Here is a 72,089-nt window from a genome sequence, read left to right as displayed (position 1 = left end):
GCGAGGTGCCTAGTGGCGAGTTGCCTGTGAGTGTTGCATGGTGGCGAGCTGCCTGTGAGTGATGTATGATGGCTAGGTGCCTAGTTGCGAGCTGCCTGTGAGTGCTGCATAATGGCGAGCTGCCTGTGAGTGCTACCTGGTGGCGAGCTGCCTGTGAGTGCTACCTGGTGGCGAGCTGCCTGTGAGTGCTACCTGGTGGCGAGCTGCTTGTGAGTATTGTATGATGGCGAGCTGCCTGTGAGTGTTGTATGATGGCGAGCTGCCTATGGCGAACTCGAACTGTCTAACTGTCAAGGGGCTGCACTTAGTTGGCATGAGGTACTTGGTGTTACAATGTCACTGGAGGACTAAATCCACCCTCATCAATTATCCAAAAATTGATTTGGCTTCTTGGCCGCATCTAATTAAGGCAGTATTTGCTAGCAAAAAAGAAATAAAAGGCAAACTAAGGCACCATCTTTCAATTATTCTTTCCAGGAAAATTCTTAAACTTCCTTTAACGTTCTTTGTAGTTACTAAAACATCCTCCCATCTTTATAAAAGGACATAAACCAGGCAACCGTCACTTATTCCACTCTTAGTTGCTGCCGGCACATGATTACACATGATGACATGACATGAAAACTCTAATTATTTAGCTTGGCTTCAAATGAAATTGGATCAAAATGCCTACTCTAGTTTATTTTTAATATATGTAAATGTCGATCAAATGATCCATCTTTTCAAATCTTATAGAAAACCAAATGTGTATGGTAGGCCAGTAGGCTCATCACCTACTTTCTAGTTTGGAAGATGAATGAAGCACCAAATATCTCCTATGGTCAAGCTATCAATCTCGTGCCTTTAAATGCTTGAATGGAATTAAAATTTGTTTTAAAACTCCAAAAGAACTTGCAGTACAAAATCGTGATGTGTGCAGTGTTATTTGTCGGTGGACTACAGCTCGTCACCAAATGCCTCGATACCCACAACTTAAGAAATGGGATTCAGTAGGTGCAAAGTCAGTTCAAACAATCATTATAGCCTTACATTAGAAATATCTTCCCATGAAATAAAGCATAAAAGTACAGTGTTCGAACAGGCTTTACACTCATCGAAGCCGATCTCACAACTTAATCAATTATATAATTTGAAAAGTTTTTTTTTATTTACCCTCAAATTTTATTCTAGGGGTAAAATAATACAAGGAATAACATAGCCCGCCTTACCCCAAAACCCAACTAAAGAGCACACTTCCTTTCTCAACCCAGCCCACAAGCATTAAAAGCCAAACATAAACAAGAGTGCAATACAATAATCAATATATAAGACATGAATCTTCATATATTCTTCCCTCAAAAAATTTCTAAAGTCTCGAGGAGTATCTTGAATTGAGAAACTATGGAATCTCTTTTCTCTAATCCTCATGTTCGCCAAGAAGTCTGCACCTCTATTTACTTTTCTAAGAGTATGAGAGAATTTAATTCTCATGAAATTGCACATATCTTTGATATTCCTTAATAAATAGGTAATATTTCAAGGATAAGAGGTCTTCTGAAGAAAAATCTCAATATCACTCTCTACCTCAATCTCAGTAATGCCACTATTATAGTATATAGATAACCCGTCATAGAGAGCTAAGAATTCAGCCATTATAGAAGTTCCATTTCCATAAAAATTATAAAAGTCAAAAAAAAAAAAAAGCCAGTCCAGATGAGCCGGAGACAAAATTATACACACCCAGCTAAACTACCTATCACAATTGAACACGCCAGTGCTAATCATGGGCCATTCAACTATGATAAGTAGTTCAGCCGGGTGTGTATTTTTTGTCTCCAGCTAATCCGCTCCCCACGGTTGCTATATATCCCTCCCTCACGATGCCTCCACCGCACTCTCACCTTGATTTCCACAACAAGCACCATTAACATTAAATTTAAAGTGGAATTCCTTGAAGCAAGCTAATTTTCAAAAGCCATTTATTAATTCTCTTGACAAGGGTAGAAGAGGTAGCCCCTTTACCTTCAAATAAATTGCTTTAGTACACCCATAACTTATTAGACAAAGCTCCAGTAACAAAAACATGATTAATACTCTCTACTCTTGGCTAACCACAACAACAGCATTTTGATGCAGGATGGATACCACGTTTACTAATCACACCATGCATCAATTTCCAAATGAATAAATAGAGATATCTTTGTGGGGAGACCAGATTTCTAAACCTGTTTATGCCAATCAACAATAGGATCATGGTCTCTAATCACATTCCAAGCTGAAGTAAGAGAAAATTCACCTAAGGAATTGCATGTCCAAATAAGTATGCCATCTTCATCATGCAAAAAAGCTTCACAACTTTAATCATATCAATTATATTTTGGGGAATATTTTCATGAAGGACAAAATTCCAACTACCATCCACATTTAATATGTGGTTCAAGGGAATATCTTGGACCTCATTGTCTTCCAATTCATAGACGAGAGGGCCCAAATCTAACCAATTATCATACCAAAGAGAAATATTTCCTTTCCCAACTAGCTATTGACAATGCTGTAATGATATGTCTTTGAGACTCATCATGTCATTCCAAAATTTTGATTCATTTCTAGTCTTAACAAGCAGCACCAAAGAATTGGATTTGACATATTTTGAATACATAAATTCTGCCCATAAGATATTTCTTTGTATGAGTCTAAACCATGCCTCAAGTCTGAAAACCCTTGATATATCATTAAGTGTTCTAATACTAAGACCTCCCTCGTGAATAGGCTTATAGATTTTTGCCACCCAACCCAATGAGTTCTACTACCAAAAGTAGAAGCCCCCCAAAAAATACTTGCAAAAATCTGGTGTATCCTTAATCACTGATTTAGGAGAAATTACACTAAGAATGTAGATTGGCATTGACTATAGAACATGTTTGATTAGCACTAATCTACCACCTTCAATTCTTTTTTGAATTTTCCCCATAATAGAATCAAAATCACTATATTTCAATCTTCTTATTCCAATAGGAGCACCTAAATGAGTGAAAGGTAAATGCTTTTGATTAAACCCAGTAACATTCTTAATCATGTTAATTGTAGCTGAGGATGCACTATAAAACAAGATTTTTCTCTACTTACTAGTTGGCCAGAAACTTTTTCATATACATCAAAACATGCCATCAAGTTTTTAAGATCTCTTTTTTCTCCTCTAGCAAAAATAATAGTGTCATATGCATAAAGGTTATGAATAACTTTCATACATCCTCGAGGCAATGCGAAATAAGGAACATAACCATTGCTGAAAATTGCATTGAAACCCCATTTGAAAAGTTAATGGGGTGTTCGTGCTCATCAATGTGTATGTTTTTCTTTTCAATTTTTTTTAATATTTGAAAATTGGCCACCATTATGAATGGAGATGGCGCCAATGCATTTCAATGACAGTAAACAGATTCATTTGGGTATCCCATAATCCCAAAGGCTTGTTCATTTCCTCTTAACTCTCATCTCTTAAGAGGAATCTTTAACTTTAAGAGAAAAATGATTATTCATTTCCTCTTATTTCTTATCTCTTAGAGTGCAATCATACAACTTTTTGTTTTCCAATGATACAAAAAGAAAAAAAAAAACAAACAAACAAAAATTCTCATATATGGGGTCAAAATGGATATTTGATAATTTTCAAAATTCAAAACAACATTCTCTACATTCAAAGTTCAAAGGAAAGAAAAGTTCACCAATACCAATATACCTCTTAATGTAATTATTGCACTTTCAGATGTCAGACTTTAGAACAAATAAACAGGCCGCAGTCCCCATTTAGATGATTAGTACTTGTTGGAAAGGAAATAGAAAATTTGTATTTGAAATTTTGAATTGAATTTAGATTGATCTGAATTAGGGTTAAGATTGATCCAAATCCAACAAACATGATATCATGGGGCTAAATTAGAGTTAAGATTGGGGTTCAACAATTCAGATTGGTCTCAATGGAATCTGGACCTATTCTTCACAGAGCGCTTCTCAGACTAACCTCATATCATATCCTAGTCGCACACTGGGAACATATCTCTTACTTGTATTTATTATTCATGGAAGATATTTCCAATACACGATGGGATGTGGTTATAAGATCAGTGTGAGGAGTGCTATATGAGTAGCAAATCTCAATTCATCTCAACCATACCTAATCTGGCCCTATTTCACATCGGTAGGAATTCCACCAACATCAGTCCAACAACATGGCATGGACAACTTTTATTATTATTGGAACAACAGGCGCTTCCATTTACTATTTAGTAACAGTGCACATGATTCCTGAATCCTGAGTGAATAAATAACAAAGTCCATATGATGTGGCCTATTAAATTAGGAAAAGTTTATATGCTCATGGAAAGTCATGATAAAGACATCGCTTGAACCAATCAAAACCTTTTTGTGAATTTTTATAAATACTATTTTATAATTGATTGCTTTAAATTTATAAGTGTGTCTTTTTGGTATCAAAGTCAAACCCGTCAAATTATCAAATCGTAAATAAATAAATATATATATATATATGCTATGAACTCTAAATTCTACAATAAGATTCCAATATGAATCCTGTCTTGTGAGGAGAAAGAATAGTTGTAGAAAAAATCTTGTGAATGATAAGAGTAATATAATAATGTAAAAAGAAATCTTGTGAATGATAAGAATAATATAATAATGATATAAATATGTCAAGGAGCTAGTTCATCTCTAAGTACTTAATTAAGTTAGAGTGAGAAGCTAAAAAGCTCTTTTTCTTGCTTGTGTTGTTCATTTGCCATGCATCACCATGGTTTTTGGTTAAGATCATCTCTCCCTTGTCTAGAAAAAAAAAATATATGAAAGAATATGTAGTGCTCCAACCTATTTAAATGGTTAGATAATCTATACTATATATAAAAGTGTGAATGTAGTGTGAAACTGTTTTTGCACTGAAATTACCCTCTATTTCTGTGTTTGAAAGAGGGTATAAAAGTCATTTTATTAGAGCTTTAATGCCAGTTTTAATGGCTACTAAAATACTCATATTTATGTATTTAATCCATCTCTAATTGTAAGAGTTGAAAATGTAACTTCAATTATTACTTTCCACCTCATTTAATCCCCTCTCATTTAAGTCTTATATTTAAGGTATTAAATTCAATTTTCTCTTATTAAATCCTATATTTTTAAGATATTTTTTTACTAAAAAATGCTATTAATTAGATCTATGTCAATATTTTTTACAACATAAACCCATATATTTTAAAACTGACTCAAAAACAAAACCATTCTTTATCCAAATAGTGGCTAAGAAATTCAACATCCAAATCTAATTGATCAACCTATGAAGTCATAATTAGTTAATAAAATTTTTAAAATAGAAATAAATATAGAAAATTTTAACAATTACAGAAAAATTAAACACATTTATATAAAAAATAAAAAATAAATATAATAAATAATAATTACTTTTATTGATAATAAAAATGAAATAAATAATTTAGAATCAACAAAAAATGAAATATAAAAATTAATAATAAATAGTTCAACTTTTGGGTTAAACATGTTAACCTTTAATGTCATAAAAAATTATAACAATTAATAAAATATAAAAATTAAAAAAATAGATAAATTTTGCAAAAAAAAACATTAGGCACATGTATAATATCATATATTTATCATTTCAAACAAAAAATAAGTGTAACATATCAGAATTATTTTTATACACAAAAATACAAAAAAAAATATAGAAAAAAAATGAATACATCTATAATTTTATATTTACACTACTATTAAAAATATAAATAAGATTATAGAAAATATTTGGGTGCACCTCTAACAAAAGTCATTTTATTAGAGCTTTAATGCCAACTTTAATGGCTACCAAAATGCTCATATTTGTGTATTTAATCAATCTCTAATTGTAAGGGTTGAAAATGTAATTTCAACTATTACTTTTCACCTCATTTATTTATCATTTCAAACAAAAAATAAGTGTAACATATCAGAATTATTTTTACACACAAAAATGCAAAAAAAAATATAGAAAAAAAATGAACACATCTATAATTTTATATTTACACTACTATTAAAAATATAAATAAGATTATAGAAAATATTTGGGTGCACCTCTAATAAAAGTCATTTTATTAGAGCTTTAATGCCAACTTTGATGGCTACCAAAATGCTCATATTTGTGTATTTAATCAATCTCTAATTGTAAGGGTTGAAAATGTAATTTCAACTATTACTTTTCACCTCATTTAATCCCCTCTCATTAAGTCTTATACTTAAGGTATTAAATCCAATTTTCTATTATTAAATCCTACATTTTTAAGTTATTTTTCACTAATAAATGCTACTAATTAGATCTATGTCAATATTTTTTAACAACATAAACCATATATTTTAAATAGACTTGAAAACAAAACCATTCTTTATCCAAGTGGTGGCTAAGAAATTCAACATCCGAATCAAATTGATCAACCTATGAAGTTATAATTAGGAAATAAAATTTTTATAATAGAAATAAATATAGAAAATTACAAAAATTATAGAAAAATTAAGCACATTTATGTAATCAAACTAAAAAATAAGTGTAATAGATAATAATTATTTTTATTGATAAAAATGAAATATAAAAATTAATAATAAATAGTTCAACTTTTGGGTTAAATGTATTAACCCTTAATATCATAAATATATATTAAAAATTAATAAAATATAAAAAAAATAAAAATACATAAATTTTTCAAAAAAAGAAAAAGCATTTAGGCACATTTATAATATCATATATTTATCATATTAAACAAAATGTAAATGTGACCTATCGGAATTATTTTTATACATAAAAATACAAAAAATTATAGAAAAAAATTAAACACATTTATAATTCTATATTTACACTACTATTAAAAATATGAATAAGATTATGGAACTTTCTTTGGACTAAAATACTCAATTTTGATTTTATTCTCTATTTAATTGTAAGTTGAACTACTACTTTTCACCTCATTTAATTTCCTCTATTTAAATTTTATATTTTTTTATAAATGAACAAAAGAAAAAAGATACGCCAAAAAGATAAAACACTTCAAAACAAATAGTTTATCCAAGTAGGTAGGCATGTCAATGATACTTGAAATTTCACAACTCGATCTAATGATCACATATTTGGATGTGGTGTTTATATAATCAAATTTAAATTTTCAATCAGCATCTGATTAATAATAAAAAATATAAAATATATAAAAAAATACATCTTTATAGAAAATTTTGGATATATTATTACTATAATTATCATCATTTAGAATTGTCAGCACACTATACTATATATAAAAGTGCGGATGCAAAGTAAAAGTTTTTTGGATTAAAATTACCTTCTATTTTTCTTGTTTGAGAAAGGGTATAAAAGTCATTACATTGCAACTTTAGTGTCAACTTTAATGATTACTAAAATGACCATATTTGTGCATTTAGTCCATCTCTTTCTATAAGGGTTGAAAATGTAAGTTCAATTATTACTTTCCACCTCATTTAATCCCCTCTCATTCATTTTCTCTTAGTAAATTTTATATTTAAGTTATTCTTCACTAATAAATGCTATTAATTAGATCTATGTCAATATTTTTAACAATATAAACCCATATGTTTTAAAACTAACTCAAAAATAAAACCATTATTTATCCAAGTGATGGCTAAACAATTCAATCATCTGAATCAATTTGATCAACCTACAAAGTCATAGTTGGGTAATAAAATTTTTAAAATAGAAATAAATATAGAAAATTACAAAAATATAAAAATATTAGACACATTCATGATATCATTATTAATAAAGTTTAAAAAAAATGTGATAAACAAAAATTATTTTTGTTGATGATGAAAATAAAATACATAATTTAGAAATGACTAAAAATGAAATTATTTATTGTTTGGCAAAGATTAATAGTTCAACTTTTAGGTCAAATGTGTTAGCATTTAATGTTATAAATAAATAATAAAAATTAACAAAATATAAAAATACACCAAAAAGAAAAAATATATATATATATATATAATTTGCAAAAAGAAAAATATTCAGGCACATGTACAATATCATATAATTATCATATTAAACAAAAAGTAAGTGTGACATGTCAAAGTTATTATTTACACAAAAATACAAAAAAAAAATTATAGAAAAAATTGAACACATCTATAATTATATATTTACACTACTATTAAAAATATGAATAAGATTGTAGAACTTTCTTTTGACTAAAATACTCAATTTTAAATTTAGTCCATATTTAATTATGATGTTTAAATTGTGTATTGAACTACTACATTTCACCTCATTCAATTCCCTCTATTTAAAATTTATGTATTTTTTATAAATGAACAAAAAGAAAGAGGATGCACCAAAAAGATAAAATATTACAAAAAGAAGAATTGCCACGTGCAAAGCATGTGCATGCTTGCTAGTATGATAGAAATGGACCAACAAATCTAGAATAGGTAATTATGAATATCTATCTCCTTGAGTCATGTTTTTGCCTACCTGGCGGTGGTGGCCTAGTGGGAGTTGAATGGATTTTTTTCTCCCTAGGTGATGTGTATGACAAAGGCAGTGTAGTTATACAATATGACATGACAATATGGTTATTTGTTATAGACTATGTAAGGGTAAATTGTGAAGGCTAGGTAGAAATTAAAGTGCAAATCTTGCTTTTCATTGATAATTAGAAATATAAATCCATTGATGCTAAATATATTTAATATTTTTTTAGATATGGATAATTAAAACACAAAACAAAATACCTAAACAATATGAAGATTTATTTTGTAGTAAAAGAATATCGATAGAAATGGCAATTTGACCCATGCCTGTGGGGCCCCGCCCGCCCCACCCCGCTCTAATCAAGGCGGGAACGGTATTTGCCCACCCCATCCTGACTATTTTATATAACATAATATATATAATTATTAATATATGCTAATATATATTATACTATATTATATTACATAATATAAAATAGTTCTAGGTAGGTTTCAAAAGAATAAAAATAAATTAATTAATGTATACAAGTAAGAATGGTTGGGGCAAAGTCGAAGATCCCCATTCCCCATGGGGACGGGGAAGGGGTTAGTATTTTTAGCCCTGCTGGGGTTCAGGGGAGAGACAAGGTAGGGAATTTGAATTCATGTCAGATACGAGGTAGGCAAAACCCGACCCCACTCCGCTCTATTGTCATTCCTAAATATTGGGATAGGCTACACTCTACACGTTATTCTGTTTTTATGTAGAATGTCGAAGTAATTAGACTCATGTATAAATCAAAACCTCAACACACTTTAATCTTATTAGCTTAAAAGCCTCTTCTTGAAGGATAACTTTATAAAAGTCCTCCCCAAGAAAATCAACAACATTGGAAGCATCCTTATCCATCCTTTTTATTTGTAGCCATATACCTCCAGATACTTATGCATGCACCAACTATAACAATTGCTGGTCCAATAATTACAACAACATCAATTGCACCTAAAGCCAACACTCAAATAGCACCAAACAACACCTATACTTGTTCCAACAACAGTTGCAAGTTCTCCATTTTCCACAACAAAATAACTTTTTGATAAGCAACTTAGTTTATAATGTTATAAATTAATAAATTGGAAAATAGAACAAAAATCTATTTAGCCTTTCAAAATATGCTTGAAATTCCTCATAATACAATCAATATATGGCAAAAATTACATGTAAAATCAAATTAAACATGAGCATATCGATCCATATGTCATCTTTTTTAACATTTATTGTAAATAATGATCAGAAAAACATATTTTTAATTTTTATGCATATAAATATACCTTTGAAACTTACCTACACGACTAAATCCATGTCTTCAACTGTTGTATGGTTCAATTGAGAGCTAAAATTCTTCATATACCAGCAGTTAGTGTTTTGGAAAATAAAAAAATTTATTAGAGAAAGAAAAACATTTATAGCTTCTAGGAGTAGTAGGGATGTTTTAGATCCATGAAAAGACTAGGTACGTTAGGTAGGTAAATACCTGTAAGTTTTCTTAATGATTTCCATAAATTGATAAACATACTTGTAAGTTTTTTCAATGTCTTTATTGAGATATGCCTTGTTGAATATGGGAATCCTTGTTTGATAGTGAACTAGGTATAGTTTGAGAGGCAATCCAAAGCCAAAATAATGGTGCTCCCAGGCATCATAGATGTACTCACATCCACATTGAAGGACATCCTTTTGGCAATGAACAAATAGGATGAGAGTCAAGACCAACCTGTTTAGTAGTTTGGATCTGGTAGGCACAACGTTGTAAGCACATTCAATAAGCACTTGAAAATTTTTTTGACACTTGTTCCTTAATATACCCTCACTCCACACTTGAAAAAAATTAAAACCCCCTTTTGTTATGTCCTTAATATACCCTTATCAAGTGCTCATTTAACGTGCTTACTTATGTTGTGCCTACTAGATCCGGTCCCCCTGTTTAGAGCTTGCAACACCTATAAAATTAAAAAAGTAGAAAAGGAAAAATGAAACCAGAAAAAAGGGAGGAAACAAAAGACTAATGTCAATAGCTAGTTTTGTTATGAAATAATTAAAAATTAAAGATTTCTTCAATCATATTTATAGTGAAATAATGGAAACTAAATCTAAATAAAGGAAACCTAATCTATATAATGGAAGCATAATTGATTAAAATTCTATCCTAATAAGAAAGAAAGACAAACGTACATAAAGAAAGACAGAAAAGGGGTTGGAAGGAGAGAAGGGAGGGTTGTTAAAATATAAGTTGAGAGTGTAAGGAATGGTATTTTGAGGAGAGATAGGCAATCAAAGAGAAGCCCCCATTGGGTAAAGGGAAAAAAGAGAGGCCATCTGACGTGCCCAATTTTGTTTTAATATAATAATAATAATAATAATAATCTAATAGATTAACATAGATATCTACACATTGAATATACTCATGAGTCATTTATAAAACTTTTATTTTTCAATAAAAAAGCAAATATATCAAGGAGGAATTTTTCTAATGGTTTAACTTGGTCACTAGGGTCAATGTCTTATTTAAACTATTTGCAAAATTATCAGGTGGGTTTATTTCAGCTAGAATTACACAATTTCACCCAAAGTTTCTCATATAATATTAAATCATAAAAAATCAATACTAATTATAAAAATAAACACTGTGAATTTAATAAAATATGATTAAAGTCCAAAGAAATTTTCTAAAAACTTGGTCCATTAATGAATTGATTGGATGCACCATCTTTCACCAACCACAATAAAAACTAAGACTACTTTGGGCGTTGTATATACTATATATTGATTAGAAGAGTAGATGAATTATATATCTTACTCTTCTTCTTTAGCTACTGAGTGGAAGAATGGAAAGCAAAAAGAGGAAAGAACCCATACATGTCATGAAATGAAAAGGATAATACACCCCCTCCTCTTCGATTGGGTAATAACTAATAATTACAATCCCATTAGCGAGAGAAGAAAACAAAAGTATAATAAGGAGCTCAAATCATTTGGGCGATGGAAATCATTGACAAAATAACAATAATAAACAATATATAATGACAACAACTATATTGGCTTTGGAAGGGAATGTAAAGAAGTTGCCTATCTATGCCAAAAGGTTACCTTTTTATTTGGTTTATTTATGTAATTTATTACTGGGATTTGGCATAGTTGTTTTGATGATCTGTCCATGAGACTATGACACTCCATTGCCCTGTCATTGACACTTTGGATGACCCCTATGTCACCTAACTCTACTTACAACAATAATCACATTGATTTGTCACTATCCCACTTTTTGTCACTCCATCCAATCCACTTTTATTGGGTCCTCCTCCCTTTCCTCCTTTGAAGTGGTTCATAGTGCTAAATCATAAATTGACTATATTAAATAGCTAGTTGTATGACATGAACACCTTTTACCATGTAAAGTAGATACATATTCACTCATTCACGTCCTCATTCCCATGAAATATAGACGTTTAGGTCATTTGAATAAACTAGAGATATTTTCACATGGTAATGTAGTTAGGGATAAAATGAGATCCACATTAGTGGGGTTGGGGTTATGGCCTAGGTGCCCGGGAGAGGGGGTTTGATGTTACATAAAATGGAAAATGCAAATCGAATTGTAAAACGTCTATGTGATTCTAAATTAGAAGTACCATTTGGTATTTTTGTTTTGAAAACCATTTGGGTGAAAATTTTTAAAAAGTATGATTTCTAAAATAGAAGTATCATTCTCTGTTTGGCAAAAGCACATCCATTTGTGCTTCCGACGATGGTTTCCAGTGGTTTTATGGTTTGAGATTGGGGACGATAGTTCTAGCAATGACAAATAGAGATAGGGTTGAGAGTTTTATCGCAGGATGGTCACATGTGAACTGCCGTTCACACAAAACATAATCACTATTTTGTCAAGAGAACGAAGTATGAATAGCCAACTTTGTGCTTTAGGTGTTTTTCATACTTCCAAAAATACTGAAAGCAAAAGTATAAAGTATATGAAACAAATGCTATATTGTGTTTTCTATACTTCCATTTCATGCTTTAGGTGTTTTTCATACTTTTAAAAACATTGAAAGCAAAAGCATAAAGCATATGAAACAAACACTATATCGTGTTTTTTGTACTTTCATACTTTCAAAAGTATGAAAATAGTGTATTAAAGTCTATCCAAATAAGGCTTAAATCTCAAATCAAACTCCAAGTAATTTTTGCATTGTCCCTATGGTTGCATTTGGTTTTAGTGCAATTTTATTTGCATTAGTGCAAATGAAAAGAATGCAATTTCTGGTTTAATTTTGTTTGGATTTTACTATGTTCTGCTTCAATTCTTATTTTATTTCATTTTTACTACAACCAAGCAAAATAAAGTAAATTTTGAAATAAAAAAAAAATCAGAATTTGCACTACCAAAATTTTTCATTAGTACAAATAAATTTGCATTGAAACCAAATGCAACCATAACAACATATTGGACTATAATACCTATTATTACATTGACAGTATATCACTATGACACCAAAACATTATGATCTACTATATATTCACCCTTTATAATAAAAGAAATAAATGAAAAGATGTAAGGCTAAATAGGATAAGAGTCCATTCGTTTGCTCTAACTTCTAATATCTGAAAGTGCAATAATTATATTAAGAGGTATATAGATATTGGTGAACTTTTCTTTCCTCTGAACTCTAAATGCAAAGAATGTTATTTTTGAATTTTGATTTCTGAAAATGGTCAAATATCCATTTTAACCCCATATATGAGAATTTTTGTTTGTGTTTTGGGGGTATCATTGGAAAAAAAGTTGTAAGATTTCCTTTTAAGAGATAAGAGGAAATAAACACCCATTTTCCTCTTAAAGTTGTAAGATTCCTCTTAAGGGGGTGTTCTTTTTTTGGATTTTGAGAGGGGGGAAAGTTGGTCAATGAAATTTTGGTTCCCATTGACCAAGAATCCCATGTTCTTTTTTCAAATTTATGTGGGGACCAGAGAGTTTATTTTCCTATGCGAGTAAGTGATACCCATCTCCTAGGTGGGTAAATAAATTTCTCACTTAGGGGGAAGTTGCCAACACTTGAATGGGACAAAAATGCCCCTTTTAATAATGAATTTTTATGGCTAAAATGGTCATTACCTTATTTACATGAGAAATTAAAGAACATGGGTAAATGCACTTACCCGTGTAAGTGTTTCCCAGGAAAAATTTACCCAGGTAATTGCATTTACCAGGGTAAGTAACTTATCGAAAATCAAACAGGGCCTAAGAAATAAGAGTTAGAGGAAACAAACAGGGCCTAAGAAATAAGAGTTAAGAGGAAACAAACAGGGCCTAAGAGATAAGAGTTAAGAGGAAACGAACAGGCCCTAAGTGTTTGGTACCTAGTCAAATTCAAAAAAGAAAAAGAAAAAGAAAAGGGATGGTCATGGAAAGACATTTGGCCATAAACACGAAACCACCCTATATAAGCTTCTCCAGTTGAGTTCACATCCTATGAATCCACGGGAAGCATGAACCCACCAATAAAAATTGGACACGTTGGAATTTCGAGTTGTTGGTAATGTTAATGGTTGAACCACCCACAAAAGGACAAAAAAACCCAAAAAAGGATTTCTTTCAAGGGATTTCATTCAAATTCCCTCCCATTTCGAGTCCTCTCCTCCAAGCCCTAACCTAGAGAAGCATCCCACCGGCTACTCACCACACTGGCATCCGTGAACGTGGAACGGCAGCAAGAATTCCGGTAGGTACTCTCCACTCTCTAGCATCTCACCAACAAGTACCATATTACCCTGTTTTTGGTTGGAATGGCTGTTTGAGTAGATTAAACACCCTATTACCATGTTTTCCATTGGAATGGGTAGTAGACTAGAGGGTACCTATCGGAAATTTTTCCGCCATTCCATGTTCACAAACGCTAGTGTGCGATGAGTGACCGGTGGGATGCTTATCTGGGTTAGGGCTCAGAGGAGAGGAGGACTTGAAATGGGAGGGAGTTCGAATGAAATCCCTTGAAAGAAATCCCTTTTGTTTTTTTTTCCTTAAAAAAGGTGTCAAAACTTATACCTTTCCAATTGGGTTTAATAATGGCACAATAAATAAAGCAACTTTGAAGCGAAGATTTTTGTAGATGGATCATGGACCCCTTTTGAAAGAAAGCAGACTTAGGTTTTGCCATCTACACTAATGAAAACACCTTTGTTTATGCAATAGGAGAATCATGCATGGAAACTTCACCAATGGATGCAGAGTGCTAGGCAACCCAAAAAGGAGTGGCGAAGTTTCAAGATTTCAAATTCACTTCTATTGTCATCTTCTCAGACTCAACACAGGTGGTGAACCTTTTGTAGCACAATTATATACCAGCATATTGAAGCATACAAAGACTGATCAATGGCATTAGACTAGGCCTTTCTGCTTTTAATAGCATGCTAGATGAACTGAAAACAAGATGGCTCATTCATTAGCAATCAGAGCACACAACATTTAGGAAAATTTCTCTTTTTCCAAGCTCTGACATATCTTAGCCCATTTTCATTTTCTATTTGTACTCTTCTATGGTTGTGCTTTAATGAATTTTAGTTTACTTAAAAAAAGAAAAATAATGGCACAAGGAACCAAACATAGGAAAATTTCTAGGCCTTTATGCTTTTAATAGCATGCTAAATGAACTGAAAACAAGATAGCTCATTCATTAGCAATCAAAGCACGCAACATGTAGGAAAATTTCTCTTTTTTCAAGCTTTGACATATTCTGTACTCTTCTATGGTTGTGCTTTAATGAATTTTAGTTTGCTTAAAAAAAGAAGCAAACATATATATATATATATATGTATGTATGTATGTATGTATGTATGTATGTATGTATGTATGTATGTATATGTATCAATGCCTTTGTAGTGAAAAAAATCATTCTTTTTGGGGAAAATCTTACAACGTGTGACGAGCTGTTTTTTATGCCAACGTATGATGAGCTTGATCAAGATTATTCAAGAAAGGAGAATGAGTGAATTAGAAATAAAAGAAACAAGGGGCCAATTAATGATAATACATATGTTTTAGTACTACTAGGACCATGGTTTTTGAACCGTTGTTGACCTGGATGGTCGGACTATTTGGCCCGGGCAGCTGGTTCCGTTTTACCCCAAACCCAGTCCCTGGCCAAAAACCGTTAAATTGGTCAATGACTTGTTGACCCGAGCGGTCGAACCATCGAACCATTTGACTCATTCAATAATTTTTGGCTGTTTTTTATTTTAATTATTTTTTATTTTTTAAAGTTTCTTGTCAGAACGGGCCATCTATTCGGACTGGATGATCAAACCATCGACCCAGAAACCGGTGGCCATAACGGTTTTGGTTCTGGGTTGTTTTTTAAAACAATGACTAGGACAACCAAAGGAATAATGATAGTGGGTTGAAGACTCACGGCGGTAGATGGTGTCTAGTGTGGACTATGGAGGATGACCCTAGAGAATGACGTTCGGAATTGTTGTTTATCTGAGATCAGAGCTTCAGATTGCCAAGCACCCATCGCAAGGATTTCATGATCTCCTTGCTTTTATCAATAACTAGCACAACCCAATAACTTTCCAGCCATGGCAACAACAGCAGGAGAGGGAGAGAGAGATAATAATGCCGGCCAGGATCAACAACAAACAATAGGAGCAAGTGCAAGTCTTGAGGGTGAGAGATGGGTAGGTTATTGTTAATTTTAAATGTAAAAAAGAAAAAAAGAATGAAGAGATAAGTGGTAATTTCTCTCTATATATCTTTGTTAGTTTGAACAAAAAGAATTAGAAAGAATACTAAGAGACTATCAGCTGTGGGCTTCTCCATTTATAGATCTTATAGTAAGTAGTAATGTACAAGAATCCTAGTAAGCATAGGATAGTTTACAGGAAGAGTTGTAGATAAGTCAGAAGTCTAGGATAGGTTACAAGAGGAGTTGTAGGTTGTAGATGGAGATGAAGACTATCAAGATAAGCTGTACATGGAGAAGCTCATCATGATCCAGATCTGATAGAGTTAGTCCTGGATACGTTAAGTGCTCCCCGCAAGGTGAACGTGGTAACATGAAGCTTGGACCAAAGTACTTCAAATCGAGTAGTGGAGAGAGGTTTTGTGAAGATGTTAGCAATTTGATCAACGGAGGATATGCATCTGATGAGTAGCAGCTTTCAAAGTGAAAGATCTCGAAGAAAGTGAAAATCAACCTCCATGTGCTTTGTCCAAGAGTGAAAAATAGGATTCGTTGTTGTGCCAATATTATCACACCAAAGAACCGGAGGGGGAGATGCATAACCAAGGTCTTAGAGGAGAGATTGGATCCAGAGAAGTTCTGTAACAGTATTGGCAAGAGAATGGAATTCAGATTTAGTTATGGAGCGAGCAACTATTAGTTGCTTTTTGGAACTCCAAGTGATTAGGTTGGAGCCTAAATAAATAGCATACCCGCTAATGGACTAGCGATCATCTGGGCAACTGGCCCAGTTGGCATCAATGTAACTAGTGAGCTGAAAAGAGGAAGTCGAAGAGAATAAGAGGCCATGATCAATAGTGGACTTAAGGTAATGAAGAATCTATTTTATAGCCAATCAGTGTTCATTTGTTGGAGAATTCAAGAACTAACAAACCTTATTCACAACGAAGGAAATGTAAGGTCATGTGATGTTGACATATTGGAGAGCCCCAACAACACTTTAGTATTCAGACAGATCGGTTAACAGAATGCTAGAGTGATGAGATAGTCGAGAAGAAGCTACCATCGGAGAGGGGACCGGCTTTGCCCCGTCAAGTTTAGTATGACATAAAAGATCCAATATGTATTGTTCCTAAGATAGAACCAAGTTGTTGGTAGAAGGATGAACTTCAATGCCCATGAAATTATGTAGAAGACCCAATTCTTTGAGAGGGAAAATATTGGAAAGAGAAGAGAGAAAGCGATCAATAGCAGCGGAGGAGGTACCCATTAGAAGTATGTCATCCACGTAGATGAGCATGTAGAGGGTTACACCATAATGAAAAAAAATAAAGAGAGATGGATTTGTAGTAGAGTTTCGAAAACCCATACTAAGGAAGACGGAGCTCAATCGAGAATACCAGGCCCAGGGAGCCAGGTGCAAGCTGTAGAGAGCCTTATGAAGATGACAAACATGATGAGGACGAGATGGATCTTCAAATCCCTTGGGCTACTATACATAAATATTTTCAGCAATTGACCCATGAGGAAAAGCATTACTGATGTGAGAAACTGCCAAGGCAAGAATGGTGTGCATCGTGGCCAATTTGATGACCGGGCTGAAGGTGTCGAAGAATACCAACCCAAGTATTTGATGAAACCTCTATGCAACTAGTCGGGCTTTATAGCAATTGAGAGAGCCATCTGCCTTTTTTATTTTATGTACCCACTTCGTGCCAACAATGTTTATGGAGGGATCATAGGGTACTATTTCCCAGGTGCCATTAGTAAGAAGAGCATTGAAATCACACTGCATCGCCTCATGCCAATGAACTAATTTTGTTGCCTCTGAAAAGGAACGAGGTTCATGTTCATCAATAGTGAAGAGAGAAAGGAGAGCAGAAGTGTGTATCTTGTCACAACATGAGATCTCGATGGAAGAATGTTGTCCATAGATCGGGTTTGCAGGGAGTGCATACGAACAACCAGAGGTGGAATCGCTGGAGTGTGATCAAGAAGCTCCTGGATGTTGTGATACCATGCCAGAGGTGAAGGCAAATGATCAGCCCGGGATGAAAATGGTGCAACAATGGAGTCTCTTGGTGACGGTGATGACTTACATGGTGAGGTAACTGAAAGAAGAGGAGATGATGGTGCATTATTAGATGACGTGGCGAGAGCTAAAGACGTAGCAGTGGGCTGTATTGGAATTGAAACATATATGCCTGTAGATGGTCGAGTATCAATTGATGAAGATGCAAGAAGGCAAGGAAATAATACTTCATCAAAAACATGTCGAGCAATAAAGATACGACTAGTGGGAACATGAAGACATTTATAACCCTTGTGCATGTTGTTGTAGCCAATAAGCAAACACCTCAAAGAGCAAAACATAAGCTTGTTTCTATTGTAAGGACGAAGCAACGGGTAACATGCGCACCCGAAGCAATGGAGCATAGAGTAGTTAGGTGCTCTGTGAAACAATTTCTTAATGGGTGAAAGACCACAGAGAGAAGGAGTTGGCAGTCGATTAATTAGATATATGGTGGTTTCAACGACATTAGTCTAGAAGGAAAAGGGGAGATGCGAGGTGGCCGGTAGAGACAAAGTTGATTCAATAACATGTTTGTGCTTCCGTTCAATGGACCCGTTTTGCTCTTGTGTGTGAGGACACACCAGTCGATGAGTAATACCTTGCAAATCCAAGTAGTAGGAAAGATTTGGGTATTCTCTTCCCCAATCAGATTGGAAGCAACGTGTTTTGGTATTAAAGAGGACTTCAACATGCCTCTTAAATTTGAGAAAAACATCAAACACTTCCAATTTACGAGTCATAGGATAAATCTAAGAAATTTTGGAAAAATCATCCATAAATAAAACATAATAAAAATGACCATTATTTGATTTAATTTGGGTTGGACTCCATAAATCTGAATAAACTAAATGCAATGGACCCTTTGACCGAAAAGAAGATGACTGTAAGGACAACCTATGACTCTTACCCATTTGACATGACTCACACACTAACTGACTAGGCTGATTATTAGTATAGGGGAGACCATATTGAGAAAGAACCTACCATACAGTGCGAAGCGCTACATGTCGAAGCCATAAGTGCCAACCATTAATTGATGTCCGTTCATTGACAAGAGCTTCTGGTGCGGAAGAGATTGAAGCAAAAGATGAAAAACAATACATGCCATCTCTATCGACCCCTCGTAGAACTATTCTCCTTGAATAATCCTTTACAAAACAACAATTACGATGGAATTCAAAAAATAAGTCATTGTCACGTGTAAATCGACTCACTAATAATAAATTCTTGCAAATAGATGGAACGTGATAGATATCATTCAATGTAAAAGCATGTTGATTAAATTGAAGAGATGATGAACCAATGTGATATATACACAAACCTTGCCCGTTGCCAACTTTGACTTGATCTGATCCCACATACTCAGATTGATTTTGCAACTTATCCAACTCTGGAGTCATATGGTGAGTGTTACCCAAATTTGGGTACCATGATGGATCGAATGAAGAAACACTACCATTATGTGAGTTAATAGATTGTAGTTGGGAAGTATGAACTCCTCCACAAAAAGCTATTGGTTCATTAAGAGAGTCATTTTGGAAACCAAACACATATCTTGCACAACGGCATTGAAGGAAAATATGTCCTATCTTGTTGATTAGGAAAATTGTTCTATTGAAAGGATTGTTGATAAGTGAACTGAGGATTGCCATGTCCACGACCACGACCACGACCACGACCATGGCCATTAAACATGGAAAGGAACTGCTGTTGTTGCTGCCTATTTTATTGATTGTTGTTATTCCCTTTGCCTTTCACTCCAGTAAGGTTTGCATTAGGAGAATTAGAAAACCAAATCTAACCTTTGAGTCAAGATTTGTGATTGAGTAATGAGTCAAGTGCCTCTGAGATACTGAGATCAGTTGCATTTGGTCGGTTGGTGAGAGCCGTCACCATCGATTCATACTCGCTTTCCAAACCAACAAGGATATAAAGAACAAGTTCTGACTTCAGGACTGGTTTGGAGATAGTGCAAAGGCTATCAACGATTGATTTTGCACATTGAACATAGGCTAAAATGGAGAGTGAGCCCTTCTTGAGGTTTTGTATCTGTCTTCTCAGCTAGAGCACCCTCGAGCATGAATGGCTTGAGTAGCTTTAAGCCAAAGCACTCCACACTTTGGTTGAGGTTGTTAGACCCACAACCTGACCCTTCACACCTTTAATAAGAGATGAGATCAGACAGTTGAGAACGAGCTGATCAAGATCCATCCACTTCTTGAATTCTGGGTTCCGAATGGTTCCTGTTCCTGTGGGATTAGGAATTTGGAGGAGGTTTCTACTTACCTTCAACAAGCTCGACCAGATGATGATGACGAAGGATAGGTAAGAATTGAGCTCTCTACAACAAATAGTTTTCCACATTTAGCTTGATCGACAGATAGTGAGTCACGTTCTGTATGGAAGGAACGGAACCAACAATGGTGGATGAGTTGAGTTATCCTTGTGTACTAGAAGACATGCGTGACATGCTATTGTGACCTGTTTTGGTTGACATAGCTCTGATACCAAGTTTGAACAGAAAGAATTAGAAAGAATACTAAGAGACAAAATAAATATGAATCGGCTGATAAACTATCAACCATGGGCTTCTCCATTTATAGATCTTACAGTAAGTAGTAATGTACAAGAATCGTAGTAAGAATATGATAGTTTACAAGAAGAGTTATAGATAAGTCAGAAGTCTAGGATAGGTTACAAGATGAGTTATAGATAGAGATGAAGACTATCAAGATAAGCTGTACATGGAGAAGCTCATCACGATCCAAATATAGTAGAGTTAGTCTTGGATACGTTAAGTGCTCTATCACTGTTTGTATAATTGTATCTATTTTGGGGCAACTTTCTCTCCATAATAAGAACATTGGGACTAAAAAAGAAAGGGATAATTAATTGTGAAAGAGGAATTACGACAATGAGTAACAAAGAACTGAATGGGATGATGTATCATGAACGTAATGCTCCCACAGTTTGATGGATCCAACTCAGTTATTAGCCAATGCAGATTGACTTAGGATATGAGAAACTCTATCCGGCCCAAGTAGAATGGAGGGCCATCATCGAAGGCCTAAAACAAGCCAACAGTTTTAGGCTCAATTTGGAAAGAATATAAATATAAATATGTACACTACAAATGTATATAAAATACAAGGTTTTGCACTTTATATATTTAGGCTGTGTTTGGTTTTGTACAATTTTATTTGTACTGGTACAAATGTATGAGAGTGTAAATGAAAAGAATGCAAATTTTGGTTTATTTTTGTTTTGGGTTTTGTTTTTTCTGCTCCATGTCTTATTCTGCTTCATTTGTAATTCAATCAAACAAAATAAGGTAAAATTTGAAAAGAAAATAAATCAGAATTTGAATCCAAATCATTTGCACTACCATAATTTTGCATCAGTGCAAACAAATTTGCAATACAATCAAACACAGCCTTATATTTGTATTCCTTTCAAGCTGAGCTATTTGGAAAGAGTATGAATATAAATATATACAGAATAATATAAAATACAAGGTTTTGCACTCTACATGTTTAAATTTGTACTCTTACCAAACTGAGCCTAAGTTCATGGAAGTTGACCAGATAACAAACTTTTAAGGACACCACTATTAATCTGTTGAACTTTTTATATATGTACTGATCATATATCTAGATATGTAAACTCTGTTGTTATAAAGCGTGTAAATATAATTGTACTCTCCACTCTCTTGCCCAAAAGAAAAAATACCTCCCAAAGTTTTTTCCAAGGGATAATATGTTTTCGATTGTGGGAACTTACAGCTAGTTAGCCCATGTAAATGGTCGGGCCCTTAGGTCCTCTCTCTTGTTTTTCTTGAGATCACATCTCCACCCTGCAACACCTTACAGCACATCCCTGCCGTATATTGGAAACATGTCCCGATGATAACATCATCGATTTTGATATATTATCATCGGGAGATATTTCCAATGCATGGCGGGATGTGCTGTGGGGGCAGAGATGTGAACTTGTTTTTCTTGACCCGAGTGCCTCTGTTGTGTTGCTGGAGGGATAATAGTAGCTCACTCTATTTTGTTTCCTTGTGGTCTGGTCTGAGAACGCCTTGAAAGCATGGACATCCAGCCGCATATAAGGAAAGACTTTGACCCATATTAGGAAGAAAGACATGATATCAGAAATACTTTGACCGATCAAATGTTCAAAACCCCATGAATTTGGTTTAAAACACACCTGATCGATTTCCACTTTTATGAAGCGCTGGTTTATTGATGCCTTCCAAGTTTGATGCCTTAATAGTGGGTATACTAGGGATAAGAAACATGAGTTATTTCAAGTGGATTCCAACTGACACTGAATCTGAGCCCCACAATCAAATTGTCGTGTAGGATATATTTTTGAGGCATAGAAGGTGTAACAAATTAAAACAAATTTGTATACTTGGAAAGAATAAAGGTGTGAAGGAAATGGGTTCATACTTCATAATCATCGTTGCTAGAGTAAAGTTTGGATGATCTCCCCAAGAGAAAGAGACAGAGCGGACAGCGGTGGTTGTATAGTCTCAATTCAAATCGATAATGGCCTGGATCTGGATTTCAGTAATTCGGGCAAGCCCGAAGCCCGAAAACAGAGAGGCAGCGTAGCCGTAGCGTACTGGAACATCCCACTGCCCACTGTCCACATTAACGAAGTAGTAGTCTACTGGTCTTGCTCGTTTATGGGACCCACACCGATTCGGTGCTTAGTTGGTGCTTCGTCAGAATGCTTGCTTGTCAGTGCAACGTGAATTTGCTGAGTCCGGATCTGGTGATTCTGTTGTCAACACAGGGTCCCACCACACGGTCCCATCAGCCATTGCAGCCATAAAGACCAGATCCGAACTCGAATGTGCTGCGCTCACGTTACCCGAAGTGGGCGTTCACTGTAAATTTCACCATTTGCAAGGGCCGTCACGGTAAACTCAAAACTTCGATGCGGGAGGCGTTTCTCGTGTATAAAAATCAGTCTGTCTCTTGAGTCTTTTATTGGTCCTGAAACCTCTTTCTCCCAAAAGTGAGAAAGGCCTCAAAGCGCGTCTTTGAAGGTCTCTCTGACTGGAATTTCTCCCAAACTCGATTGAACTGGTATGTCCAGAAATCTGCATTTGGTTATTTCTCTTCACTCTTCGTCAATTCGTCTTCAATCAATTTGCTCTGGATTTGCAGACTTGTTGATTTGCTCCAATTTAATTTGCAGCGATTTCGAATCGCATTTTCTTTTTTAGAAAATCTTACAAGCTTTAGCATTTGTGCGACTACTCTCTTCGTTGGATCTGCATAGTTCTGCACTTGTTTTATTTTGATGTGCGTATTTGCTTTGATTTTGCGACAAGTTTGAGTTTTATTGGATTTAGCATCTCGGAGTTCATAATCTCCCTTTGAACGTGAATGAGTTTGTACTGCGGTCGCTGAAAAGTTTACAGTTTTCGGTACTCACGTTGCTACATTATGAGCGACGTTAATTGATGGCGAGACAATTATCTATAGTGTCCTACATCAATTAGAGATATGACGAAGCAATTGCTCGCTTCCTCCTTCTGCTCGACGTTCTTTTTGTCTTTGTCTTTTTCTTTTTCTCGGTTTGACAAGAAGATCTTGCGAATCTGATATAGCTACTTCTTGTGTCTCCTTGCATTTACTTCCCATGTACGAGTGATTTGAATTGCAGGAACTTCTTATAATTTCGCATTGCATATATATCTGTTCGTTTATTCTTAATCTGGAGTTATCATGGAGCATCATAAATCAGTAAATTCTCTGAAGCAGAATAAATTTTTGGCAAAATATTTGTTCTTCAGAACTATGAGAACTTCATGATTGCTGATTTAACGTCATTTTTAGTTGGAATAAAAATCATTGCTGTTCAATATGTCTATGTAATCATTATGAATGAAAACAACTGGTTTTTATTGCCTTCTTTTATTTTTCTTCTCCCCCTCCCTTTTTAAGGCTTGCCGCTTTTGACCACTTGATTATTGCACTCTGGTGCTATTCTGCGTAAGCTTAAGTCTTTTTTTTTTTTTCCTCTCACCATACATTTTTTTTGTTATGGGCAGGTACTAGATAAACAAATATATCGTGCAAATTTCATTAAATATTTAACTGCTTAGAGCCATCATAAATCACGCTGTGCGTATCCTTTAGTTTATGACCCTGACATTTTTTATTTCTTTCATGTATTCTAGGTCATTCCTTATGGATTCTAAATCAGTTGTCGAATTATTAGAAACCTCATCTGAGGTCCATTTTTCTGGATTCCATTTGGATGGGTTGGAACCAAGAAATTCAGAGGTGGGGCAACCAACAACCTCAGAATCTGAAAGTGTGTACAAGCAGCCTTTTGTAATTGGTAAGTGCTTGTTTAGCTTTCTCCACATTTCTGTAAAATGCAGCTGCCTCGATGGTGGCGAGTATGCTTTGTGGGATACCAACTTCTGCTAATTGAAAAACAAAAGGATCAGAAAAAAAAGAAAGTATTAATCAAAAAATAAGGATATTAATTTCACATTGTTGCCCCATGGATAGAGGTTGAAGAGTTCACTTTTGCTCCTATGCTTTTACGGGTGTAGGACCATCAACTGGTGGAGAACATTGGTAATGTTGCCCATGTTATCATGTGTAGTTTAAGGTTCTCTCAATCATGGGTGATGTACCCTTGTTCTCTGCTATAGGAGCCATTTGCTCCAGGGATGTGGCAGAGTAAGTTTCTTTGACATTGCATACGATACATGGAATCATTCCATCTGCCAACTATGCTGGTATGTGCAATCTCTATCATTTGGACTTGTCTATCTAAATGACCTATCTAGTGATGTATGTGTACAAGTTGTAAATTTATTACTCAAAAATTATAATCATTATAAGTTACTTTTTTTTTTGTTTAAAAATAAGAATGTTAAGATAAGAAGTCACTGAAGAATTTACGTGTTATGTATTAGTGATTTAAAAGGCACGCTTAGGTGCATAGGCGTGGCTCATTTTAGGGTATGTGTCTTGCCTAGGTCCCATTCCGAGTATTTTCAAAAGGTGCTCGCTTGGTGTGCCTAGGCGTGTCCCTACTTCAGCCCAGGTGTGCATCTTTTGAAAATCTGTGCATTTTTTCTTTCTTTTTTTTTGTGTTTAGCAGCTGGGCTGGGGGTTCCGCTCCTGGACCCTAGACCAAACCCCTTGAGGCAAGTCCAAACAAATCCATATTAGGGTCTTAACTTCTCAATACCGGAGCGGAGAGAACCCCATATTTGCTAATGTTGCTCATTCATTCATCATAATAAAAGATATTTTTAAAAGAAAGTTAAAGTTATAAAACCTTTCTTTTTTATAGGGATTAAGAATTTAAGACCCTAATATGGATTTGTTTGGGCTTGGTACAAAGGTGACTCCTAGAATCAAGAATTCATAATGTTTAACATCATATTAGCTAGGCAAAATTCCCGATTAGTACCCTATACTTTGGGCCTAGCGCCAATTTGGTCCATGAACTTTAAAACGCGACAATTCAGTGCCCAAACTTTTAAAATGTGCCAATCCAGTACCTGCTGTTAACCAACCGTTTAATCAGCTGTTAAGTGGCATTTGAAAAGACAAATGGCCCTTCAAGTGTCATCTAATTTTCTTCATCAAACATCCAAACATTGACAAAAAATGAACAGTTCCAAATCCTTGCCTCTTCTACTCAAGCAAGTTGGGTTCACGTCAGTGGGCAAAAGTTTGGATGGTTGATAAAAAATGAACACTTGAAAGGCATTTGTGTCTTTTCAAATGCCACTTAATGGCTGGTTAACAACAGGTACTGGATTGGCACATTTTGAAAGTTTGGGTACTGAATTGTCGCGTTTTAAAGTTCGGGGACCAAAGTGGCACTAGGCCCAAAGTATAGGGTACTAATCGGGAATTTTTCCTATTAGCTATTTGAAGTAATGCAATTGGGAAAGAAAATAAAGAATTTAAGAGTTTTCATTCTTGAATATGTTCTATATGTTATGCTTGATTTTATTTTTAAATTTTCATTTTAATTATGGTTTACATGTTATGTTTATGCATTTTAATTTGAGATAATAGGTTTTTTAAAGTATTTATTTTAAAATTTAAGTTTTATTTTTAATTAATAATTTGTTTAATATTTGGATAATTTGCATTTTTTTGATTTTTTTGATTTTTTTTTTTTTTACATTTTTGTGCCTTTCTTCAAAAAGGCCCGTGCCTTGCCTTGCACCTTGTGCCTCGGGCGCAAAATGGTCCTTGTGCTTTTTTTGCACCTTTCGTTTTAAAACACTGATGTGTGTAATGATTCATGTAACTAGTAACCATTTATAGGTCATATTATTCTTGTTGTAGAATAATAAAACATATTATTAGTTGAAATTAGAACAAATAAAAAATAGATTGATGTGGAAAAATGTGCAATTCTTTATCTATGGATCTGATGTGATTCATACTAGTATCATTCTTTTTCATTTCGAGTGACCCATTTGTTGCACATGGACTATACCTAGAATAATTGACTACATTTTTTTGCACTGTATAAGGTTTTTCTTGTTGACAATTGTGTCAATGGTTTATCCCGGTGTCAGTTTATGACATGCAATTGAAATAATACACTTTTCTTCTTCCTAAACTTTTTATCTGTTATAAATGATTGAAATTTTGGTAGAACATAGGTCCTAGGAGTGTAACCATATATATTTTAAATGCTCTTAACTATGTCTATACTATTATATTTCCACTATACTCCCTAAAACCAAAAAACTTCTCTATTTCTAATAACTGCTATCCTGAACTGGAATTGTGAACTTGGGTCAATGCAATGAGCCAATGAGCTATTCTAATGTTAAATAACACTTATTAATCCCAAATCTTGATTTTCCTTGCTCTTTCTAAAATGATGCAGATCAAAATGCATTGATCCTTGAAATTGTTCATTTTCATTGTTTATTCCACACTGTTTCAAATTCTTTTCAATATGTTGTTTGTGAATGTTACTCCGTGTATTTCTTTTCTATTTATTTATGACACATTGTCTTTGTTTGAAGACATTTCAAGATATTATTCTACAAAAACGTTTTTGGCAGGAGTTGCTGGTGGTGCAGCATCAGGGAAGACCAGTGTCTGTGACATGATTATTGAGCAGCTTCATGACCAGCGTGTTGTCCTTGTAAATCAGGTATCCTTTGCTTTTGAAAGAACAATAAGCAAAAGATATTAACATGACCAGCGTGTTGCCCTCGTAAATCAGGTATCCTTTGCTTCTGCACTTAGGTAGTGTAGTAAAACTGTTGAAATGAGTGCTGAAAGCAGAATGAAGAAAATATTCCAAATTTAAATTGGCCATTCAGCATTTCGGTAACTTGCAACTTAGGTGTATGCAGAATGATGAAGCTCAGGCATTGGGTTGATTATTTTTCCCCTAAAAGTTTTATCATATACCAATAATATTCCTAGATTTGAGTTGATTTTAAGTTTGGAATCTTTTGGAATTTCACTTGCAGCGCCTATTTCAGAAGTTATCAAATACCACCTTATTCTTATGTAATGCTTAATTTAGCCCACTCATCTCTGGATAGGTTCATGTTTACATGTACCTTCAAAATATGGAAACATTTTGGCGAAGGTTTGTTTTTTGGTTGGTATTTTATTGGAAATCCGTAGGTAGATCCAGTTTATTATCTGTTACCTTTGCCACTTAGATACGCTACATGGACCTGTGCCTTATTTTTTTCCTTTTCCCCTAAAGTATAATGGTGTTGTATGTGGGTTAATAATGTCAGTGGAAAAGATTATTTTGTCATAATCTTGTTATCATTTTCCTTCCGTAGATGTCATACATGCTATCAAAATACAACCATCAAAATACAACTTGGTGATTTTGGCAAGTTGGTGGTCCAAGCCCTAGAAATATTGGCTCACCCTGTGTGGTATTTGTTTTTTTCCACCCCCCTTCTATTGTATTTTAGATATGATGATTTGCCATGCCTTGAGAGGAAAATTAATGTTATTAGTAAAGAGCACTTCTATTTTTTTTTTTTTCAAGTTATGTTCATGCTGATTTGCATATAAAACTAAGGGGCTAACCTAAAATTTGTTATTTTTTCCTTTGTAAAATTTTATTGCCTAGGGACTCGGTTAGGCTAGGCAAGTGGGCGCCTAGGTGACTAGGGGTTAGGCTAGGCAATGCCTAAGTGGGCACCTTGACACAGATGGCTTAGATGTTAATGGATACCCACCTTTGATTTCTAGAGAAGATTTTTCAGCTACCTGTCTGTTAGTCTGACTTCAGATTTTTTTTAATAACTCTAAAGAAGCAAGTATTGGAAGCAGTAATACCCATAAGGCATCTCATCACTGTTCACCGGTAACTATTAAGAAGCAAGTATTGGAAGCAGTAATACCCATAAGGTAGGAGTGTCAATGGTCTGGTTTTGGGTTGGACTCTGCTGGATGGATCAATAAGACCAATTCAGACTTCATGGTCCAGAGTATTTATTGGATTGGGTCTGGGCCATCCTGTAATGGATTTATATTAGATTGGGTTAGATTGAGCCAATACCTGGTCCATTGATAAATGTTAAGAATACAGGTGTCAATGAACCAGGTTTGAATTGAAACCAATATAAATTACAATAAATTTGAACAGATTAAATGGTCTAGACATTGAATTGGACCTCTCCAAAATGGTCTAAATATTCATCGAACTGGATTGGATCAGGTCTATTTGTAATGGACTCACATTGGACTAAACCCTGGTGATAGATGTTGATCCAATCAGTTGAGTGTTAGATATAAGCGAAGGTCTAACCAAATGCATTAAAAGGGTGGTAGTTTTGGATTTTGGTCATTATGGTTACTGGAGTGCGATTTATTTCTTGTTTTACTGGTCCCAAGTCTTTATTATGTTACAATTACTTAGACTAGAATCTTGACTTTCAACAAAAATTTTAAATCCAAAAAGGTTTCATTTCTAGTTGCAACTGGTAAAGCATGGATATCTGGTCTTTCCAACTAGTTCTCCGTTCCTTCGTAATTTGCATCGAGTAAGAGCTTGGTTCTTTCTTTGTTAGTTCTTCCATGCACAGATGGATTTGTATAAAGGGGGCTATACATTCAATGTTAACTTGTAATTGTAGTTGGCCCTTAAGTTTAGTTCCACTTTCACTCGTGAAAAATGTTTTTTTTTTTTTTTTTTTATTATGACCTTGCAATTTAGATTCTGTTTGCTTTTTATTATTTTTTTACATTTATAATATTAAGTTATCATATGCATCAGCTGTGGTATGCTAGAGTCTACAGATGCCCTTGTTTTATTATTTTTTTACTGAAATATTCTAGTCTTGTTTTCTGGTCATGACCTCCTTGATTTCTTCTATATCAATTTTATAAGCTTTGATTCTCTAATTGTGCTACATCTTTACATGCATGGTGCTGTAGGATTCGTTCTATCATAATTTGACTGAAGAGGAACTTGAACGAGTTCATGAGTACAATTTTGATCATCCTGGTAAGGATATTTCTTTCTCTTATGTCAGGGAAACAACTGGTTGCAAAGAAATATTTCCATTTGTCATCTGAAAAAATCAGTTTTCTGTTCTCCCACTCCTTTTTCCTGGTTCTTAATTATTTCTTCCTTTAAAGAGTATGATTTTCTATCAATTAATCTTCAGACCATACATTATCTGAAAATGGTCCATTTGAAAGTTTCTTATTGATCTTAAAAGTGGTCTATTTAAAGATGTTTGAAGTGCTCATAATTTAACATTGGATATGACATTAAACAGAATGAAATGACGAAACAGGATTCATGTAACTGACCTCATATAATTGGGATAAGGCTTGGATGATGATGGAGTAAAAATAAAATTCATTAAAATAAAAGAAAGTACTAGAAAGGCGATAAGAAACCACCCAAGAGGAGAGAAACAAGAAACAAGTACATGAACAACCCAACCACCTAACAATCAATCCAAATCCCTAACAAACACCTGAAGTCAAAAACCGAAGTTTCATCTAAAAACGTACTCCCATTATCACAGATTGGCAACAAAACAAAACATCAAAAAAAAAAAAAAAACAAAACAAAACATCAACCTCTCTCCCCCTTTTCCCTAAGCTGCATACCCAAACTTGTGATGAAAAAATTCCATAAACTTTCCCAAGATTGCCTACTCCACCCTGGCTCACTTCCTAACAACAATCACCACAAAAAAACTGGGTGATGCAAAAAACATATTTAATCATTCTATCCTTTTCTGCTGATTTGAATCCCATGCGACATAACAATGCTACTATCTATTATGTTTTTTTTTGGTCATCTTGCTACTATCTATTATTTTACCAAACAAATCCTCCCCATTTGAATAACTTATCATTACTCATTTAATTCCCATATTCATTGCCTGTCAATGATAAATCAATTCCTGTGTTTTGCATTTCTGTGCTCACCAACTCAGATATTTTAGTAGTTGTGTCCTTCAACCCACTTTTCTTATGAACCTTCTTAGCTTCTTATGAACCCCAAATAGACCAGACCCCCTTTTAGCTGGGCATAGATCTCTGAAACATGGACACTTCTTTGGTTCTCCTCCCTCTTGAGATGTCTTGACTTCAAACAGTCCTGGTGACTTGCAAAGCTAGATATCAGGGTGTCAACAAGAGAGGCAGTATTCTTTGGAAGCTTGTTACTTTTACTGTTTGTTGGATCTTGTGGAAAGAGTGCACCAGCAGGGTATTTGGAAATGCTGAGCATCAATTGGAGGCCATTTGGAAAAGCTTGTTACTTTTACAGTCCATTGTGGGGTAGGCAAGATGCTATAGGTAGTCAAAAATTTTGCATGGCCATACTTTAGTCTATGATTTCTTCTTCTTTTTTTTTTTTTTAGAGAGAGAAAGGGTAAAGTATTTCATTAAAGCAAACTGAAAAGGATACAGCCCCGCCCAATGAGGTAGTGGGCAAGACAGAAAAACACTTTGTACATCCCAAAAAAAGCCACAATATGAACATCATACAAAAAGATTACTGTGCTCAAGAAAAGAGCTGTAAGGACAATTCTTGAACAATTTGTGAGTCTCCACCCAGGAGTATAACCTTCCCCACGTGCTCTTTAAGACTTCCTCCTCTGACCTAAAATTGTCTTCAAAAGGCCTCCTATTTCTTTCTGACCACACTTCAATTGCTGGCAAGGTTTAAAATGTCGATGTTGATGGAAATGTCGCTTACCAAAATATAGGACATATGTCGAAAATGTTGGAAATGTCGAGGGGAAATATTGTAAAAATTAGAGACATTGTGGAAATATTATGAAATATGTGGAAGTATGCAATGACATTTTGTAAAATGATAAAAGAAGCATTAATACATATTTCTAGACTATTATCTTATTCCCAACCATTATATAAAGCTAAGAAATTAATACATATTTCTAGATCAATAACAAATTAGTAAATGATGATTTACTGATTTATAATGCATTTTGATGTTTTTACAAGGTTATCTGATATTGTCTTTTCTTATTTTTAATTCTGATTTATTATAAATTCTAATATATTTATTCCACACTAGTAAATAGAAATACATTTATTCTGATTTTTTAAATATTAAAGTTATAATACATTATGTTTAATTATAAATTTAATAAATTGATTCTCATTTTTGTAGTATTAAGATTATGATAAATTCTGATTTCTTATAAAACTTAATGAATTTATTATGATTTTAATACTAAATTTATAATAAATTATGATTTAGTATAAAATTTAATAAATTTATTCTGATTTTTTATATTAAATGTAGAATATGCTTTATTTTAAAATTTAATAAACATTTTCTGATTTTAATAAATATTTTAAAAAATACTAACTAGTTAATATTTTATTACTTGAAAAATATTTTATGTTTTATATTATAAAGTAATTAATTTATTATTTTTTTTATATTTTGTTAATTATTTTTTATAATTTTTTTATTTGAAATATTAAATAGAAATTATTAATTGAATAATTTATATTAATATACTGTATTATATTAATATAAAATACTAATATATTATATTATTAATATACATTAGTCGATATTAGTCGACATCCTATCGACATAATAGGAAAAACTGTCTTTTTTTTAGTTATTTGGACCGATTTGGTTGACATTTCCGACATAATAGGAAATGTCGACCGAAATAATGTAATTTTTATACTACCATCCATTTTCGGGTCGGTGAGCCTCGACATCGACATATGTCGGGCGACATTAGCGACATTTGAAACCATGATTGCTGGCCACACCTTCCATAAAATCTTACCTCTCCTCGACAAACACCTCAGACCCCAGCCCTGTAACAGTTCCGATACATTAATTGGGAGGAACAACTGAACTCCAAAAACCTTTTGAACTTTCATCCAAATTTCCCAACTGAATCTGCTGTGCAGAAAGAGATGCTCCAGCTTCTCAGAATTGTTACTGCATAAAACATATGCGCTTGGTTCTACCACTCATCCTCTCTTTGACAGATTATCAGCTGTTAGGCACCTCCCTAAAGCTGTCACCCACAAACAAAAAGTGACTTTTAGAGGAGCCACCGTCCTCCATACCATGTCTTCAGGGAAATTAGCTTCCTCTTCACTATATAGGCTGATGTAAAAGGATTTGATTGTGAAAATACCTGATTTCTCCCTTGTCCAAATCCTCCTGTACCCCCTTGTACTACCCACCCTTTCATCATACAGGATCTGCATTATCTACTCCCATTGCTCCACTTCCCAATCATTTAGGTTCCTTCTAAAACTGGGACACCACCCACCTGCCCCTCAACCCTGTGAAAACATTTCTGACGCCATACAACCCTTGTTGATAGCAATATCAAAGATGGTTGGGAATCTGCTCTTAAGAGGGCTATCACCGCACCAGACCTCCTTCCAAAAGCTGACAATATCTCCTACTTCCATTCTTATTCCTTGTCTAAAGTCCTTTGCTGATTTCTGAATGCCCCTCCAGACTGCACATTCGTAAGGTAGATTTGATTCCCCTGGATTCCAACTTGAGTTCCTTGAGCCATACTTAGCCTCTCTAACTCTTCTCCATTGGTTTGTGCTCTGTTCATTCCACCTCCAATACCATTTCCCTACACAAGCCAAATTTCTTAACCCCAAACCTCCAGCCTTTCTTGACTTTCAGGCTTTGCTCCAACTGACTAAATGAAATTTAAACTCATCCCTCCACCCCTGCCGTAGAAAATCTCTCATTGTCTTCAACAACTTGGCCACACTGGCTGGAATAGAGAAGTGAGACAAAAAATAAGTGGGGATAGAAGACAGAACACTTTTAGTAATTCTAGTTTTCCTCCCTTCAATAGATACCTCGATTTCCATTCTTTCCACCACCGGTTCCCAAATCTTCTTAGAAATGCATTTTTCTCCAAGCGGCATCCCCAAGTACTTTGATGGCAAAGTACTTGAGGACTACTAACTCATTTGCAGATGGGTTAGCCAAACAAGGGGTGAATAGGGAATCTCTGTTTTGGGCTAATTTTTAACTTTCTTCCAATGTATTCTGTTGGTGGAGAGTTAAGACATTTTACCTCCCCCTTTTGTAATTAAAGCTTCACATCATTAATAAAGTTTTTTTTTTTTTTGTTACTGATCTAAAAAAATAAAAAAAAGTACTTTGATGGCAAAATTCCAACCTTGCAGCCTACAATATCTGCCAACACTTCCAAATTAAGATCGGCCCCCACTGCCATTAACTCACTTTTGTGCATATTGACTTTAAGGCCAGAGATCACTTCAAACCATATTAGTATCATTCTGATTCTTTCCACTTGTTCTTCTGACACATTGACAAAGAAGAGAGTATTGTCTGCATACAACAGCAATGCTACCTCCACTTCTTGACCCACTTAAAGCCTTCTAGGAGTCCTCCTTCCACTGTGTTATTCCCCATCAAGCTTAGAGCTTCCAAAACACAAATAAACAGCAAGGGAGAGAGGGGATCACCTTTGCCTTAATCCCCTTGAACTCTGACATCTGCTTGCTGTATTGAACCGATGGTTCAAAGTATCGATACACCTCTTTGTATTGGCAGAGATGTATCGGTACTTATAATGATACTCCCCCTATTTTTTTTTTTTTAATTTCTTTAGTTTTCAATTTCATTTATATAATATTATATTATATAAAAATGGGTCCCCGAAAACACCTGTAAACAGGTGTATCGGGACAGCAAATATACAATACAAATACAATACACCCGATACGGGGCGTATCGTATCGAATTTTGATCCTTGATTGAACCCTCAAATATTTCAAAACCTGAACCAATAAGCAAGGGAAGAACTTGGAATTTTGTCTAATCAACATATTTTCTTCTTCCATCTTTTCTTTTCTTCTTTTCCTATAACAAAAGTAGGGGTTCAGCCCCTATATTTTTTGAATTTTCTTTCCTTTGTTCTTTTTCTTCTCATAAAATGTTGATTTTCTAGACTTAAACATGAAATTTATACTTCTCTTATGAAAATTATTGATAATTATTAAGGGAAGATGGTTATGGAACCTAGGGAACTACCCTAGGATATATGGTTTTACATAAAAAAAGTCCATCACCTAGGCGACTAGGTGACAAGGCGACAAGGCACCCCCTGTCACCTAGCCTCACCTTGGCGCCTTGAAAACTATGGCTAACAAGACTTATTGGTCTGAAATCTTTCAGACCGACCGCCCCTTTCTTGTTGGGAATCAAAGCCAAATAAGTAGAATTCAGGCTTCTTTCAAACACCTCTTTCTGATGAAACTCCTGTAACACCTTAATTAGATCCTCTTTTATGAAACTCCAGCTTCTTCTACAAAATTCCATTGTGAATCCATCTGGTCATGGTGCTTTGTCACCTTCCATTTCTTCAATTGCAGCTCTAACTTCCTCTTCTGAAAATTCCATTGTGAACCCTTTCTTTCTTTCTTTTTCTTTTTTCTTCCTTAATTTTCTTTTCCTTTCTCTTTTCTATTCCTTCTTTTTCTTTCCTTTTTTTCTCTAAATATTCTCTCTTCTCTTTTACCTTTTTACTATAGATGTAAGTGAAAGAAAAAAACCAAAAAAAAAAAAAAAACAAGACTGGCTATTGCCTAGAGTTTTGCCCTGTCATTCAGACCCCATGCTAATCTAAAAAGTTCTCTGTTGGTTCTCTTGCCCTTCCTTCCTCTTTCCTCTAATTTTCTCTTTTCTATCTCCTTCAACATATTAATAGTTGCCGGCTCCATTCCCTTAATCGAGGACACATGGTCAAGGACAATGCCTACTGCTCTTGCCTAGACTCTCATCATTGATCTGGCGTCTCAATTGCATTTGGTCTTATCTCCTATGGAAGATTTGCAACTGCCAAATCTTCTTTCTCACCACTATAGCTTTGCCAAAAGAACACAATGGCGGGTCACACATTTCTGCATCCTCTTAAAATCTCGGGTCACTCTGCCTACATTGGTTGCTAGTGAGGCTTCCTTGCAAAACAGTTACCTCTCTCTCTCTTCGACACGAGAAAGTCACCGATGCAACTGGCTCAACTAGGTGACCCAACTTAAGACTTGAGACTTGGTTTGGGCCAAGCCCAAACCCGGGTCTGCCTCACCTTGACCCAGGGTATCCACATCCTCAACAAACTGATCGCTCCAACACGAGCCCACTCCCTGACTCCTGTTTGCCCCCTTCAGTGTTTCCCTTTCAAGAAGCTTTTCACCTAGGTCACCACCCTCGAAGGATGAAAACCCCCTACTATGGGATTGACGATGCCGATTTCTTTTGACATTGCTTCTACCTCTCTTCTCTTGCCCCACTGAGAAACCTAACTTCTCTAAACACCTTTCCACTACCCTCTCTAACCTTTCATCTTCTGGCAAGTTTAAAATTTGAATCTCCCCCCCTGTCCCCTTATGTCAGAACTCATAATCAACTTGTCAGTCCTTGGATGGTGCAGACCCCCTTCTCCTTCCACCCGTCCAGATTTGCCTAGGTGTCCCAAACTTGCATCCCCACATGTCTCTCTTGTTCTCCCGAGGCTCCTTCGTTTTCCTTGTCTTCCCCGGTTCTGATGGAAGATTCCGGCAGTGCCTGCACTTCGTCTTGTATCTGACCTCCACTATCCACCAGAACTTCCTTTCCTTTTATTTTTCTTCTTACCTCTTCTGTAATACTCTCCCTTGCTAGAGACTTAAAAATCCTACTCTCTTCTGCTATTGTGCCTTCAAAATCTGTTGCTGGTTCCACTGTTTCTGGGTAAAACTCTGGCCAGATGACTACTGCAACTACTTTGTCATCGTTAACCACATTCATCACCGAAGGTGGGAAGCCTCTCCATCTTTCCTTTACTCTGATCCATTCAATTGTCTCTCTCGCTTCCTCTGTGTTATCTGTTTCCAGATAACCACCACACATGTTTCCTATTCTCCTCACCAAACTTTCACTCCATAGATGTAATGGGATCCCGTAAATGCGAAACCAGAAAAAGTTTGGTATCCCCTCTCCCTTCCTCCAACAGCCCTCTGTTTTATGCCATGGGGTAAGATGTAAAAGGGAGCCCCCCACGTTTCTTGTACAAGTCCCCAAAATCCTGTTGGCCTCCCCTGCAGAAGGAAGGATGAAGAGATATCTACCTCTGTCCAACCTTCGGACCCTCACCCCCAAAGCCACTTTCTAGTATGTCACCGCCCACCTGTGCAATTTGGAAATTGAGAGTCTAGTTTCTACTTCCCCCACCAGACAGGCTTCCAAATACCTCGTCCTTTGCTCCTCTCCCTTACCATCTGGAACCAGATAGAAACATTCACATCCCACTTTTAGCCTGACATTTCCATCAGTTATCCATTCCAACAATTTTGCTTTCTCCACGTAGGTACTTCTCTCTCCACTTTCTACCCTTAGTCCCATGTCTCTCGGTGCTTTGATTTCTGAACAACGCCCAAAAAGCTTGTTCCCTCCTTTTGTAAACCTGACTCCTCCATTCTGCCTGTTAACCACCTCCCTCCTTTTTCCTCCCATCCTTCTCCAACTAAATGCCATTCCATCCAAAACACCGTCCGATCACTGTCCGCTAACCATCCAAAACTCCGTCCACTCATCGTCCATGATGATCTCCACCACCTGGTAGTGATCTGGTGTTTCGGGGAGAAGATTGAAAGGGCGTTCCACTTTTGCCGTGAACGAATGTGAGATTCCAAACCCGGAATACAATCTGCCCCATAAAACTTTCCGAATGTTATCTTCTGTATTGTGTTTATTTTCAAACAGCTTCCTGTTACTTTCTGCCTATATTGTCCATAATACTGCAGCAGGTACTACCCCTCAAACAATGTGTCTTTTTTAGTATAAGCCCCTCAGTTGCCTTCACCACAGCAGTGCTTCCAAAGTCTCTGGGAAACAGATATGGATGTCAAAGAGCCCCATTAGCTTCACCCACAGGGTTCTTACCAACTTGCAATGTATGAAAAGATGATTTCACATAAAGCAATTATCTTGACATAGTTCCTTTTGCTACCTATCTCAATAAAATATATTGTATTTAAGAATTTGTTTTAATTTTGCTTAGATATTAACCATATTATTTTGAAGTTGCGGAAAATGCAGTTTAACTAGGGCATGACTTGTAAACATGGTATATAATGTATATGTTTTGCATTTCATAGCTGCTTGTTGATACTTAATACAACTTGGATTTACCATGTTCAGCTTGTATAACATTATGCATGTTGTTTAATGTTCGTAGTTGTTAGTTTGCTTGGGCTACCTTTCTTAATGTTTCTCTTTCTTATTGCTAGATGCCTTTGACACTGAGAAACTACTATGTACTATGGATAAGTTGAAGCACGGGCAGGCGGTTGATATCCCTAATTATGATTTCAAGAGTTACAAGAACAATGTGTTACCAAGAAGGGTATACATTCCTTACCCATGGAGTATAGAATGTCTTAAGGAATAATGGTCCCATTATCTTCTAGTGGAAATTGCTTCAGTATCTTGTAATTAGACTTACACAGTCTATATCATTTTTTTTTTGGTTAAAACAAGTAGATCTTAGTTTTCTTTTCTTTTTGATCAATAACAGTAAATTTTCATTAAAAGAAATAGTCAATTACAATGGTGGGGGGCAGTAAACTCCCCCCCAAGTAGATACAACATTACAGGGTAGCCCAAAGTAACTGATTTCTTCCCACCCCTTGTTTAGTGAGTGCATGTGCAAATGAATTGGCGCATCTTCTTACCCATTGCACTCTCACCTCCATACCCTGAGTTAGCCAAGTGAAGTGTCTTTGTTCATTAATGTATGTCCACAATCCATCACCTTCGTTCCCTAACCAACCTATTACCACTTTAGAGTCTCCTTAACATTTAGTTCCTTAGCCCTTTCCATACCTTCTATCAAAGCCATAATTTCTGCATGCAGCTGAGTCCCCAACACCAAATGGGCCCGAGAACAAAACCAGTCCCTGATGGACCAGGGTTACCTTCACTGCTTGCATCAAAGTTTAGCTTAATGAAACCTGCACAAGGTGGAGACCTTAGTGGTTGAGCAGCACTTCTGCTTGGAGCTGATGCTGTCACTTCCTTTCCAGTTATTCAGCAGTGTCTCCGTCCTAAAAACTCCACCAATCCTGATGGACTGGGGTTACCTTCACTGCTTGCACAAAAGCTTAGCTTAATGGAACCTGCACAAGGTGGAGACCATAGTGGTTGAGCAGCACTTCTGCTTGGAGCTGATGCTGCCACTTCCTTCCAGTTATTCAGCAGTGTCTCTGTGTTAATGTCCTTGAATATCTCCACTGTTTTTACCCAATGAACCACCCTAGAAGTGATCACTTCTATGATTGCCTCTCTGCTTCTCTCTTTTTCAGCAAAAGTTCTTTGGGTTCTTTCTTCCCAAACTGTTCAACAAACTGCTGTTCTTGTACATCTCCACAATATTCAGATTTTAGTTTTCTTTTTTTTCTCCTTTCTAGAGATCCTTGGACAGTTTTAAATGTTTCTGAAAAAATATCTTCATGGAAAGCTTTATATTCTTAAAAGAATATGGTGAAAGTAAAACTTCAAACATGTTGTATATTTACAGTCTTCCTTTGTCACAGTGTTTGATGTGTTGTCATTGATGGTCTTCTGTATCATACAGAAAATCCAGGGGTAAGAATGATATTTTCATTTATACTTTCTTTTAATTAAATATGTTTGTACAGACATTAGGGTCAAAATTGTCATTTACACTTCCATCTAATGAAAGGTTGATTAAGTAAATCTGTTGCAAATACAGGGGGTATTTTAGTAAAACACAAACTATAGTGTAGGTTTTACCATTTTAGTAAATCTGTAAAATTTTAGGGTGTTTTAGTATATGACCCTTCTCTTTATCACCAGAAAAAGGAATGTACTGTTTTTGAGATAAAATTTCAAGGATTTTTGATCTAGTCTTTCTATGAATCAAAGAGTGTAGTTAATTATGAAATATTTCACAGGTTAATCCTTCAGATGTTATTATTTTGGAGGGGATACTACTTTTCCATGATCCTCGTGTCCGAGATTTAATGAACATGAAGATATTTGTTGATACAGGTTCTTCTTCTCTCTTTTTGTATATTTTTGTAACTTTATACTGTAGTATTTTGTAGATTCACGTCATTGGTTGGCAGGAATACAGGATTGGAAGGGGAAAAGGCTGATGATGGCAAGGACTATAGAACCTATCACTATATTATGCCTATTGCTTTTAAAATACTGATTCAGATGTAACAAAACCTAAATTATGATGGATGATCCTTTGTTAATCTGTGTTCCTTGGGAAATCAAAGAACTTCAGGGATAGTTAAGGGGTTTTTGCTCATTTTTGTGTCATTGTGGGAAAAGTGTCTCTAGAAAGCATTTTTAATTTTTTTTTGATCAGCAGAAAAGGAATTTAATGAAAGATTAGGAATTACAAGGTCTGGGGTGTGATTTCCACCCAAAATCGACAAATATTACAGATTTGCCCAAAACATTTGCCTTCTCATAGCCCCTTGTTTGACCAGAGAATCTGCAATTCCATTTGCTATTCTTCTTACCCACTTAAATGGAGCATTTAGTTCCCTTATTAGGCTTACAACCTCCCTGAATTTAAGCCTGAATACCCAAGGAATCTGGGAGCTATTTCTGGTCCATGAGATGACTACTTGGGAATCCCTTTCCACCTCTAGGTTGTGGAAGCCCAGTTGTTTCGCAAGCCTTAACCCCTGCAGTAGACTAACCAGTTCGAAAGGAAATAAAAAAAAGCATTTTTAAAATATTTAAAGACAAATAGCAAACGATTTTCCTAGTAATTTGGGCATCTGGAAGCCTGTTTTTGAAATACCTTCATTCTCAACATAGTGACAATATGTTATTTGAATATGGTCTTGATCAAACTGATATATTACTACCCCTTGTGTTCTCCTAGATGATGTCTTTTGTTTGCTTTGGGTTCTCTTTTATGTTCTATTGTCAAGTTTCTTTTGTATTTCCTTTCTTGTCCTTTCATTGTGTACCTTCTATTTTACTTTATAAAGGTCTTATTTCTTTCTTTCTTTCTTTCTTTTTTGGTCTTTGGTCTTAGTGCCAATTCTTCATCATCATCCAAGCCTTATCTGAACTATATGTTCTTGAATAAATGATCCTTCCCCTTTGTTCCACACCTAGTGGTGTTATATCAAATAAGTTTCCACAAATTTTTTCTGAAGTTTCCTTTTCATGCTTTAACTGTGTTAGCATTCTAGAAATATATCTTACTCTAGTTTGTGTGAAATATGCTTGTTTCACATTCAATTATCATCATCATCATCTAAGCCTTGTCCCAATTATATGGGTTGGCTACATAAATCCTATTTCACCATTCTGTTCTGATCAGTGCCATACCCAAATTAGAATCATAAGTTATAATTGAAATATTCTTTTTTCACCATAATGGACTGTATTTCAGTTTTATATCACTTAATGTTACTTGTGTGTTCTTCATGATGAAAAATTTTCAGTGCAGATGCTGATGTACGGTTGGCGAGGAGGATAAGGCGTGATACAGTTGAGAAAGGCAGAGATATTGGATCAGTACTTGATCAGGTCAGTATATATTATTTTGATATACAATGCACAACTTCTCCAAGCCATTTTTTTTCTCAGAAATGGGTCTTCTGTTTCATATATTCATAGGTGCATATGCTATGCTGTGGATAATATTTTAGACTGTTATGTCTGTTTTGATGTATTATACAAACAGTTTCAATTATGTTCATTATCAAATTTGCATATCTATTGTTGGCTCATGCATGTTGGAAACTGGGGTTTAAATGTAGTGATGCTCACTGAATTATTTGCCAACACATCTTTTCAAATTGTAAACGTATTTTAAGTCCACTAAGCCCCTTATGGTAATGCTTTTCAAAGTTCTGAAGATTGAAAAGTGGATGAGAACCACTGACCAGTTAAGTTGTTGTGAAAACCTTTGTTGTGTGAAGCCTAGACTTATGGTGTGTTTGTACCCACTTTCAAGTTTCAAATTGATTATCCTAGATTTAATTCAAAATGGATGTAAAGGAAACACTAAAATTTGATGTTTATTGAGAGATTGTCATTAGAGATCTCCAATTCCCTTCTTGAATTGTTTTGCAATGATAAAGTTGATTACTTTGGTTCTTCTCCCAGGGTGCAGACTTGAGGAAGCTGCTAGCTTAGTTCTTTAGTCAGCCTCACTAGGAGTGGAATACATGTATCAACTGTACATCTGCTTTTTTTTTTTTTTTGAGTAACCACATATTGATTATTATTCCAAATGCCGTGTGTACATGAGAGGAGAGGATGTGCAAAAACAACAACAACAACAACAACAACAACAACAACAACAACAACAACAACAACAACAACAAAAGACTAGACCCATCCATCAACAAAAATCAGGGAAGCATAAAGCATAGGACTTGCTCTGTACATAAATACCCTTACCGCCACCTATCTAGTAAGGCCATCAGCAACTGAATTTAAATCTTTAGGGATCTCACTTTTCAAAAGAAAAGGCTGAAATGATGTCTCTGGTTTCATTAAGATAGTGAGCAAACTCCCATGGACCTTGCCTGCAAGTGTCATCCCATCTGATAGCATTGGTTAAGTCCCCTTTAATTTCTAGATATGAAGGCCTAAGTCTCTTTTCCGTATGAATCCCAGATAACATTGTAAACTTGCATGATATTTAATTGTTCTTGAGATTCTTGAAGGGGAATGGCAGACATGAGTGAATGTTACCATTTTGCTGCCCAGTTATTATTAATTTCAGAAGTCTACCTGTGTCTATTTATAATGTCCATTAGAAGGCTGTAATACATGTTGATAGTGGCAGAGAAAACTATAGTGCTATGGATTGAGAAGAGAGGCAAGAAATTTTAGGTTTTTGTTAGATTTCTTTATTGAATCGAATGTTAGCTACCAGCTATTCTGCCAGAGGCACAGTTATGGTTAGGATCTTACCCTTGAGAATCTTTAATTTTCAATAGTTGAAATTCCATACATAAGGTCTTTATTGGTCTTCTGCATATGATATTGGCTTAATTGAGTAAATGCCCAAATATGAAGAAGGCAAGAGATGGAATAGCTAGTGTACTAGAGCTCTGGGAGACGGTATTTCCAGAAAAGTTGGATATGTTATACTTGTCATATATGCTCTGTAGAATACCGTATCGTGTGATGGTCCAGATGATGAATATATGCCATCTGGAAGATTGGAAAACATTGATCACCCATTCTGGGTGCATTTCAAGTGTCATGAAAATATTTTCTTCCTTGTGGTTTTGACTCAAGGAAGTTGAAGTCTTTCAACTTTATTCTGTAATCATTATTGTTAAAAAGTATGCTCTCTCATGGTTTTATCTACTTGGATTTTGTTCCAGGGACATTACCAATACATTCAAGCTTAAGTTTTCCTACTGCTGTTGTTCATGTCCAAAACTTGTTGCTATGATCCTGTAAAATGGTGGCACTCATTTAATCTATAATTTATGATGCAGTACTCAAAATTTGTGAAGCCTGCTTTTGATGACTTCATACTTCCAACAAAGAAGTATGCAGATATTATCATTCCCCGTGGAGGAGATAATCATGTAGCAATTGATTTGATTGTCCAACATATTCGTACAAAACTTGGTCAACATGATCTCTGTAAAATATATCCAAACCTTTATGTCATTCATTCAACTTTTCAGGTATGCTGCTATTTCTGTTTACTTATCTAGTTTGTGTAGTTGTATGAGTTCTTTCTTTGTAGCCAAGAAAAAAGGTTTTTTCATTGTATTTGAAGTTTCAGATTAAGATAAAATTCAATAATTTCTTTCTAATTCCTACAGATACGTGGTATGCATACACTTATACGTGATGCTAAAACAACAAAACATGACTTTGTTTTTTATTCTGATCGATTAATTCGCTTGGTAAGTAGACATTTCTGTAATTTTACTCCATCTAACCTCTTTTTATAGTTCTGCAATGCTAAGATTTGTCTTTTAGGGTATGTTTACTGACCATGTTCCTGCATCATAAAAAGGTTGTTGAACATGGCCTCGGGCATCTTCCATTTACAGAAAAACAGGTGATCACCCCAACAGGTAACATACTATTACTTTATGGAATTATATTGATTTTGTTTTGGTTCTTCCATTCTTATCAGTTCAAGTTTTGAAGCTTTTGAGGGTTCAAGGCAGTATACATGTTGATTGAACCCTAACAAATGAGAAGTAATAAAAAGAGACTAGTATTTTTAACTTAAACTGAATAATTTAGTTTAATAATTTCTATTTTATTATTATAATCTAAAAAGTTAAAATATCTTGGTGATAAAGCGAGGTAGTCCTCCATGAGGCCTTATTGCCTAGTGTTGCCTAGAAGCCTGCCTAGGCGTCATCTTGACAAGTATGTCTACATCTGGTTTCATTTTGTTGATGGCCATCAACTTGTTTAATGTATTTTTGGTAACAACGATTATATTGTAGAAAAATGTCTGAACTAAATTGCAAGTTTGATATACTTATCATAACTCAAACCATATTAACAAAAACAATATGCAAGAGTTGTAACTGGACTGTATATGGACTCTTTAGAAAGGCATAATTAGTAATTCATAAACACTTCCACTCTAGTTTCTTGTGACTATTCTCATTCAATATGGGCATCTTGTTCTCTTGGTTCTATTGTTTGTCCAAGAGCTGGTCAGGGATACTATGCATGTTTATGAGACTTCTTGACCCAACTCTTTATTGATTATTTTTTCCTGCTTTTTCATGTTTGATCCTTGCATTTCCCCTTTTCCTCTTGTTATTTGTATGTTCTTCCCCATTACTGGTCTAAAGAAAATAAAGAAAAGGCATTTAGCTTAATGAACTAAATTCCAACATTCTAATCTTGTGTTTAGATGAAAGATATAACAGGCTTATTGATTCCCAAATTTAATTAACTAGACTCCTGGAAGTGCACTAGATTTCTCTTTACAATGTTGATAGGTTTAAGGGCAAGTCATCCCTGTCATTTACTGCAACTTGGTAGCTTTCATTGGATGTTGTTTTGTGACTAGTATCACCAGGAGATTTATTTTTTTCTCATTTTGCAACTGTATCTTTTTTGTTAAAATCCAGGATCAGTATATACTGGGGTGGACTTCTGTAAAAGGTTATGCGGTGTCTCTGTGATTAGAAGGTACATTTTCAGTATTTATTCCACTTGCATTCTGTCTATTCAGTTTTAGAAACTGAATATGCTAATGATTTTTTCAGGTATTGTCTTTGTACTTGTTAATTATGCATTCCTCTATCTGAAAAGACTCTCATCATGACTAAGGCGAGAGAAGAAGAAAAAGAAGGAACCTAGATGAGAGAAAAGAAAATTTGAGAGCCAACACAATACCATATACTTATACCTCTTTCTGATGAGAGATGCTATATATTAACATTAGAATTGTCTCAATCATAAAATGGATTGCAATAGGGCTGATATTAAGTTCTGAATATAATTTTTTTCCTAAACTTGTCATATTCCTCGTACGTAGTCTAAATGCTCCAGAAAAGATGTTATTTGCATGCTATTTATCCTTGACATGAAGAGCTAGTTGATATTTGTCTCGTTTTTTTATTTTTATTTTTTTGATAAATGATAGCATTTTATTAATAAGGAGGGATTACATCAAGATTGAGAAGACAAACTATCTTAATAGGAACGCGAGGTGCGACCCCATTCTACAATGACCCAAATTACAACTGAGCCAAGAACAGTTCAGACTTGAACATCCCCATCTTCGCAAAATAATCAGCCATTCCATTTGCAGATCACCTTTCCTATTTCACACGAACTGTCATGCTTCTAACTAGCCATTTGAACTTTTTCATAGATTCGTTGTACTTCCAACTCACTGTTTCTGGTTCCTTCAGTCGGTGAGAATTTTTCCTATTGCATAGTTAAAAAGAAAGTGATGACTTGTAGATTTTGCATGTCTGCACAGAATTTTGTTTATGGAAGGGTTCATTGTAACAAGTGCTTGCTCATAGTAGAAGTGAATCATGAAAATGGATACAATGATTCCTAGAAAAGGAAGAAAAAAAGGTTGGGAAGCTTTTAGGAAGCATATGCGATACTGGACAAGCTAAAGTTTTTTCTGCTGGATCGCATTACAATATTGATATACTTGGCAAATTGCATTAGCCCAAACTTAATTTTGAAGAATGGATGCTTTGGAAGTGTTCCTTGCTTGCCATCCTGGGACATTGTTCAAAAGTTAATGTTACCCCCAGATACTAGAATATTAGTAGACAAGGTATCAAACAGTGTTGCATGGTCTCTCCGAAGTGAATGAAATGTCCTTGCAGACATGTGTTGGATTCTGACACTATGGATTCTTGATGGACACTTAACATTTTCCTTTTCCTACTTGCTTGTTTGACATAAATGAATAGCTGATACCATTATCAAGTAACAATAGGTAAAATGTTAATGGAAAGTCACGATTATGTTCTCATGTTTTCCTTGGATTTTGTATTTTCATGGGTGAAGTGTTAACTCTTCTTGAAAGAGTGAAGTAGCAACAGGCTCATAGCTCTGATTTAGGAAGAAACAGAAATTGTTGAAGAAATCCAGGAATTGGCTTCTTTCAGAACAATTGATTCTTTAGCTACTAGAGTTTACAAGAATGCTTTGTTCTGTGATACACATTTTCCTAGGGAGTTTTGTTTTCCTTCTGGCTTTTGTTTAATCTAAAATAGAAGGGATCATATTTACAATAAAGGGCAGCCCAATGCACAAGGCTCCCGCCAATGTGGGATCTGGGTAGGGACAGATGTATGTACACAGCCTTACCCCTGCACATACAGAGAAGCTGGTTCCAAGATTTGAACCCTGGTCACCCAGGTCACAATGGAGCAACCAACCATTGTGCCAAGGCCCATCCTTGATCATATTTACAATACTAAATACTAAAAGAATGTCAAAAAGCTCAAACTTAATGGCCTTAATGGGAAGCAAAATGGTCAAGAAAGGTTGTGTGCTGGTGAATATGATTCTGGATTGTACTCTAGTGCCTCCATCTAAAATTTCTTAATGTTCATAGATCTTCATCCGGTTCAAACTTTGGTCCACTTTGGGTTTTGGGGTTGATGCTGTAATAACAAGAGTTTGATTTCTATTTTTCTGGTTTTATTGTTCTTTTGGTGTACCCAGTTAGCTAGGTTTTACTTCAACACCCCTTGATTTTGATGTATTCTCTAATGTGCATTAGAAAGTTTGCTTGTTTTACAGAAAACAAGAGAATTAATTATCTAGTTATGCGAAGTGTTTGTAACTGCCTTCTCTCACATGTAAGTTGTAACCATATTCTTTAACAGAAAAGTTTGTCTTGTCCATCAAAAAGAAAAATTGCTTTGAAGGGCAACCAAAATGTCCCAGGAAAAAAATAGAGCAGTATTTCTGCTAAATGTATTTCAAACTTACACATCAGTTGCCTGTTAATTACTGTACATAATGAGTGTGCGGGGGTGGGGGGTGGGGATTTGTTTCATTGAGAAGAAAAAGTTTCTTTTTTCTTTATTTTTTTTTTTTTGTTTCCATCAACTATTATACTTTGCCTATGGCAGTCTTTGTGTTTTGTTATCTTTATGCTCCCATAATGATAAGCACAAATATCTTGTATATGTTTGTTCAAGATCTTGTGATTGGCTAGTGGTTAATTCCCAAGTGAAATAATGAGTGTGCGGGGGATGGGGGGGGGATTTGTTTCATTGAGAAGAAAAAAGTTTCTTTTTTCCTATTTTTTTGTTTCCATCAACTATTCTATTTTGCCTATGGCAGTGATAGTGATTTGTGTTTTGTTATCTTTATTTTCCGATAATGATAAGCACAAATATCTTGTATATGTTTGTTCAAGATCTTGTGATTGACTAGTGATTAATTCCCAAGTGAAATAATTGACTAACAATCACTCTTTGACTGATGCCAGTGGTGAAAGTATGGAAAATGCTTTGAGAGCTTGTTGTAAAGGTATCAAGATTGGGAAGATTCTTATTCACCGGGAAGGTGATAATGGTCAACAGGTTCATTTGTTACTCATGGAGTGTTTTTGTTCTTAATTTTTTTCCCGTATGATAGTAGATTAAAAGAAATTCTTTTTTTCATCAATAGAAAAGGGATATTATTTTCCTATTATCTGACAGACTTTCTGGTATTTTGACCACTGTTCAGCTGATCTATGAAAAACTGCCAAAAGACATCTCAGAGAGGCATGTATTGCTTCTGGACCCAATTTTAGGCACAGGTTTGTCTTTTTTCTTCACAGAAAATGTTATTCTTGTTATCCAGCAGGCCCCCCCCCACAAAAAAAAAAAAAAAAAGACATGCATGATGGATAACTTCATTCTACATCTTTAGTATTGACCAGCAAATCACTTTTGCCAACACTTGAGTATGTGGAGAGATAAGCAATTGGAATCCATTATCAATGTTTACTCTCATAATTCCAAATATTATATACAAGAAATCTAAGAATAATTGCATAATGAACTAATGAAATCTAATCTAATTGGTTCATAAACTTCTTATTGTTTAACCTCATTTCCTATAATCTGGTATGATCAATAAAGCTTAAAACTTCAGGAGACAAATGAACAGAAATCTGAAACAAAGTAAAAAAAAATTGTTATACCAATGGCCCTATTCTGCTAATATCTAGAAAGCAATTAATAAATATTAAGCAAAAGACAAATAAGATAATCTATACTTGATGTGGAATTTGCAGTATCTTTGTGATTAATGAAATGAAAAAAGGTTTTCAAGTAACCTACCTATAGATGCAATTTCACGAGTGTACTAGAAAGTCACAAATATGTATTGAGTTGATACTGCAAGATCACAAAGTTAAAATGTTGCATTTGTATCTTGCAACTGCTTTTGATGCATTGTGGTTTTAATGGTCCTGATTTTCAAATCTATGTATTCCATGCTGCCAAGGTAAACTTATTTTCTCTTTCATATACTAAATAACATTTATGAAATATCATAGTTTATAAGATTCATAATAAAGCCTGAAATAAAAAAGAAAATAATTTAGCATCGGGGTCTAATTATAGATATAAGTTATGAAAATATTAAAATGAAAGTGACTAAATAAATAAGTGTAAATAGATGATAATAAATATTCTCAAAGAGAAACAAATAAAATATTCCATATAAATAAAATGAATTAGGAAAAGGAAAACGGAGCCTTAGAGGTTAGGAACCAAAATAAATGGCTTTGTCCCCACTACCACCAGGAAAAAAAGCTAAAAAGATGTACATTTGCTTTTATTTCTACGAATAAAATTTTAAGGTTCCTCCCACAACCTAGAGTGAGGTTAGGGGTTAAGAAACTGTGGAAATAAAAAGGTGAAAACAGATATTAAATAAAAATTTCAAGTGGGGTAATACTGAAAACATGCTAAGGAAGAAAGCTTATATAAAATTCCATGCTTTACATCAAGTCCAGTAAGGATTGTCAAAATAAAACATACTAGCTGATGAATTAATAGCATAAAATATTCAACCACATGTAGTGACCAATATTTTTTGGTACACAAACGTACTCTAGGAAAATTAAAAAATAATTATAGCTAACCAGGCGGCTTGGCTACCTGCTGCTAGCATTTCTTAAAAATAAAAATTGATCTCATGCATTAAAATTATAGATTGGGTTATAAGTCAACATTGAAGATGAACAATCCATCACATAAAATTGGGACACGGTTGAGTCAAGTTGAGTTTTTTCAGCTTCATATATGAGTACCTTTAACAACTCTTAAGTTGAAATAAGTCTTGCTTGGAGCAGAGTCTATAGTGAGGACATGTAATACATCATAACTTAAAAAATGAGTGGGATGGTATGAATGGGGTAGAAGTAAACTAGGGCTGCAACTTGGGCCAGCTCAGGCTGAGCATTTCCTAAAACTTGACCCATAAATTCTTAGTCGGGTATCACTCTTATAGTCAATTATGGAGTTTTCCTGCTGTGTGGACCATTTCAGCTCTTTGCTACAGTGAAACACCAATTAAGATAATACATGGATGGCCCACCAATTAAGATGTTGACATAGAACTGGAGGGCAAATTGTTCAGTTAAGGACAGTGATTACAACATGTTCACCTGGTCTGCCAGACTGGTTACCATATCCATTTTCCTCCAAACCCAGAGATTTAAAAAGAATGTAGAATTTAGTAAAAGACGTCCACGTGGACAGTCAAACCGGTGAACCTGTTGAGCCCTCGGTCCATGTGACATCTCAGGACCAGACTACTAGCCAGCCCAAGGCTCAGCCCACTCTGCTGTTTGAAGCCCAAGAGCAGCACAGCCCAATGAAGGAGGCCAAATGCCCTCCCATTCGCTTCCTGTACGCAAGGAAGACATGTCAGCCATGAACAGTACCATGCACATGTCTTGTGATATCCTTGTAAACTCTATAAATATTTGAGAATAAAGGAATAGGGAGACCTGGCTTATCTCATTTCTCTTCTTCTCTCATTCTTCTATTCTTAGGAGGTTAGGTCTCCCTCGAAGAGACCTTTGCGGTGGGTAGTATCCCATCAAAGTGGTACTAGAGCCATTGCCAGCGACAGCAAGATGACGAACATGAGATCGTCAGCTATGAAAGGTCGCATTAACAAGATCGAGGAAGAACTTCACAAGGTGTTCGATGAGTTGAAGGAATTGAAGGATTTCATCTCGGTGGTGGCCAGCTAGTATCAAAAGTCGACTCACTCCAACTAGCGTGAAGGGGATAGTGAAGGTTCCAGCCACTTTGGCCACTCGCACATAGGAGCTAGACTAGGGAGGATGGCCAAGTTGGTATTTCCCACACGTTTTTAGGTGAGGACCTTATTTCCTGGATATTTAGAGTAGAGAGATTCTTTGAGATAAATGAAATCCCTAGGCACCACCAGTGTGTGTCGATGGCTTCGATCCATTTGGAAGGGGAGGCCATCCAATGGCTACAGTGGTACTGGCATTCCAACCCCTAGATTGGGTGGTTGGAATTTACAAAGGCTATCTGTTACCATTTCGGATCATTGGGATTCAAGAACTTTGATGAGGCTCTGTCAAGACTAAAACAAATGGGAACGATGAGGGAATATCAAAATGAATTAGAGGATAGCTTCTCGGGTATATGGGTGGCCTGAATCAGTGTTGGTGGGGGCCTTCTTAGAGGGATTGAGGGATGAGATTAGATATGAAATAAAGACCCTACAACCAGTCATTGCAAATGCGGTGTCCCACTTAGCCTGCCTGCATGAAGAAAGACTGGACAAGCTTAGTTGGGTCGTTAAGTCGACCTTGATCGGACCCATCATCAAGTCCCCTCCAACAAGGGGTGGCAACGAGTCGAGCTTTTCACGAGCTTCTCGAGCTTGAGCCTACTAGAGTTCAGCTCGTGAGGCTCGCGAGCTGGTTCGAATATATATATATATATATATATATATATATATATAATATAATATAATATAATATAATAAAAATGTTATAATTATTAATTATTATAATTCTTATTTTTTTAAATATCAAGTAAAAAGTATTTTTATATATAATTTTTTATTTTTATAGAATATTTTTTCTCAAAATTGAGCTCGAGCCGAGACAAGCCGAGCTCGAGCTTATGAATTTTTGACTCGAGTCGAGCTCGAGTTCAAGGTTTTGGCTTGAACTGAGCTCGAGCCTTGTAGAACAGTCTCGAGCCGAGCTCGAGTCTTGGACCATTTGGCTAGGCTTGGCTCGAATCCACCCCTACCTCCAACCAAAGCTGAACTGGTCCCCCCCCAAACCGGTTGGACCGAATGGTATTACCCCTAAGGCATCTTACCTGGGCAGAGATGCAGTTACGTCGCGAGCGTGAACTTTTCTATAACTGTGATGAAAAATTTGGACCGGGAACCGTTGCAAGAAACCTCAACTGTTTTTACTGGAGCCAAATGACAATGAGGAAGGGGGTCTCACTGTTGAAGATGGGGCCTTGGCAGTGGACGAGGAATTACTAGAGCAAGAACCAAAGATTTTTGTCCATGCTCTGACTGGTTCTTCCTCACCTCTCACCAGGAGGCTTAGGGCGGTGATTGGGGGTAACTAGGTGGCTATATTAGTGGATAGTGGAAGTTCTCTAAATTTTGTTTCAGAGCAGTTGGTTGATCAGCTCCACTTGGTAGTAGAGCCCATACCCCCTTTCTCAGTCCATGTTGCCAATGGACACAAACTCAGTTGTGATGGAATATGCATAGCGGTGAAAATCAGGGTACAAGGGCATCGGTTTCAAGCTGATTTGTACCTGTTGGAGTTGAGGGGGCCTGATATGATTTTGGGTGTCCAATGGCTTCAACAATTGGGCCCAGTGACTTGCGATTGGGCCCATCTCTCCATGTCATTCACAATAGACAAGCAAAGTTGCACTCTCCAAGGCCTCAACCCGGGGCCCTCACTACAAGAGGAACTGAGTCTGACACTCGAATAGAGCCACCATTTCTCCCCACCTGTCATTCTCTACCTAGGAATGGACATGGTTGGACCAACCCTCCACCATCAGCTAGGCTCAATGGGCCTAGGCCCCAGGAGGGAACCCCACCGAATTTCAAAGACCACTGCAAATTAATTGAGATGTTTTCTAGGAACCCATGGGCTTTCCACCAAAATAGGACCAAGACCATAAGACCCTCTCATGCTAGGGGCTGGGCCGACCAATGTAAAACCATATTGCTATCCCCATTTTTAGAAGTCTAAAATTGAGAAAATTGCGACTGATTTGAAGCAAAAAGGGATGATACAATCCAACTCCAGCCCTTTTTCCTCTTCCGTCCTGCTAGTCAAAAAGAAAGATGGCACGTGGCAGTTCTGCATGGACTATCAGGCCTTGAACCGTATCACCGTAAAGGACAAATTTCCCACATCGGTGATAGATGAGCTGTTGGATGAATTAGGGGCTGCAACAATATTCTCGAAACTAGATTTGAGAGCTGAGTACCACCAGATCTGGGTCCATCCGGAAGATGTGCCAAAAATTGTATTCCGAACTCACGACAGGCACTATGAGTTCCTAGTTATGCCCTTTGGGTTAACTAATGCACCGTCCACCTTCCAAGCCTTAATGAATGATGTATTCCGGCCCTACCTCTGGCAATTTATCCTCGTATTCTTTGATGACATTTTGGTGTACAGTAACAGATGGGAATCCCATCTATAGCTTCTGAATATTACCTTGGGGGTCTTAAGGCAGCATCAGCTTTATGCCAAGGAAGGCAAATGCCTATTCTGTCAGACTAAGGTGCACTACCTGGGCGATATTGTCTCTCAAGGCCAGGTTAGGGCTGATCTTGACAAAATTACAGCCGTGGTGAACTGGCCCACACCTAATTCTATCCGGTCCCTCAAGGGGTTCTTGGGCTTGACTGGTTACTATCAGCGGTTTATAAAGAACTATGGCCTGTTGGCAAGCCCACTAACCCAGTTACTTAAAAAGAATGCATTTCATTGGAACACACGGGTCCAGACAGCATTCGAGGCCCTCAAACAAGCTCTGTCTACACCCCCCATCCTCTCCCTACTGGACTTTTTGACAAGAGTTTGTAGTGGAGTATGATCCATCTAAATCAGGTGTGAGTGCAATCCTCATGCAACAGGGTAGACCCATCGCCTACTTCGGTAAAATGTTATCTACCCAGGCCCAGTCGAAATCTACATATGACAAAGAGTTGATGGCAGTTGTCCTCTCTATGTTGAAGTGGTGATCCTATTTGTTGGGCCACACTTTTGTCATTCGCACGGACCACCAGAGCCTCAAACACCTGTTAGAGCAGCCAGTACACAGCCTGGACTAACAGAAGTGGTTGTATAAGTTGTTGGGGTTTGACTACTGAGTAGAGTACAAGCCCGACCCAATGAACAAGGCGGCGAACGCTTTGTCCTGCAGCCATGAAGTGGCCATGTTGAGTGAATCCCGACCCAGCTTTCCTTTACTGTCCAAGCTAAAGGAGGAAGCCCACTAGAATGAATTCAGAAACTTGCCCAGAAGCTCAAAGAGGACCCTGTCGTAGTTCCCAGGTTCCACTTAGTGGGCCCAGATCTTTTCTTCAAGGGACACCTGGTGATTACAGCCTGTTAGAGCTAGCCGAACAAGGGTAGATTAGTCATTTTATTTCTGTTAAGTTATGTGCTTATGTGGCAGTTTTAATAGAGACTTCCTGTCCCATACTTAAGTGGGGGCAGTTTAGTCTTTGTACTACTAATTAGAGGCTAATCCATATTAGGGTCGACTGATAGGCTTTAGGCTATCATGTTCGACTGTTCTCTTCTTTTTCTTCTTCTTCTTCTGCTCTTCTCCTGGTTCGAACTACTGTAGCTACAGGACAAACACAGCCCAATTGAAATTTCTTCCGAAGTTACTACAACTATTCCATTGTTCGCCCTTGGGGGGCCACTTTGGAATACTTTGGACCTATAGAAGGGTAAGCCAGCATTTGTTTTGGACAGGGATGAAGAAGGCCATTCAGCAATTTGTAGCGCAACTCCTTGCCAACACAACAAGTTTGATCATCAGTTTCCGGCCAGAGTGTTACAACCCCTCCCAATTCCGGTGCAGGTATGGGAAGACATAACCATGGATTTTATCACGGGTCTTCCAATATCCATGGGTAAGTTGGTGTTCATGGTAATAGTGGACAGATTGACCAAATACAGTCATTTTGTTGGGCTGGCACACCCATATACAGCAGCCCAAGTAGCGTGCACCTTTGTGCAGGGAGTGACCCACCTCCATGGTACTCGGTCCATCTTGACGGACAGGGACCCGGCTTTCATGAGCCGCTTCTGGACTGAATATTTTAAGGCCCAAGGGACCCAGTTGAACCGCACTACTAGCTACCACCCCCACGCGGATGGTCAATCTGAAGTTGTTAACCGGTGCTTGGAGACATACTTGAGGTGTGTTACAGGGGAGAGGAGACCCAAACAATGGGTGCATTGGTTACCATGGGCCAAGTTGTGGTACAATACCACCTACCACTCGTCACTGGGGATGAGCCCATTTAAGGCATTGTATGGGAGGGAACTATCCCTGACACTACGCTACGAAGTTGGCTCCACTGCCGGGGTGGAGGTTGAGGAAATGTTACAGCAAAGAGATGAAATTTTGAGGTCCTTCAAAGAGCACTTGACCCGGGCCTAGCAACAGATGAAGGCCCAGTATGACAGGAAGCACAGGCCAGTGACATATATCAGGAAGGGGAATTTGTGTATCTGAAACTCCAACCCTACTGCCAGGTGTCGGTTGCCCACAGGAAGTGGCCTAAGTTTGCACCTCAGGTTTTTTGGGCCCTTTCACATAGTGGGCTGAGTAGGGGAGGTGGCTTACCGACTATACCTTCCCTTATCCTCCCGCATTCACCCTGTTTTCCACGTCTCCCTACTAAAGAAAAGTGTGGGTCCCCAAGTGGCTGCTAGTCCCATCCTGCCCGAGTTCAATGATGAGGGGTGTCTGCAACCTGATTCGGTGGAGGTTCAAGATCTGAGGTGGGTCAAAACAGGAAGAACAGTTAACAGGGAAGCTTTGGTGGTTTGGATGCATCGTAGGAAGATTGTGACACCCTTAAGAGGATGTTTCCAGGATTCAACTTTGAGGACAAGGTTGTTTTGAAGAGGGGACGAGTTGTTGAGCCCCTGGTCCATGTGACATCTCAGGACCAGACTACTAGCCAGCCCAAGGCTCAGCCCACTCTGCTGTTTGAAGCCCAAGAGCAGGACAGCCCAGTGAAGGAAGCCGAACACCCTCCCATTCACTTTCTGTATGCAAGGTCAGCCATGAACAGTATTATTGCACATGTCTTATGATATCCTTGTAAACTCTATAAATATCTGAGAATAAAGGAGTAGGGTAGACCTGGATTATCTCATTTCTCCTCTTTCCTTCTATTCTTTTAGGAGTTTAGGTCTCCCTTGAAGAGACCTCTGTGGTGGGCAGTATCCCATCAGAACCATTCGAATAGAAAATAAATTTATTGTATTATATTATACTGTTGACTTTTTTATAATAAAATATTAGAGAACATGTATTAAAATTAAGACAAAATTAGAGAAAGAAGTGAGGCGTGCCAAAACAGAGAAAGAACGAGTGATGGATCTTCTGAAGATGATAAAGGGCTAGGCACTTAACCTACAATTCCCAGTGAGGGCCAGAAACACACCATTTGTTTTGACAGTTAACCCATTCAACCTAGACAGATGAACCAGTGAACCATTACACAGTGAGAAAACCATGTCCAGGCTGATCTTGGGGTCAGGTTTTAAAACATTGGTTGAGGATGTTGAATATCAGTTCCATAATATATTCTTTCATATTTGTGGTTCATTGTGGGTATAATTAGGAATCTTTAATACTTGGCTGGCTTTGTGCAGGCAGCTAAAGATGATTGGACCTTAGGTCTATTCAAGGTTCAAAGTATCGACACGTATCGGCCCATATCGGCCGATACGTATTGTTTCGGGACCTCCTCGATACGCCCCTACAGTGGGTGTATTGGGGTTCTGACCGGTTCAGGGGGTGGAGGAGCCTTAAACTGGTCCCCCTGAACCGGTTTTGAAAAAAAATAAAAAAAAAAGTAAAAAAAACACTATCGATATCACCCGATACGCCCCTATTGGCGTATCGATATTTTGAACCTTGGGTCTATTGTGATTTTGGGTGTAGAGGGGTGATATGGGTCTCTTGTGGGCTTTGATGCCTTTTCTACTTGTATATCAAGTCAACTGATTACTTGATAATATTTAATATTTTTGTTATCTGTTTGCATAAATTTATTGTTGGGGGATATTGCTAGACAAATGCAGCTTTATATTGTTGATATACCTGATTTGGATACATGCCATCCAAATGTAAATGAAATTTATCTTCTGGTTGGCTGGGTTGGTCCTGTTTGAAGTATTTATTTTTATTGTTTTGGCAGGGAATTCGGCTGTTCAAGCTATTTCTTTACTCATAAGGAAGGGTGTACCTGAATCAAATATCATATTTCTGAATCTTATATCTGTAAGTTAAATGTACCTCTGGAGGAGTATGCTATTTTATTTTAGTTATTTTGTTTCTCTTGAGTGGGGGTGGAAAAAGGATAAGATTTTACAATTTTGCTTGCATCCTTGCCAAAATCTCTTTAGTGCATGAACTTGTATTCGTATTAGATGATATGCTTAGCTTTGCCTGCAATTGCATTAATGACAAAACAGTTGATATCAGTAGATTAGTTAGAATAAGTTTCTAATGCATCAATTCACAAGTTCATTGATACTTGGCTTCTATTATGTTTCTTAGTCCCTTCGTTATGTTTACTGTTATATTGTTTTACTATATTTTTTTAACCTCCACAGGCACCTCAAGGGATCCATGTAGTCTGCAAGAGCTTCCCAAGAATTAAGATTGTGACATCTGAGATTGAAATTGGTTTAAATGATGATTTCCGTGTCATCCCTGGTATGGGGGAGTTTGGAGATCGATATTTTGGCACAGATGATGATGAAGAGCAGCAAGTGGTGGCCCCATTGTAGATGGAAACATCTTCAGTTTTGTAGTAATTTTGACATCGAGTGAACAAATCTATCATCAATGTAATCTTTCCCGAGGCTTGGGTACCTAAAAGGATTGAGGATGCTTGGTTGTGAATTCCATGTTGTTAAAACATGATCTAAATGGCCATTTGATTTGCTTATGGAGAGTTCTTGCTTGTTGTCCACCTGATGCTTTTTCTATTGCTGGTTCGAATTTCAAACTTTGTTTGTCGCATCGCATGTCTTACAGGGGTATTCTGGTGCACGCCTTCATCACAACTCTGGCACTCATCACTCGTAAAAATCTGTCCTTGGGATTCCGCTCTTAGTTTATTTGTTTCATTTAGCTAAGCATTTTCACTTTATCTCTTGTAATTTGTATCCATTGGCAATCTTGTGATTCTTGAATTGCAGGACTGTAACTCTAATTGAGATCATGTGCAAGGAATCTGCATTTTTGCTTGTGTGTGTGTGTTGGGTGGGGGGAAGGGAGGAACAGTTTTCACTTTCTCAAATCTTTTTTTTTTTGTCAATAAAAAAGACTTCATTACTTATATTCAGAAAACTGTTTATATCATGGTTTTTCATGGCTTTAACCTGCTAGTAAGGAGAAAAAAGAAGAAACATGAATCTATCCCACATGCGATGAAGTTGTAGCTTTTGAAGAGGATTATATAAAGAATAAAATTGTCCTATCAATTCTATTTGATTTCATTTACATTTCACATAAACAGGGACAAGAATTTTTGATTGACAAAATAGGAAAAAAAAAAAGAACAAGAGGAAATACAGTGGTGGGGGTGGAATTATTAGGGATTCCTTGGGAGGTTTTTGTTTTGCTTTCTACAATTTCTATGACTATACTTCCTCCATTCAATCTGAGTTTTTGGCTCTTCTAGATGGGTTAGACTTTTGTCTTCAATTTGGAATCACTGAATTAGAAATAGAGAGTGACAATAAGGTGTTAGTCGGCATCATTAATGGGACATCTCACCCATGGTCAATAGCCTACATTTATATAAAAATCAAACGAATACTTGGTAACATGAGGTATTCTATTGGTCACTCGTTGAGAGAAGGAAATTATCTTGCAAATGTGGGTGTGAATTTGAAAAGCAATGCAACTTTTAATTCCGTACTTCATACCCCACCAAAGCTTAAAAGACTGTTGCATGAGAATTATGTTAATCTTCTCATTCTGAGAATTGGTTAAATCTGATTGTATTTTTTAATTTCTTTGTTAGGGTGGATTTTGAGAGGGTGGTGATGAGTGCGTTTTGTATTGGGCATGGGGTAAGGTGGGCTATGTCCTCCCTTGTATATTCTGATTTTCTATAAAATTTGAGATGGACGCCCCTCCACCTGGAGTAAAGTTTGGGGATAAAAAAAAACGTGAGGGGAGCTATAAAATCCGAGTTTGGATCTATTTACCACAGAATGTTGGTTACTTCCTCTTCACAAGACATTTGGGACATCTCGCCATAAATGGGATTCTGATCTTTTGATGACAAAATGTTGGTTGCATCCTTTATACAAAGACACTACAACCAAGGTTCAAAGTATCGTTATGCATCGGCCCGTATTGGCTGATACATATCGTTCTGGGACCCTTCCGATATGCCCCTACAGTGGGTGTATCGGGGGCCTGACCGGTTCAGGGGATGGAGGGGTCCTAGATCAGCTCCCCTGAACCAGTTTTGAAAAGAAAATAAAAATAAAAAATAAAAAAACAAGTATCGAAACGCCCAATATTCCCCTACTGGCATATCGATATTTTGAACCTTGACTACAGCCATACATGAGAAACGTAACATGTCCCCATTTCAAAGTATTGATTCTCTGCATACGAAAAAAATTACCTATCAAGAATTTCAATAAACCAAAACTCATTCCTTTTATGTCTTATTTGACAAATTGTTGACAAATTGTTAAGACCACTAAATTGCCAATCAAAACCTCTTTTACCAATCAAAACCACTAAATTGCCAAATTCTAGTGAGGCAATGTATCAGTGGCCATGAAAATTAATACATATCATATGATATTCACCAATACATGGCGATATTTTGAATCTTATTCTTCATAAAATATAATATAAAAAACAAGAGATATTCTCAACATGCAACTACAGGGTGTTATAGAACATGGCCCATTTCATGGTCTGTAGATCGAGACTTTTATGAATAATAACAAAAAGTGCAAAAGATTTTTCCAATGTGTGGCAGTAGGGCATTGTGGCCAGTGTATTCCTCCTTGTGGTCAGCAGTTTTGGACTCGTAAAATCTCAAAGAACATTCTCAATGACTGAAGTTTTTTGGAAGAATGACTGTTCAGCCCAAGGTCAAAATTTTTAGATCAAAGTACAGTTGAAGTGGGTACAAACTCAGAATTGATGCCAATTCATGGACAGACATTGGTGTATAAAATAAAGGGTTTTTGACCTTTTAAATATTTATGTGAAAATAAAAAAATGTGCATTGGACCTATTCGTACTTCTCCAAAGTTTTTTCCAGATTTTGTGTCAATTGTCTGATGAGGTCTAATGAATAATGAACACGATAGCGCTCTCATGGATTTTTTTTTTTTTTTGATAATAAAATTAAGGGATAGCGCTCTCATGGATTCAGTCAGCGTGAGCGCTCCCGTACCATTACATCATATTTCAAATTATTTGTATTAGTAAAGGGGGAGAAAAAAACACGGAAAATATAAGAAAACGAGTTCATGCCACGTGGCAGAGAGTTATCACTCGTTGCTTTATCGTGGATGATAACCTTCCTTAGGTTAGGATGGAGACACGTGTCAATGCATGGGAGCTGGATTCTTTTGGCATATTCTCCCCCTGAAGCCATTTACTATCTATCTCTATATAGAAAGGTGATGGTGTGAGTGTTGGTATTCGCACTTTGGTTCTTACTCTTTAGTCTTTTCCCTTATCTCTGTCGTCCTAAAAACTTGAAGCTGAAACAATGTCGGCCTTCGTAGGAAAGTATGCAGGTATAACCCGAAGCTCCTCCTCCTCATCTTCTCTCTCTCTCTCTCTTTTGTTATTGTATTTTAATTTTCTTTTAGCTTGTAGTAAGTTGATTGGTTGTTAATGGAGCTGGTAAATGAATATCATGTAGAAAATTAATAATATCATGGACTGACTATTCATTCATGAGATACCAGTGGCCAATATGTACTAATTGAATTGTTATTAATTCGTCACTGAACTGATGGAAATCAGAGGAGCTGATAAAGAATGCCAAGTACATTGCCACCCCTGGGAAGGGCATTCTGGCTGCAGACGAGAGCACCGGCACAATCGGCAAGCGTCTGGCCAGCATCAACGTGGAGAACATCGAGACCAACCGCCGAGAACTTCGGGAGCTCCTCTTCACCTCGCCCAATGCCCTTGCATACCTCTCCGGCGTCATACTGTTCGAGGAGACCCTCTACCAGAAGACTTCCGATGGGAAGCCATTCGTGGAGGTCCTTGAGGAGAATAATGTCATCCCAGGGATCAAGGTCGACAAGGGTACCGTCGATATCGCCGGCACAAAGGGAGAGACCACAACCCAAGGCTTCGACTCTCTTGGGGCACGTTGCCAGCAATATTACAAGGCCGGAGCGCGCTTTGCCAAGTGGCGCGCTGTACTTAAGATAGGCCCCAATGAGCCGTCGGAGCTTGCAATCCAACAGAATGCACAGGGATTGGCTCGCTACGCAATCATTTGTCAGGAGAATGGACTGGTGCCCATAGTCGAGCCGGAGGTCTTGACCGACGGCAATCATGACATTAACAAATGTGCTGCCGTCACCGAAACTGTACTAGCCGCCGTGTACAAGGCATTGAATGATCACCATGTGCTTTTGGAAGGGACACTTCTGAAGCCCAACATGGTCACTCCTGGCTCTGATAGCCCAAAGGTGCCGTCGGTGCCGTGTTTCATTCTACTTCACTTAATCTCTAGTACTTATTAATTAAATTCCGATCGAGCTCAAAATTAAGCTAATTCCGCAACCCACAGGTTGCTGCGGAGGTGATTGCAGAGTACACAGTTACTGCATTGCGGCGCACAGTCCCACCGGCGGTGCCAGGAATTGTGTTTCTGTCAGGAGGGCAGAGCGAGGAGGAGGCGACATTGAATCTGAATGCCATGAACAAGTTGGATGTGGTGAAGCCATGGACACTGTCATTCTCATTCGGGCGAGCTCTGCAACAAAGCACCCTTAAGACATGGGGCGGGAAGAAGGAGAATGTGAAGGCTGCCCAAGAGGCATTCTTGGCCAGGTGCAAGGCGAACTCGGTTGCCACCCTCGGCAAATACACCGGTGGGAGCGGTGGTGCGTTGGCTTCAGAGAGCCTGTATGTTAAGGGGTACAAGTACTAATTAATTCATGCATGCAGATGCCGGGCACAGTACTGAAATTAATACTTGATGTCAATTTTTATCTTCTTCTTCTTCTTTTTTCCTTCCTTGTAATTGTAACCAAATATTTCCACTGATATGTCTAATAATATGTTGTTTCTGTTAAGTATTTATGCCTCTAATTCACACAAAGGATAGGCACAGAACATGTATACAAATTACAAAGTCCAATCAAGAATCAAAATTAAGGAGCAGTGCCCTCCATGTAAGGGGCAACGCTTATATTTAGTATATTATATTCCAAGAAATTTTGGGTGAAAATAAATGGCCGAATTCCTCAAGTTAATGGGGTCTAGTGCAAAACTGCAATGGATGGATTCCCCAAGCCCAAGTATCTGATCCTAAATTGAAAAGCTAAGTAAAATGTAAATTGTGTTCAGGATTTAAGCATTATTGTAGACCAACCATCAAAGTAGAGGACTGTGAGAGTGAGAGAGATATCCCTCCCTCTACAAACTATGAGTCCTAGATAATAAAACTTCCATTCCAAGTTCCAACACAGTGTGGGATATTCAACATCAACGGCCAGTATATGTAATTTGGATATCTTGCTAATACTTGAGGTCAGGCCTCGGATGGTAGCAGCCACATATTTTCTTTTTTCTTGTATTGTATGGCTTGCAGCTTGCTGCTGCAAAGACTACAGCTTATATATACTAGCAGGGTCACAAATACTATATCTATATTCTGGGGCTGGATTTATTAATTTCAAAAAAATAAAAAATTCTGGTTCTAGATTGATTTTCAGTGTTAATTTCCCTCTCTTGAAAACACTCAGACGTATCACTTGATTGGACCGCCGTCCCTCTATTCGCCAAAATAGTTAATAGTGGCCCACTCTCTTTTAAGGGTGAACTTTTGGTTCAAAATCCAAATTCGAACTCAAGAAAACGAAAATTTTAAAAACCGAACTCAAACCCAAATACGTGAAAATCCATTAAATTGAATCGAATTTGTTTTGGTTATTTTGGATATTTCGGTTAAAATCGAAATTATTTAACCTGACTATCTGATGTTCATTTCATTAATATTTGATATTTCGATTAAAACTATAGTTTTTAAAAACGAACCGTAAACAGAATCAGTCAGGGGACCGGTTTCCGATTAAATGGTTCAACCATTTGGGTCAAACTGTTCGACCTGTGACATCATAAATAAATTAAAAATAAAATTTTTTTATAAATAATAAAAAAATAGCATAAAATTAAATAAAAAACAGAAAATAAAATTATCTAAATAAAAAATAATACAGTACAAAACACAGAAAATATAAAAATAAAATACAGAAAAATTCTAAAAGTACAGAAAAGCACAAAAAAATTCAAAAAATACAGAAAAAACAGAAAAATGCAAATTAAATACAGAAAAAACAGAAAAATACAAAAAAATACAGAAAAAATTGTACTGTATTATCATTCTTTGACATCATCTGATCATCATCATCATCATTCACATAGCAAACAACCAAGGAATTGAAAAAAATTAATAAAACAAAATTAATTAAGCCAATGTGAGTATGTGAATCTTTGTAATTAATTAAGCAAAGAATTCAGAAAAAATAATTAAGCAAGATTAATTAAACAATGAGTTAAGAAAAAAATTCAAAGAATCAATTAAACTCACAAAAAAAAATTCAGAAAAAAAATTATTCCTTCAGGTCCTTCACGGTTTCGTTGTCGGTAATGGTGGTGTGATAGTGGGCTCGGGCTTGGTTGCAGACAAGTTTCCATCGCAAGTGCTACTACAATTTGCAGAATCGTCAATGATGGTGTTACTGCCACTGCAAAGTACAAACTCCTCGCCCGCCACTACAAACTCATCGGACAGCCGCTGCAAACTCGCTGCTCGCTGTTGCAAGTCGACTGCCACAACTGCTACTACTGGAGTCTGGAAGTGCTGCAAAATACGTTGGCCGTCGCTGCAAACTTGTTGTTGTCGATCGTCATTAATTTCCATCGGTCAGTGTTTGTCGTCGTCGGACGCCGGAGGTGCTAGCTGCTGTAGGTGGTCAGTTGGGTGTGAGGGATGAAAGGGAAGGGTTAGAACTTAGAACGAAAATGGGGGTTTTAACCTTAAAGGGCCTAAACATTAGATTTGGGATGGGGATGTCATTTTAGTTTTTGTTTTTTTTTTTATTTTATTTAAAATAATGAAAATAAAATATAACCCACGAACCGCTGCCCGGGTCGAAGGGTTTAGCGGTCCGACCGCCCGAGTTAGTGGTTTTCTGACTTTTTCAACGTTTTTAAGGCATTTCCGATTTATAGCATAACCAGACCTGGGGGCTGACTGGTTACTGATTTTTCCGGTCCGGTCCGATTTTGAAAACCATGATTAAAACATACTTGAGTTTCTTTCTAACCAAACAACTCACAAAACTACCAAAAGCATTGCTAACTGAAAGAATCTCCACTTCCTGCCCATAGGGCCATACCGCCATACCAACAAACTTCCAAGTTCCATCTGTATTACTGCATAGGAGGGGCCATATAGAGGATATATACAAATAACACAATACAGCAACCGATAAAAAACATGTATACTAGTTACTTAGTAAGTCAATATATTTATGTATGTGATGTAGGGTGATTTGGCCCGACCTGATAATAGAGGGACACGTGGACACGACCTAGCTGACAGAACGACAGCTCATCCTGACGTACCCAAGTCTGGGACGGACCCAACTCGGATAACCGAACTACTTCGGGGGATCACGCCTCGTAATAGCTGGCCTTATCTTCTCCGACCGATTCGGACGACAGTGATAATGTCTTATCGGTTGGCACCGTTATCTCCTATTAATTCGGTAACGGGCCTCATCACGGCAAGAATCCTGGAACCACTCCGAGAAACCCGCGAAGACTCTAGTATATAAGGACCCCAACCCTTTGGGGGCAGAGGTACGTGCACAATCCCTGCTTACTAGCTCTCTTGCTTTCTAAATTGTATTCAGCTCGCACACTACTAACTTAAGTATCGAAGCGACCTTGCCGGGTAAGCACCCCTGGGTTCTCTAATTCTTCCTGTGCAGATCCGCCAAGTCCGTCGTCTACTGGAAGCCACCTCATCTCCAGCTAGGAGCAGCCAGATTGCGACGCATCAATTGGCGTCGTCTGTGGGAAACAGTTCGAAAAGCCTTCTTCCACCAAACAGTCCAGATCCAGTTTCAATGGCATCTTCTAGTAACGTCAGACATAGTGCTGATATGAACGTCTTCGGGGGGCAACTCTAGGTCCCAATCGTCTGCATTGGACAGTTCACTTTACCTCTCTCTGCGGACAGGGTCCCTACGCTGAATGTGCCTCAAGTCACTGTACCGGTGAATGCCCCACTCCCTCTTACGGTGGGTGCAACTTTCGTCGAGCCCTCTGTTATCCCCCCGTTGGTCAGACAAACTCAACTTGACGACCGGGTACATCACATGCGGGCTATGCAAGCCCAAATGCAACAGGTCCAATAGTATCAACAAGTCCTGCACCACGTTTATTAGCAACAGTACCAGCAACAGTTCCCCCCGCTACCACAGAATCAGCAGAATTAGCAACCGGTTCCACCTCGACATCTGGGACCACAACAAACCAACCCTCACCGTCAGAGCGAGCACCCTCCTCGCTGGGGAGAGACCTCCCAAGTCCAGAACCTTCTAGGGAGCCAGATCTCGTCCCATGGCAGGAAAGAAAGACAGGTTACTCCTCCAGCCTCCCAACAGGTGAATAGGTCGAAAGACACCCAGCGCATCAGAGCCGCTTCACCTCGACCTTCACAGTTCGGAGTCCCACTCGCGGAAAACCAGTTCAGGGTTCTGGCAGCAGACTCTAAACAGGGCCCCTCAGTCCGCAGCGACCGTCGCTAGCAGTCCGAGTAGCTCCCTGCAAAAACAGCGCCTGACCACACTGAAGCTAGCAACACTAATGCGGAGCCAGCGAAGAAGCAGCAGAAACGGCGTCGCAAGGTTCGCTGGGCTGTCATCCAAAGTAAGCCCGACCAGCCCAAAGGAAGGGAAGAGGCGAGCTCAGGAACAGTGAAGATTACCCCACTCCTCTATGTGCCATCTCCTCTATCCACCGAGCTCCTAGCAGTTCCAATGCCCAAGGACTTTAAAGTACCTCCCTTGGACAAGTATGATGGGTCGTTCGATCCGAATGACCATGTGGACTCGTTTCAGTCATAGATGCACCTAGCCAGGGCGGATGAACCCTGTATGTGCATGGCTTTCTCCACCACCTTTAAAGGAGTAGCTCGTATGTGGTACATGAACCTTGCGCCTAGGACAATTAAGAGTTAGGCGCAGTTCGTGCAGATTTTTACCTCACACTTCATTACAAGCAAGAGGTGCCCGAGGTCCCAGGAAAGCCTACTCGGAACAGTCCAGAGGGAGGGAGAATCTATCCAAAGCTACATCAAGAGATTCAACGATGCATGCCTGCAGATTCCTGATCTAGATCCCATTGTGAGACTCACAGCAGCCAAAAGAGGTATCACCCACAAAGAGTTCAAGTGGCACGTGGTTGCCAACAAACCCAAAGAAGTTACTGAGTTCCTCAAGCTCGCTGACCAGTTCATTGAAATAGAGGAGGAGATGAAATAGAAGAGTGAGAATCCATCAGAGAAGAGGAAAAGAGAAGGTGAGACCTCAACTAACGGGGATAAGAAGTGGAAAAAAGATGAACCTACTCAAGGAGGAGGAAAACCGGATCAGCCTTTTTGAGCCTCTCTAGTTGAAAGAACAAATTACACTCCCTTGAACACGACACGAGCAGAAATCCTCATGGCGATCAAGGACGCTTCTTACGTTAAGTGGCCACCTCGGATGAGAGGAGACCCAAACACAAGAAACAGAAATGTATACTACCACTTTCACTGAGATTACGGTTATAGCACCGAAAATTGTAAGAACCTCCGCAACGAGATAGAAGAACTCATCCGTCGTGGATATCTGAAAAACTTTGTACTAAATGATAATAAAAGTCAAACAAGTCGGTAGGGGGAGCAAGGTAGAGATATTCCCGAATCCAGCAACAGGCAAAACGAGTAGCCGTAGAGACAGCTGCCCGAAGAGAGGCCGGTTCGAGGGGTAATACAAATGATCACCGGCGGATCGATTGTTGCGGGTTGCACTTCAGCCACGACAAAAACATCAGCTCGTGAGATAGAAAGAGAAGAACAGAATCCTCCGAAGCGGCCGAGGTTAGAAGAGCCTATTTTCTTCACCGAGGATGATGCACATGGAGTCTAGTACCCCCACGATGGTGTACTCATCATAAAGATAAGAATTAATGATTTCGAGGTGAAGCGCGTCCTGGTCGACTCCGGTAGCTCGACAGACATACTCTTCAAGGATGCATTCGATAAGCTACAGCTTCAAGAGAGCGACATCAAGCCCGCGAACACTCCCTTGGTAGGTTTCGGCAGAGAGGAAGTCAGGCCCTTGGGAAGAGTTACAGTACCTGTGGAGGTCGGTACCTGGCCTAGCATAGTGAGATTCGACCACTTTCTTAGTGGTCGCAACTCCCTCCCTGTACAACACCATAATAGGATGACCTATCACCCACACTCTACGCGCAGTGGTGTCCACCTATTATCTGGCCATGAAGTTCCCCACGAACATCGGAGTAGGGGTAGCGCAAGGCAACCAGCTCAAGTCTTGCAAATGCTACGCCGCTGCCCTCAAAGGGAAAGCCAAGGCAGCGGACGACCTCGAGTTGGAGCGACTTACGGAGTACCATGAGGAGCGAGCTTCGCCAATAGAAGAAACGGTTTCTATACTCGTTTCAGCAGAAGATCCAACTAGGACTCTCCAAATCGGTGATTCGATTGAGGAGCCTCTACGTTCTCAGCTGGTAAGCTTCTTACTTCAAAACTTAAATGTTTTTGCATGGTCCACGACAGAGATGCCCGGCATAGACCCCAGAATAATCACTCACAAACTGAACACTGATCCTGTAGTTAGGCCCGTTAGACAGAAGAAACGCAACCTAGCCCTAAAGCATTGTAGAAGAGTTGATGAGGAGGTTGGGAAGCTCCTTGCAGCCGATTTTATCAGGGAGGTCCATTACCCGAGCTGGGTGGCCAACCCCGTTCTGGTAAAAAAGGCCAACGGTAAATGGCACATGTGCGTCAATTATACCAAACTGAATTGAGCTTGCCCGAAGGACTGCTTCCCACTTCCCAAAATCGACCGTTTGGTGGATGTGACCTCAGGGCACGATTTGCTGAGCTTCTTGGATGCTTATTCGGGCTACAACCAGATCGGGATGGACCCTACCGATGAGGAAAAAATGGCCTTTATAACCGAGCTAGGCCTATACTACTACAAGGTCATGCCCTTTGGATTGAAAAATGCCGGGGCAACATTCCAAAGACTTGTAAATTGACTGTTTGAGCCGTTAATCGATAAAAAAGTAGAATGTTATGTAGACGACATCGTCGTCAAATCTCAATTTTCAAATGGTTTAATAAAAGATTTGCATTCTATTTTTGAAATTTTGCGCAAGTTTAATATGAAATTAAACCCTAACAAGTACGTCTTCGGTGTCACCTTGGGTAAATTCCTGGGTTACATCGTTAACCAACGTGGTATCGAGGCCAACCCTAACAAAATCAATGCCATCTTAGATATGAGACCGCCTCGTAAATTGAAGGAGGTTTAGAGGTTGAACGGTCGTATAGCTGCTCTGAGCCGCTTCATGTCTAAATCGGCAGATCACTGCCTACCTTTCTTCAAGGCGATTAAAAAGAGCAAAGACTTCGAATGGACCGAAGAGTGCCAGCTCGCCTTCAACGAGCTCAAAAGGTATCTGACCAGTATCCCGGTTTTAACCCGACCCGAGGAGGGAGATATTTTGAAGTTGTACCTCTCTACGAGTGACGAGGTAGTCAGCTCGGTACTGATAAAAGAAGTAGACCGGGTTCAACGACCCATCTACTATGTCAGCAAAGTTTTGCAGGACGCAGAGACAAGATACCTAGAGATCGAAAAGTTGGCATACGCGCTGGTCACTGCAGCTCGAAAGTTTCGACCGTACTTCCAAGCCTATACTGTCATCGTCCTCACCAACAGACCACTAAGGCAAGTTGTACTCAAGCCCGAGGTCTCTGGTAGATTGATAAAGTGGGCCATTGAACTCAGCGAGTATGACATCCAGTATGAGCCTCAAACAACAATCAATGCCCAAGCTTTAGCTGATTTTGTTGCGGAATATACCTTCAGCACTGCAGTTCCTAAATCGGTCGAGCCTGAGCACAAAGGAGAAGCTTCAACCAGTGCAGCACCTCCCCCTATCAAAGCAATGCCGATCTGGGATGAGGATTCCTGGATCTTCCATGTGAATGGCTCGTCAAATAAGAAAGGTAGCGGAGTAGGTATCATTTTGTATGGGCCAAGCGGGGTGAAGCTGGAATATTCATCGCGTTCAATAATGAGGTGGAGTACGAGGTTTTGATAGCTGGGCTTGCCCTAGCGAACGAAGTAAGAGCCAAGCACATCGTCATTTGCAGCGACTCCCAGCTCGTGGTCAACCAAGTCACCGACGATTATGAAGCTCGTGAGCCAACCATGGCCGCCTACTTAGCCAAAGTCAGAGAAGTTTTGTGCAATTTTCAGTTGTACTTCATCAAGAAGATCCTGAGGTCCGAGAATGCTAAGGCCGATGCCTTGTCCCGGTTAGCCAGCACAAGCGACAAAACCATGAGGATCGTGTACATAGAGAACCTACTTCGGCCTAGCATTCTCGGGGGGGCAGAGGTGGTCGCTCCTATTGCACAAACAGAGCCGAGCTAGATTGACCCATTCGCGAGGTACCTGCTCCACGGGACCCTCCCTTCAAATCGTAACGTAGCTAGAAGGGTAGAGCGACAGGCAGCCAAGTACGTCATAATAGACGGACGGCTGTACCAAAGATCTTACACGCTCCCCTACCTGCGTTGCTTGTGACCCTTAGAAGTCGAGCTCGTTCTCCGCGACACTCATGAAGGTCTGTGTGGCAGACACTTGGGGGGCAGGGCTCTCGCCCAGAAAGCGCTACGATAGGGTTACTACTGGCCAACGATGATGGCAGATGTGCTTGAACTCGTCAAGAGATGCGACAAATGTCAAAGGCACGCCAATGCCCACCACCAGCCTGCTGCCGACCTAAAGTACCTCACCAGCCCATGGCCCTTCGCGTAGTGGGGAATCGACATCCTTGGACCATTCCCGCCAGTGACAAGACAGAGGAGATTCCTAGTGGTAGCAATGGACTACTTCACGAAGTGGGTGGAAGCCGAACTTCTTGCGATGATCACAGCACGAAGCATGCAAAACTTCTTTTGGATGAGCATAGTGTGCCGCTTTGGACTGCCTCGAGTGCTTATCTCTGACAACGACAAACAATTTGAAGACATCAAGTTTCAGAAGTGGTGCAACCAGATGGGGATACAACAGAATTTCAACTCGATGGCACACCCCTAGGCGAATGGTCAAGCGGAAGTCACGAATATACCCATCCTCTGTGGATTGAAAGTACGCCTAGCCCGAGCTAAAGGACTATGGGTAGACGAGCTGCCTAGTGTACTGTGGGCTTATCGAACTACTGTGAAGATCGCCATGGGTGAAACCCCCTTTAACCTTACCTACGGCACGGAAGCAGTAATCCCATCCGAGATCGAGGTACCTACGCTACGCCTGGAGGCATACAACGAAGAGGTAAACGAGGATGAGCTACGCACCAACCTCGACCTAGTTGAAAAGGTACGGGCCCTCGCATACATCCAGACCACGGCCTATCAATTGAGAGTGGCTCGGTACTGCAACGCCAAAGTCAAAAAGCGGAACTTCCGCTTTGGAGACCTGGTGCTTCGTAAAATCAAGGTGCTTGAGCCCGGTGTTGGTAAACTCAGACCGAATTGGGAAGGACCCTACCGAGTAAAGCGGGTGCTCAGGGAAGCTACGTATGAGCTCGAAACCTTAGAAGGGAAATAGGTGCCTCGGGCATGGAACGTCAGCAACCTAAGGCGGTATTATCTGTAATCGTCTAACTGGAGAGCAGACTATAAGTCACACCCAAAAGTCTAAGGAATAAAAGTGTCGAGCTGGTAAAAGACCTTAGCATTGTATAAGCCCTAGTCACCTCTTCGGCATGGGCAAGATCAAGAAGGGTGGACAATAAGTTGCCCCCAAAGCCTAAGGGCTAGAGTATTGGGTTGACGGATTCGTCACCATATAAGTCCTAGTTGCCTCCTCGGCATGGGCGAGCTAGTCTTAGCCGCCTCCTTGGCAAGGGCACATAAGCCCTATTCGCCTCTTCGGCATAGGCAAAATATCTCTAAATGCCTAAGGCATAGACGGTTCGGGTGTAAGTCCTACGATGTCTAGTCCACTTCGGCATATAGCAACAGGTTAGACCGATAGGGACAACTGACATCCAAATGAGTAACACGTGCACGAGTTATTCCTACTAGTAGTCTGGGCAAACAGTTCGGGGTAATCTACACTTAGAAAATTCTTACGGTTGGTTATCCTTACTTATTGTCTAGCTCGGTAGCTCAGCAATTTGGGTAACCTATACATTTGCTACCCGGATTGAAGGTTACTCACACTTAGAATATTTTTACACAGAGATTAGACAAAAAGATGTATTTCATTAACAAAATGATTGTAAGTACAGAGAATTTTCTAAATGACCCGAGCTCAATGGTCTCTGGGTGTACATCCAAGATTCAGAGAGAAATAGAAAAGAGGGAAAAACTCTCAAGCGGGAGGATGGCCAGCCACGTCTGAAGGGTTCAGTACTTCACATCGTCATCACTTTCCTCCTCTAACGAGTCAGGATCCTCGTTCGCTGCATCTGCCACCTCCGGAGCCAAGCCCGTCATTGTGATGGCACCGAGGTCAAGACCAGGGAGCTTCTGCCGGACCAGATATTTGCAGAGCTTCAACCCGGAGCGGTAGGAGCTTGAACCGTACTCGACCTGAAGAGCGCGGAATTCCAAGGACTCCTTGAAGCATTCAACGGCCTTAGTTCTCTCTTCTGACCGTGCCTCCTCGATGGCGGTATCGAAGATCTGAGCTCGCTCTTGGACCAGTGCTTCGAGATTTTTGATTTCCCGTTGAAGCTGCGCCTTCTCCTCGGTCATTTTTGCAGTCAGCTCCTCTTCCTTCACGGCCATTGCAGAAATCTACTCCTTGAGCCTAGCATTCTCCTCGGTCAGTGAAGAGATTTGCCCCTCCTGGTCCAGAATCAACTGCTTCTGGCTCTCTCTTCCCTTCTTCGCCTGAAGCACCTCACCTCGGGCCAAG

At 37.8% G+C, this 72,089-nt stretch overlaps 2 protein-coding genes across 2 annotated transcripts; both read left to right on the top strand.

The window, feature by feature from the left end:
• The first annotated feature begins 23,181 nt into the window (after positions 1-23,181).
• On the top strand, positions 23,182-57,583 carry LOC104594309 (uridine kinase-like protein 3). The gene is made up of 15 exons (XM_010254552.3): positions 23,182-23,412; positions 24,513-24,676; positions 27,396-27,487; positions 29,749-29,818; positions 38,107-38,222; positions 39,793-39,889; positions 41,322-41,401; positions 43,336-43,530; positions 43,672-43,755; positions 43,869-43,929; positions 44,953-45,013; positions 47,799-47,892; positions 48,041-48,113; positions 56,804-56,886; positions 57,222-57,583. Exons 2-15 carry the CDS (start codon positions 24,523-24,525, stop codon positions 57,396-57,398), a joined length of 1,437 nt encoding a protein of 478 aa, XP_010252854.1. The 5' UTR covers positions 23,182-23,412; positions 24,513-24,522; the 3' UTR covers positions 57,399-57,583.
• Positions 57,584-60,246: 2,663 nt separating this feature from the next.
• On the top strand, positions 60,247-61,919 carry LOC104594310 (fructose-bisphosphate aldolase, cytoplasmic isozyme 1-like). The gene is made up of 3 exons (XM_010254553.3): positions 60,247-60,395; positions 60,628-61,310; positions 61,412-61,919. Exons 1-3 carry the CDS (start codon positions 60,368-60,370, stop codon positions 61,772-61,774), a joined length of 1,074 nt encoding a protein of 357 aa, XP_010252855.1. The 5' UTR covers positions 60,247-60,367; the 3' UTR covers positions 61,775-61,919.
• The last annotated feature ends 10,170 nt before the right edge of the window (positions 61,920-72,089 follow it).

This window comes from Nelumbo nucifera, chromosome 1, assembly GCF_055504915.1.
Source record: "Nelumbo nucifera cultivar China Antique chromosome 1, China Antique-T2T, whole genome shotgun sequence".
Classification (NCBI taxonomy): Eukaryota; Viridiplantae; Streptophyta; class Magnoliopsida; order Proteales; family Nelumbonaceae; genus Nelumbo; species Nelumbo nucifera.
Note: the sequence above shows the minus strand (reverse complement) of the source record. Positions and strands in the feature narration are given on the sequence as shown.

What these genes read in the sequence shown, in the direction of transcription:
- LOC104594309 (XM_010254552.3), top strand. Translation starts at nt 24,523, where the DNA reads ATGGATTCTAAATCAGTTGTCGAATTATTAGAAACCTCATCTGAGGTC. An exon ending in GTGTTGTCCTTGTAAATCAG is followed by an intron (nt 27,488 to 29,748) that starts GTATCCTTTGCT and finishes ATGGTGCTGTAG; the next exon opens with GATTCGTTCTATCATAATTT. An exon ending in AAGGTGATAATGGTCAACAG is followed by an intron (nt 47,893 to 48,040) that starts GTTCATTTGTTA and finishes ACCACTGTTCAG; the next exon opens with CTGATCTATGAAAAACTGCC.
- LOC104594310 (XM_010254553.3), top strand. Translation starts at nt 60,368, where the DNA reads ATGTCGGCCTTCGTAGGAAAGTATGCAG. An exon ending in CTTCGTAGGAAAGTATGCAG is followed by an intron (nt 60,396 to 60,627) that starts GTATAACCCGAA and finishes GATGGAAATCAG; the next exon opens with AGGAGCTGATAAAGAATGCC. An exon ending in CTGGCTCTGATAGCCCAAAG is followed by an intron (nt 61,311 to 61,411) that starts GTGCCGTCGGTG and finishes CGCAACCCACAG; the next exon opens with GTTGCTGCGGAGGTGATTGC.